Below are 72,089 nucleotides of genomic sequence, written 5' to 3' on the forward strand. Positions count from 1 at the left end.
TTAAAATACGTTTTAATACATAAAAGCTCAGAAAATACTGTTTCCCGAGCCATTTAAAAAAATAACACAGGAAAAACTTCAATAAAACATAAATTGGCTAAGGAAGCCAGAGCAGAGGTAATAGCAGTGAGCATTGATAATATTTATCTGTAAAACTAAGATTAAAGAAATATGAAAATTAATGTGACAGAATATAATGGAAATGTATGTGCCTTGAAAATGTGGAAATGATACATATACTAGTATATGTATATGAAAGAGAAGGTAGCAAAAAAAAGTGTGAAGTGGCATAGTTTTGCTAATCGCCTAATTTGTAATGTCTGGGAATCAAAAGTATCACATGAAGTTGCAAAATCAAGTATTTAAATAATAAACATGTTTCACAGTTCAAAGGTGAACACTAAGAAATATATTGACTAAAACTTGGCAGTGGAAGGAGAAAAGAAATATGCTAATTTTTATCTTACTTATAGAGAGAATTGTATTAACTTCCTATTGCTGCTCTAACAAACTACCACCAACTACCACAAACTTAGTGATTTAAAACCACATAAATTAGGCCAGGCACGGTGACTCATGGCTGTAATCCCAGCCCTTTGGGAGGCCAAGGCAGGCAGATCACGAGGTCAGGAGTTCAAGACTAGCCTGACCAACATGGTGAAACCACATCTCTACTAAAAATACAAAAGTTAGCTGGGCATGGTGGCATGTGCCTGTAATCCCAGCTACTCAGGAGGCTGAGGCAGAAAAATCACTTGAACCCACGAGGCGGAGGTTGCAGTGAGCTGAGATCGTGCCATTGCACTCCAGCCTGAGTGACAGAGTAAGACTCTGTCAAAAAAAAAAAAAAAAAAAGAAAAGAAAAAAGAAAAAGAAAAGAAAAGAAAAAGAAACCACACAAATTTATTATCTTATAATTCTGCAGGTCAGATGTCCAAAATCAGTTTCACAAGGCTAAGGTCAAGATGTTGGCTGGGCTGCTTCCTTCTGGAGATTCTGAGGGAAGAATTCATTTCCTTGTCTTTTTTAGTTTCTAGTAGCCACTTGAGTTCGTTGGCTGGTGGAATACAAGTGGTCACTAGAAACTGAAAAAGGCAAGATGGACCCTTCCTTCATCTCCAGAGTGCATCACTCCAATCTCTGCTGTGTCATCAGATCACCTTCTCCTCGAATCTGACTCTTGCCTGCCTCTTACAAGGGCCTGTGGAATTACATTGGGTCCCCTGGGTAACTCAGGTTAATCTCACCATCTCATGATCCTTACATTACTGATAGCTACAAAGTCCCCTTTTCCATATACAGTAACATTCACAGGTTCTGGATATTAGGACATGCACATATTTGGGGGGCACTTATTCAGTTTACCACAGAAATTATTGTGTATTTTCTTCAGAAGCAGATGATTAAGGTGATTTTATGTAATCCTGATTATGAGGATAACCACTTCACCTTTATAAGCATTGTTATGGACTAAAATGTGTCTCCACAAATCTATATGTTGAAGCCCTAACCCTCAATGTGACTGAATTAAATGAAGTCATAAGGATGGGGCTTCAATTTTATAGGACTGGTGTTTTTACCAGAAGAAGAAGAACCACCAGAGCCCTCTCTCTCTTTTTTTACATCCATGGAGATAAGGCCATGTGAGGACACATCGTGAAGGTGGTGATCAAAGAACAAAGGAGAGAGATCTCACCAGAACCCTCCTATGCTGGCACTTTGATCTTGGACTTCCAGTCTCCAGAACAGTGAGAAAATAAATTTTTGCTGGTGAAGCCGCCCAGTCTGTGGTACTCTGTTATGCCAATCCTAGCAGACCAATATAAACAGAACCCATTCTAAATATCAGAGGAACTAAATACAAAAACAAGAAAAAATAGTACCCTATATTATTAGAAGTTGCAAAACAAAACTTCCCAAAAACTTTACAAAACCCAGAAAACTTAATGCGAAATAATAGGAGAGAATTGAGTCAAAATATGTCTGAAATTAATAAATACAAATGGGCTTAATTTACCTACAAATACAAAAATATTTTCAAATTGAATTAAAAAGCAGATCTCAACTCCGTGCTATATATAAGGAACACTCCCTAAATAAAGAGATTCAGAAAAGTTGCAGATAAAAATGATAAAACGGCTGGGCGCGGTGGCTCACGCTTGTAATCCCAGCACTTTGGGAGGCCGAGGCAGGCGGATCACGAGGTCAGGAGATCGAGACCACGGTGAAACCCCGTCTCTACTAAAAATACAAAAAATTAGCCGGGCGAGGTGGCGGGCGCCTGTAGTCCCTCAGCCTGTAGGCTGAGGCAGGAGAATGGCGTGAACCCGGGAGGCGGAGCTTGCAGTGAGCCGAGATCGCGCCACTGCACTCCAGCCTGGGTGACAGAGCGAGACTCCGTCTCAAAAAAAAAAAAAAAAAAAAAAAAAAAAATGATAAAACATTACACTAGAAAAAGGCAAAGAAAAAGAAAGCAGAAGTAGTGATGTTGTCCTAACACAAAGGATTGAGGATTGAGTTGTTAAATCAGAGTTCCACGAACCAGACAATCTACTATATATCAAACTTTATTAGTAATTTCCAAGTGACACAGCTATAGCAGCCAGGTGTCCAGGACATTCACATGTTCACCAGGTCCCTTTTTCTTGCACTGGACATATTCTCTGGCCAACTCATAAGATGATATTTCTAAATGGGTCTGTGGTCACCTTGCTCATGCATGGCAGAGAGCATTTAGGTTATGAAATGCCTTTATTTTATCTCAGATTTATATAATTTACATAACTTATGTGATATTTTCCAGGAGACATGGCTCATATGTCCAAAGATTCTCAAGTTATTTACCACAAACAATCCTAGAACAGGAACATCCTGCTAAAAGCATTCAATAGATAAGGACTCTTTTCTTAGCTATTTCAATTATTCAACGTATTTTCTAGAGCATCTTTTAAGGTATGTTTACAAGGTGATTAGACTGAGCTAACTGCCTCCTTTGTTTCCAAGGAGTTTCTCCCAAATCCTATAACCGAAGAGAAATGGATTGCAAGATAGTTGCTTAACTCCATCCTTCCCAGATGTTAATACCAGACAAGATGAAATGTGGGACAGAATGAACTAAATTAGCATTAATAAGTGAAATGTGCAGTGAAAACTTAACAATTGTAAATAGCAATGCATCAAAAAATATGGCAATAACATTCATAAAGCAGAAATTACAGAAGACACAAGCAACACAACTGTGGTAAGGGAATTTAGATCACCTCTTTCTTATATGATACACCAAGTTGAGAGTAAATAAATAAGGATATAAAAGACTAAAATAACATGGTTAATAAGTGCATGTAATTGGCATTTACTAAACTCTGTATCCTTAAATTGGAGAAAATATCTTCTTTTTCAAAAGCTCATGGAACATTCACATTTATTATCTATTGAGCCACATAAGTAAATTTCAATATACTCCAAAACAAGAGAAAAGAAAAAAGTTCAGACAATTTGATCATAGTCACATAAGAGTAGAAATAAATTTTAACAATTAGAAAACAGAAAAGTTTCTCCTTTTGAACATTTACATTTACAAAACTCTTAAACAACTCTTGGATCAAAGAGGAAATAGAAACCAAAATTAGAGCATTTCCTCAAAGCGAGATAACAAAAATATTGTGTTTAAAGAACTTTGAAATAAAATAAAGTGAGGATTCAGAGGAAAATTCAAGCCTTACATACTTTTAACTGTTGAAAAAAGGAAGAAATAAATTATCCTCCAAATGGAAAAGATGGAAGAACAGGAATAGATTAAACTGAACAAAAACAGAAGAAAGGAATTAGTAAAGGTAAAAGCAGAAATTATGAAGCTTTTAAAAAGAAATACAATAGACTAAATTCAAATCTGGTTCTAAAAAAATAATGAGAAGTAATAGAATAGATAAAACGCTATGTTTGAAAAGGGGAAAATTTTCAAATATAGAAATTAAGTAATCATAAGGAAGGAAGAAACTATAGGATGATATAATTTGCCAAAATTAACACCAGAAAAGATTTTTCATTTTTTTTTCTGATTTTTTTTTCCAATTGCATTCTGGTAGAAAGAAGAGCAGATTCTTATTGAACCTATGCAAAAAATCTATATGGTCATTAAAAAGCAGAGAGATTCAATAATAGAAGTGAATGGTGTGGAGAGTGAGAATCAGATGTCAATTAAAAAGGTTTAATTTCCTTTTATAAAGTTGGAGTCCACTAAATTGCTACAGGTTAAGAATAGCGCAAAGATATCTAATGAGCGGTATGCAGGTGAATGTTTAACCACTGGCTCTTTAGACAAAAAGAAAACAAGACCCTGACTGATAGCATTTGCTAACTTCTGTGGTTTCAATACTTGCCTATCATGGCTGAGTCAGCAACCGATGTGATGTTACCGAACGCAGCACACCGTTATACAGTACCCACCATGTCCATATAGTAGACATCTCCAGAGCACAGACTAAAGCATAGTAAAATAGTGAGGAAGTGATTCACTGATTTGTTTAATACCTTTATTTATAATATAATTTATTAATACAACATAATAATATGATTTTATAGTATAATTTTATAATATATATAATTAACATTTGTATAATTTAATTTTTAGTAGAGTCTGTTTTTAACGACCAGAACAAAAGATTCCCAAAATGTTAACAGCTGATTTTAGCACACTACTTACTTTAACTATGCTTTGATTAAATCACCCCCCTCTGAAAATACAGGTATACCTGCACTCCTGCCCAGTGGTGTATACACACAATTGCAGCATTGCTTGTGATAGCAGGAGATGGAAACAATCCAAGCTTCTATTTGTGAAGGATTGGTTATAGAAACTCTTGTACAGCCTCAAAGTGGAATACTCTGAAAAAGTTAAAAAACTTTTTTTAAAATTGAGAAAACTGTGTCTCAGTATAGAAGTATCTCCAGAATGTACAACTACATTAAAAAAAAAACCATGGTGGGAAACAATATTTTTATGTAAAAAAGTAGAGTATGTAATTTGATTTCATTTGCATAAGGAAACACGAAAACACATGTAAAAGAAACTGAGAAAGTAGTTTGCTTATATGAGATAGAAGTAGGATGGGAGGAAAAGGATAGAATAGGAGAGAACAAAGCTTCCAAATATCTTTGTAAATATTTTTGACTTTTGGTTCATGTGAACATATTAGCAAAACAATTAACAATGTTTTTTTCTTTTTTTTTTTTTTTTTTTTTTTTTTGAGACAGAGTGTCACTCTATTACCCAGGCTGGAGTGCAGTGGCGTGATCTCGGCTCACTGCAATCTCTGCCTCCTGGATTCAAGCGATTCTCCTGCCTCACCCTCCCAGGTTGCTGGAATTACAGGGGCATGCGCTCATAAACGAATAATTTTTTGTATTTTTAGTAGAGACAAGGTTTTGCCATGTTGGACAGGCTGGTCTCGAACTCCTGACCTCAAGTGATCCGCCCGCCTCTGCCTCCCAAAGTGCTGGGATTACAGGCGTGAGCCATCACACCTGGCCAACAATCTTTTTAAACTAATAAAAGTAAATCTTGCTTGTTTTGACCTATATATAATTTTTTTATTGTTAACCATCTAAGCTTGATAAATTATCCTATATAACAAAATGTTACTTTCACATGTTTCATGTAATCCTGTTCATATCAATTATTTTTCCCCAAATAAACATATTTTCAGTATTCACTTATTCGATATTTTTTGTTTCATTGACTGTGGAATCGATGAGTCTTTTTTTCTACTTGCTTTAGTTGTCCAAATACAGTCTTTTTATAGAGAAGTTTAACTTACTAATATTGATGCAGTTTTTCAAAATGGTTTCCGTTGTGACCATTTGTTTCTGGTTTAAAATTACATTAGGTAGCTCTTGCACAATGAAGCCACAGTTCATGCTTCAGTGTTAAAGAGAACACTTGACAGTCTTCTCACATTTTAATTTTACTCTTATGACTCATCTCTGCTTTCATTCAAACTAAAATTTTTGTGCACCCTGGGAAGGTGAAAAAAATCACTGGATTGGAATTCAAGAGGAAGATTCTATTCCTAGTCCTCCATTTATTAAGTGATCATGGTTATAGGGCTTAACCTCTTGGAACGTGTTTTCTTAATTACAAAATAGGGATAGTCAGTTTTTTTCTTCATAAAGTACAAGGAAGTTCTGACCAAATAAGGCATTTTTTATATGAAATGCCTTGATGAAAGCAAAGACTCAAACAAATTTATGATATTATTATTACCATGACCACAGAGGTGTCTTAATATGCTGCCTAGATTTTGAAATATAAAAAATTTCAATATCTTCAAAATAAAGCTGGATTCAAATTTTGCTGTGTCATTGAAAGTATTTATGCCAGTTCTATCTCTGTTTATTTTTAATCTCTTTACCAAGAGTAATATTTTATAGCACCTACTCCCTCTGCTGTTTGAACGTCCTTGTTTTCACATTGTGTTAAACTGTGAGTGGGGGGCGGGAATAAATCACATAGAATTCACCTCTGTGTCACCTGAAACATGCTTGCAATTATCTCGTTCTTTCTGAGGGTAGATTATTCAAACATTCTCTATTCTGTTTTTCTTTTCTTGTAGTTTGTATAACCATGCTTTGATCTTCTTTCTAAATATGATTTTTTGAGTGCAGTCTAAAGCTTTTAATTTGAATGGCACATGCTGTGAAATGCTAGAAACTGAAATCTTTTTCTTATAAGACAAAGGAGTCAGTAGAGATGGTATTATTAGATGTCATGAGCTACTGAGGCTTCTCCACTGAGAGGATTTTTGTTCCTAGACTCTGAGTGCTAACTCAATAATTGTTAACTTTATTGTAAAATAAGTACAATTTTGAGCAATCGCTGCCTTCAGATACAAAGCTTATTCCAAGTATAATTGCCTTTGGAGTCATGAACTCCTAAGTTTTGTTAAACTCAGTGAATGTATTGATCTTAATAAATGTGCACAATGCCATGTGGGATCCAAAGAAATCCACCAACCAGTTTTCTCTAGACTTGGGTTCTACCATTTTGGCCATAATTATACTTCAAGATGTATGTAAGTAAAAAGAAAATAAAATGCTGTAGAAGTTGGTAAATTAAATATAACCACTGTCTCAAGGTAATGCTAGTTTTCCAACACATGCTCATATTCTATCAGCACTTTTTCTGGTCCCGAGCCCATCCATTCTCCTTTGCTTCTTTAATGTGAAATGTAACATATAATTTGTCCTTTTTTTTTTTGAGACTGGGTCTCACTCTGTCACCAAGTCTGGAGAGTAGTGACACTGTAACCTGGAACTCCTGGGCTCAAGCTGGAACTACAGGTAGGCACCATTCCTGGCTAATTTTTATTTTTATTTAATAATTTTTGATTTTTTTAAAAATATTTTTGTTGTACAGGGATGGCCTCAAAAGATCCTCCCTCGTTGGTCTCTCAAAGCACTGGGATCGTGGTGCGAGCCACTGTGCCCAGCCTGCCATCATTTTTAATTCATCCAGTTAGTTTATGCTTTGTAGATGCCAGAAATTGTATTGGAGATATGAGTAAAAGTATCAGTATGAATATTTATTAACTGAAAATGCTTTTCTCTCTTTGCATACTGGACAGTGGGTTTGGTGAGGTTGAGAGTGATCAGAATACTTGCATGACCAGACCAAATTCTGGGGGGCTGAGCACTGTGAGTTTGGTAATAAAGACCTGCCATCCCAGGGTGAAATTTGTCTTCCCTCTGCAGAAGCTGACAGCATGGCTGCCTTGTCAGAGCGCTTTCATGCCAAGGAGCCAGGTGAGTGGGGAGGAAGAGTTTAATGTCTGCTAGTTGCCCAGGCTACACTCTGGAGATTCTGATTCTGCACAGCCTCTCCCGGCCCATTCAAGAGCAAGGCAAAATCCAGCCATTCAGGGACTGAGGAGTCCCTCACTCCCAGGGAAGCCAGTTATTCTCCAAACTAGCAGTAAACCAGTCCCTCTCTGGGCAGTGCTTTTGTGCATCTGCCCTAAATGTCCTTGCTTGCTGGATTGTGCATCAGTAATTATAGTAATTCCTGAAGATGAAAAGCTCCTGGCCTTCTTGCTCTCCCTGCAGACTCATGTCTTTATCCATAAACTGAAACTGTAAGACAGTCATCTGAACTATGAGCAACACTTTCATGTAAAGAATGTGTTCAAGCCCTTTAAAATGGCTTTTTTGATTCAGTTCTCAGAAGCTGAAGAACGGAAAGTGCCTACAGCTACAGTCCAAACCAGAATTTTCAAGTACAGTGAAGGCGGGAATGATGGAAGTAGAGAGGCATCCACTTGTCCTCCAGACCAACTTGAGGGGGATCATATCGGAGCAGGAGAGTCAGTTCAGGCAATGTTTGTGAAAATAATCCTTGGAGGGGTCTGATCTTCCTACCATGCCTCTTCTAAGGTAGATGAGGAGCATCCCCACACTGGGGAAGAGAATATAATTCCCAGAAACAGTCTTAGTAACCACTAATGTGAGGTATTGATAGGGGCTTGGGTAGGGGTAAAGGGTCCTCCTGGACTTGACAGAAAACAAACCAAACAGAGAGAGAAAAAGCAAAGATCCCTTGGAACTTGAATATGTCTTTGTGAAAGGATTATTTATTTATTTTTTAAAAAATTGCCTTAAGGATTATAAATCATGCTGCTATAAAGACACATGCACATGTGTGTTTATTTCGGCACTATTCACAATAGCAAAGACTTGGAACCAACCCAAATGTTCAACAATGATAGACTGGATTAAGAAAATGTGGCACATATACACCATGGAATACTATGCAGCCATAAAAAATGATGAGTTCATGTCCTTTGTAGGGACATGGATGAAACTGGAAACCATCATTCTCAGCAAACTATCGCAAGGACAAAAAACCAAACACTGCATGTTCTCACTCATATGTGGGAATTGAACAATGAGAACACATGGACACAGGAAGGGGAACATCACACACCAGGGACTGTTGTGGGGTGTGGGGAGGGGGGAGGGATAGCATTAGGAGATATACCAAATGCTAAATGATGTGTTAATGGGTGCAGCAAACCAACATGGCACATGTATACATATGTAACAAACCTGCACGTTGTGCACATGTACCCTAAAACTTAAAGTATAATAATAATAAAATTAAAAAAAGTAATATGTTGCTTTGTAAAAATTCAATAATACAGGCATTACAGAGAATAAAGAGTGAATTTTCCTTTAAAAAAATTGCCTTAATTTAATTTGTCTGCAAAAGGATTTAGAAAAAGTGATTTTGGAAATTCTATTACAGAGAACCTTATGAAAAACTCAACTTCCTACAAACTAGGCAGATAGAGGCTGATCAGCTGAGACACGAAGTGGCTTTGCCATGTGTGACCCATGGCCTGGCAGCACTGGAGCAGCTGTCCACTGCAGCAGGAGCCTTCTCTCCCCACAGTCACCAATAAAGATGACCTTTGGTCAAAATCCAGACTAATGATGACCTATAGTGTGTGGAGTTGGCTGTGTTTTAACCTCAGTGGAAACATACTGAATTTCGATGAGTAAAGGGGAGAGTAACATCACACAAGCCAAGATCCTGAGACCTTGTCTATCAGAGGGAGGGCATCTCCATTCCAGAGTGCAAAATTCTCCCATGGCCAGTGGTAAGGGGTGTTTTTGTGTTCCCACAGTTGTGATAACAAGTGGGGAGTGGCCCTGGGCAGTGAGAAAGAGGCAGGTGTGTTTCGCACTAGCCATGTGGCATACCCCTACCCTCTGCCCCAGGTTAGGAGTACCTTCAGCAGAGACTCTAAGGCCCAGCGGGTCTTTGCCCTTTCACTGTTTTATTGTCTGTTCATTTCTGTTCTATTGCACAGATATAAAACCTAATTTTAATTATAGTTAGTACTGGTATCTCCAGTGACATTCTCTTTGCCAAATAACTTGTTTAAGTTCTTGGCCGTGTGGACACTGTTGATCACCTCTCCATCCTGAAATTCTTTCTTCTCTTGGTTTCTCTGCTTCTTTTCCTCCTCTTTCATTGATGCCTGTTCTTCATCAGTGTTCTTTGATAGATCCCTATTAAAGCACATGCTTTCTCCAGCATTTTCTCATCAGCTTGATTTTCTTGCCATGTTCACTTTCCATGTCCTTATTCACCTGCATGGCTCTGCCTTGTGTCTCTCCAACACAATCTGCCCAGCATTAGACAGCCCTGGATCACGCACACAAATGAATGCCTCATTGGTGCCTCAAACACAGCCTTCCAAACCCAAGCTCATTATGTTCTTTCTACAGCTTGCTGTGATTCCTCCTGTATTTCTTATTTCAGTTAATGGCACCGTCATTCAGTTGGTCACCCAAGCGTAATCCTAAAGTAATTCTAAACCCTTTCTCCTCCCTAACTTCCATATTCATTCAGACCATTTCTTGTCAATTTAATTTCCTACACAGTTCTCAAAACTATCCTATCCTCCTCAATCTGCTTAGCAATTGTGCTGTTTTAGGGTTAATTCATCTCTCACCTAGATGGTTAGGAGATCTTTATTACTGTTCTCTGTCCAAAGGTGTCCTCCTTGTGTCAGTCAGGGCCACTTCCACCACACGGTCAGCTCACGATCCCAGCACAGCCGGGCCGACCTGCTCTTCCCTGAGTCTGTGCCCTGGCTGTCCTAATTCACCACTTGCCTCCCCCCACACCTTCTGTAACACTGCAAGCCCCACACCACCACGTGTCAGGCTCTCACACCTTTGCACGTGTGCCTCCATGCCTTTTCTTCTTGATAAAATTCTTGCTTAAATTCCAATCCCTACCTTAGTGTCATCTTTCTTCTACTACCAGAGATAATCTCAACTTCTTTTGAAATAATTCTGCCCATTCGTCTGATATGCCATTCATTGCTTTGTGTTGCCAAAATTTCTCTCACTCCCCAGCTTAGAGTCTGACATGTGACTGGCATTGACTTTTCAAACCTGTGGATTTAATGCAGTCAAGAGTTTCAGTATAAGCTGTTTCAAGTTTAAGTCTAGGGCTATGAAAAAGTCCTGGTTTCATGTTGTCTATGTCACATGCAGATGCGCGGCACCTTTAGCCGGAACAACACATGATCCCGATTCAATATGGAGCTCCTCACACCTACTCGTTCCCTCCAGTATGTTCACCAAACTAAAGACAAGTGATATGTCAAAGAACCCAATATGGGCATGCCACTCTCCTGCCTGAGAGCCTTCACTGGCTCTTTATTACTCTTACGCTGAAATCCAAAATCTTTGACATTCTTGACAAGGCTCAGCATGGTCTGCACCTTAACTGCTCTTGATCGCCAGGCTCAAGCACCTCAGCCTCATCAGGGTGCCACAGAAATGCCCCACTCTTGACCATCTACATTCTTCACATATGCTGTGGAATGCTCTTTCTTCCCCCTCTCCTGGATAACTGCCATAACTGCAATCCTTAAATATCAGCTTCAGTGCCATTTCAAGAAGGGCTTCCCTGATGTTCTCTGACTGAGCAGGGTTCCCAGACACCAGGTCTTCTTCAGGGGATCTGCACACAGGTGTAGACCACACTGCACCTAAGTGTGCAGTATCTCACAGTATGCTTCACACCAAAGACAAGACTGATTTGGATATTTATTATGACAACTTGCTGACAGATATAAGTAAAGTGCCTTATGAAAAGGATGCTATTTTTAAATTTCATGCAAATTTGCTGCACTGGCTATCACTGTTTATTAAACACCTTTTCTACATAACATTTGCGAGTTGGATAGATTTAGTTATTGTTAATTGTTTATTAATTATTCCTAACATTAAAAAAAAAAGTTAGATCCCATCTCTCACACTAGCTTCACATTGTCTTTGAGAAGAGATTGTCTCTGTGTTGTTATTGTTGTATCCCCAGAGGGTGCTTTTTCTTCAGCCACTTGGGGATACTCTGCAATATCTGCTGAGTGAAGTGAGCTGAAGCCAGCAGCATCCCGGCTCAGCAAGACTCCATTGGCTGCACTGGGGTCTTAAGCTAATGAAGTTGCTCCCTCCAGCTCTGCACTCATTGCTGCACAACAATATCTGTTGTTGGAAGCACAAGAAAGGGAGTTAATTGCAATTTACTGGTGGGTTATCTAGTCTATCTAACAAAAATGTCAAAGCCCCCCACTACCCAAGATGCTCCTTAGCATTGTAGCATTATCCAACGAAAATCTCCACATTTTCATCTATAAAAGTGCTTTCCATGTACTTAGTTATAAGCATAGTGTTTGCATTGAGTGGAATGGCCAAGTATAACCACATGTGCTTTATGTCAGTGTGTAACAGTGTATAGCATTTTAGCAGTTTACTTTTCCTTTCTATTTTATGAGCTTTTATCCGATATTATGATAAAATTGCATACTCCCAAGAGCATGACTCCACAGAAGCAGCCATACTTCCTGGATTTAGAGACTCGGGTGGGTTCCCCTGGCAACCTGAGCCACCTGAGGGCTTCTCCATGCTCTGTTCATTTTGCCTTCCCTTTATTTTGACCATTAATTTGGTAAACAAGAAAGGTAAGAGTGCTCAAATGAAATAAAACTACTTTTATCATAATTAGTCTTGTTTTACCTTCAAAAGACTGTCTCAACTAGAAGAGGACTTTTTTTTTTTAAATCAATCATGAGAATGAGAACCTCCTATTATAGTTTAGAAACCCCAGGCTGGTCTTGTACCCCTGCTTTTGTTATGGAAGGAAAATCCCTCTGCACTCATGATATATGTGAGAAATGGAGTTCAAGAGTCTGAATTGTTGAAATTGTATCAACTTGGTAACTTCTTTAAAGGTTTTCACCTGTTTACGATTTTACCTAAATCTTTTCAAATAATAACTTTTCCTTCCTTTTTTCATCTTTGCTGAATATCCCCTTCCTAAATGTTTTTGTCTTTGGAGGGGAAAAGTGGCTCTGTATTTGTCTTCTTACATGAAATAGTTCTATTCAATAAGCATACGGCAAGAGCCAGAAACACCTGTGTTTGAACCCAGATCTAACATTACCAGCTGTGAGAGCCACCTGTGCACTAACCAAAGAAAACAACCAATGTGGTAAACAAGTACAAAAGCCTAGATAGAAAATACGGGCACCTTCAAAAGCGTATAGCACAAACACAATTGTACCTTTGATGCATGGAATCATAGATAAATAGACAAATAGGTAATAGATAAAAAGATAGATGGATAATTTTGAACTTCCCACTTATTTCCTTTTGACATACTATTTTTATTTTCTTTTTAACACTGATACCACTCAGCTTTTGTTAGTTTCAAGTAAACTATTTGCTGGGTTTGTTTGGGGGCAGCATGGGATCACTGTGGCAGGAAAGGAGCTCCCAGACATGCGGGGAAGACTGTCTGCCATCTTCCTTATGAAGAGGGCACCCTCAGACACGCGGAGGTCCCAGCAGGTCTGATGTGTTACTGAAGCAGATGTGATCCTCCAATGACAGTTTGCAATCAGACTTAAAAGAACTGTAAGACTTGATAATAATTTTCAAAATTATTTGAAAGGGTTGAAGGGATATGGTTGAACAAAGGGAAGATTTCCTTAGGCTCTTCATATTACACTGCTCAAAAGAGTTGTGCGTCTCCAGGCGGGAAGACGCTGGTGGTCAAATTCCACTTTGGGGTCATGGCGTCTTGAAAGAGACAGGAGCCCCCTTTTGCCCTCAGCTGATGGAGGAAGGGCTGTATCAGCCATTAGTGTGTCCAGGTATGGCACGGACATTAGCTGTGGGATGCAGTGGGGACCTGTGTTTGTCAGCCTGAGGCAGTGAATCCACTGGGGAAATTGAGGTGCCTAAACCCCCAGTCTCCCCTAGGCCTGTCTCCAGTACCCTGTGGAGAAGGGGAATTTCCCCACTCCCTTTCAGAACCTTCACCTCAGGGGCTGAGCCCTTGCTCCCTTTGTGTCTTGCCGGTCCCTTTGCCTGAGAAGAGAATGTCTCTCACCTAGCAGAATCTGACAGCGACCCTTGGACTAGCAGAGTTATGCAAAGAAATGATGGTGACAGTTTATTTATGGACGCTCAGATTCGCGGCCGTATAATGGAGGCAGCGCTACTGTGAGGGAGAAGTGAGGAGAACGTGATGGCTGCAGGGATTAATGTAAAACAGAGACACTGTCACCTCCCTGGAGCACCACTGAGGCCCGGGTAAGGATAGTGTTTTGCCCTTCTCAGATACTATCAGCAATTCAGGTAATACCCGTAAGGTGCAGTTTGTCTGCAGCCTGTCATCCCGGTTAGAGCAGACGGAATGGAAGAGAACGCAAGGAAATATTCTATTTATGTGTCTTTTAAGTCATTATTTTATGAACTGGTCTTATTCTAACTGGATCATTTTGTTACTTTCTTTGGATGGGCCATTCAAATAAGCTTAGTTCCTGACTGCGAACTATGCAGATAAGAAGTTCTGGACACAATATGAAAATCCAGGTGCATACTTGCACTAAATAGGCATGGCCCTCCTTTTTACTAAATCTAAATGGCTCAGTCTCAGGTCTTGGGGAAGGCTGCATGGCTGGGGACCAGGCGGTGTGCCGCTCGGGCAGTTAGTGGGCCGGGCGAGCCTGCAGGGCTGCAGGGGACGCGGGGCTGGGAGGCTGAGGAGCTGGGGGCTGACTCCGGGCGGGCGGGGCGGGGCGGGGCAGGGACGGGCCGGCCTGGGGCGGGCGCATCAGCCAAGCTCTCCGCCCGCAGGCCCCCAGCGCCCAGCCGCGTCCCGGCTGCGTGCCGCCCCGCTCCGCCCCGCAGAGCCGCTGCCAGTAGTAGGAGCCGCGCGCTGAGAGGCGGGGGCTGCGCTCTGCGGAACAGCAGCCCTCGGGCCGAGAGCGGGGCTGGGGTCCGAGAGCAGGTGACTGCAAGAGCTGAGCGGGACTCGTGAGCGCGCGGTTCAGCACCTACCAGGGCGTCCCCTAAAAAACCTCGCCTTCGCCTGTCTCTGGGAACCATAGGTAAGCTTTGGGCTTTCGAGGCGCAGTTCTAGGTAGAGCTCCGTGCTAGGAGCTGGGAAGGGGGCTTGACCCTGGGGACTCAGGCAGTCTAGGGACAGTTCCACCAGGGGCCGGTGCCTAGAATTGGTGAGGGAGGCACCTCGGGAGCTGGGGGAGAAGGAGCGAGCGCTCTTCGCCCCTCTCCGGCACCCAGCCGCGCGCCTGCTGGCCGGAAAGGCAGCGAGAAGTCCGTTCTCCCTGTCCTGCCCCCGGCGACTTGCGGCCCGGGTGGGGATTCGCAGGCTTCGGGTCCCCAGCGCCGCTGGCCAGGCGCGGGCAAAGTTTGCCTCTCCGCGTCCAGCCGGTTCTCTCGCTCCCGGCAGCCCCGCAGGTGCCACCTGTCCTCGCCTTCTTGCTGCAGTCGCCCCACCATGGACTCCCCGATCCAGATCTTCCGCGGGGAGCCGGGCCCTACCTGCTCCCCCAGCCCCTGCCTGCCACCCAACAGCAGCGCCTGGTTTCCCGGCTGGGCTGAGCCCGACAGCAACGGCAGCGCCGGCTCGGAGGACGCGCAGCTGGAGCCCGCGCACATCTCCCCGGCCATCCCAGTCATCATCACGGCGGTCTACTCCGTAGTGTTCGTCGTAGGCTTGGTGGGCAACTCGCTGGTCATGTTCGTGATCATCCGGTGAGCGCGGGTTCAGCGCAGCGCTGGGGGCTGGGCGGGGCAGGGAGTGAGGGTCGGGCCCCGCCACTGGAGAAGCAGTGAGGGCAGCCGGCCAGGTGGTGGGGACTCTGTTCCGTGAAGGATCCTGGAAATGCTACAGGGTGGCTTCCTAGAAGAGGTGAAGGATTTTCTGGGAGTTTTTGGTGGAGTGCTGAGAGGTTCACACAGGCGAATCCGGGAGGCCAGGGGCGTCTGGAAGTTTTCGGAGTGATCCCCCGACCCCACCCTAGGGCCCAGTGTTTCTGCTAAAAACTCTATGCGCAGGGCAAGGTGCCAGGGTGCTGACAACAGGGTCAGGGACTCCTGGTAAAGGAACTAATCCATTTGCCTGGTTGCCTGCGCCAGTTTGGAGCACTTTGTTATGCCGTTTGCAAATATTTCTTAAGATAAATTTCAAGCCCACCCAATGCACTGAAGATAATTCCGAATTTCCTGGGACTCCTCAGATTGGTGTTTTGACTTATGAAACAAAACCTGATATATGCTCTAGCGTTGTTGATATGCATATATGAGCCTTTTTAGTATCAAATGGCATCCCATTTGTTAGGAATATCAGTAAATAATATTTATCCTCTAAAACATGGCCTGTGGAGATTTTCAAAAACTACTTCGCTGTTTTTTTTTTTTTCCACCATGAGAAATTGAACGTTTTATTTTATTTTTTTTTTTGTGTGTGTGGAAATTTCTTTAGGTCAACTTCTAATAATAAGTATCCCAATATCCACATATATGCTAATTTTCTGGTAAGCAAAGTGATTCTGACTTTAAGAAAGAAAAACAAGAAAAGAAAAACCTAACTTTGTTCTGCACTTTTCTTAAGATAGATGTGTTTCATTTTCTGGGAGCACTACAGCTTTGTCAACACACCTGTGAGAGGGAGTAGGCAGCTTGTGTTCCTTTGAGAAGTCTCTATGAAATAAGGGCGGGGTGCAAGTCACCCTGGCTAGGGACTCTGAAAGGATGAATAGCTGATTTTTTAAGCTTGATTTTAGTTTTGAAACAGGCCATTTATTTATTATGAACTTTAACAACCATATCATGAATGGTAGCATAAATCTTTCTCTTGGAAAATTATCATAATAAAAATACTGCTTTATTTTTATTTTTATTTTTATTTTTATTTTTTTTGCTTGAGAATGTCAGGTCTTTTATTCCTATGTATGCTCTGACATTAAAAACTATCATTTAAATCTCCAAACACATATTATAAAGCTCATTTCATCAACAACTAGTGTTTATAGCTTGGGGCCCTTGGTTTTCATAATTGCCTATTGCATTTCACAGGAATTCTATCCATGATGAGTAAAGGTTATAGAAGGAAGGAATATTTTAAAATTAAATTGTTTGTCCAAGTCATTAGTAATCTCAGGGCTGGCCTCCACTAAAGAGACAATTAGACAAAAGAAAAGACAACTGTATTCTGAATTTTAATTAAAATTTTTAGGAGATCTTTGGTACAGAAGCTATTTATTTGGTGGTGGGGTAATAGAAACATTGATAAGCAAAAGAAAGCTCTAAGAAAAAAATAGCTCTGTTTCTACCCATATCATATTTAGGTGCTCAAGTAAAACAGATACATATTGTTGTTATTTGAATGAGCCCCTGAAGTCTCCAGTTTGAAAAGAGCTTTGTAGTTGCTCTGCAACCTTTTGCAGACTAGGATTAAAAAGAATGAGGAATCCTAAAATAACATTTAGATGTTATGTGCAAATATAACTCCATGGGGAACATTTGACTTGTAAGAAGGAAAAAAAAAATCCTGTAGATTAGCTAGGACTTTTAATGGATAGATTTCCCAAATATATCCAACACTAAAGTGTGTTATAAGGGGGTAAGTTCAGCTAAAAATATAAAAGAAGTTGGATGGTTCACATACATCATTCTCCATTCTCCCATCTCCCAATACTTAAAGGTTACGTTTGATGATGAATGAAAAGTGAAGAGTTCTACTGCCGTCCTGGAGTGCCAACCTACTGAAATCTATCTAGTTCACTTATGGCTAGAGCACATACATTTTAAGGTCTTCACAAATGAAAGGTTAATGTCTAGTGAACCTAGTTCACTTAAGTCTATAGCTAAAAAGGAAAAGGAGTATTTAGTATTATTTCATGATGATAGATGGTTCAAGGATTGAAAAATAAAACCTTTGAAGTAGAATTGATGTACTTGGGTTTATTTATCTTAGGAAAGGAAGAGACTAAAGATCGGAGAGAGGGTGGCATGAAGTGGGTTGCGTTGTGATCATCAGGCCTGCGTGCAGAACCAGGGTGTGGAGGCCCCACGGCCCTTGTTACTGAAGAGACTGAGTAACTGTGCGTGAAAGATGGAGGATACTATTTTAAAATATTTTACATGGGAAAGGCTCCTAGCATAGTTCAATCTTATAGAAAATCATTGTAGAAATGGAACTTAGATGCTCAGAGTGTGGGCAGGTGCAGATCTAGACTGTTCAGCTCAGACCTGGGGATAAAGAGCTGTGGAGAAAGATATGGCTACTTTTAGGCCTGCCTTACAAATAGTTTTTCCCACCTCGGGCCCCTGGAATGCTGCCTCATATCTTCTGATTTAAAGTTTCAATAGTTCTCATCATTTAGTGTGTACCAACTGACATAATCCCTTGATAATTAGGGCACATTAACTTTCACTGTGGAGACCTTAAAATGGCAGTGCTGCAGCCTCCTCACTCATCAGGCTTTGGGGTTTGTGGTTGTTGGGTGTGAATATGGGTGTGACCCTCAGGATTCTTTTTTTTTTTTTTTTTTTTTTTTTTGAGACAGAGTCTGGCTCTATTGCCCAGGCTGGAGTGCAGCGGCGTGATCTCAGCTCACTGCAACCTCTGCCTCCCAGGCTCAAGCGATTCTCTCACCTCAGCCTCCTAAGTAGCAAGGATTACAGGCATGTACCACCATGCTAATTTTTGTATTTTTGGTAGAGACGGAGTTTCACCATGTTGTGCAGGCCGGTCTCAAACTCCTGACCTCAAGTGATCTGCCGGCCTTGGCCTCCCAAAGTGCTGGGATTACAGGTGTGAGCCACTACACTCCGCTGAACATCAGGATTCTAATCCTGTGGTCTCCTGACTTCCTCCTGTGCAGGATTCCCCTGTGCAGTCATCATTTTTCATTAATTAATGAACACCATGACACTCACACCCCTTTGCCCCACCAGAGGCAGCCCTACCTCTGACATCATAAACATCCATTCTGCCACTCTTACCACAACTTCATACATGTTCGACTTTCTCCTCCCTTAAAGAAGGTAACTAACATTTAATGAACACTTAATAATTGTCAAGCAGGTAAAGCTACCTTCTTCATGTGAATTATGTAATCTTCACAACTATAGGTATATCATTACCATACCCACTTAACAGATAAGGAAACGAAAGCGCAGAAAGATGAAATAAACTAAGGTTACACCTGGGTAACTCACGGGTCCAGAATGATGCCAGTGGCCTGACCGTAGATCCTGTGCTCTTATCCATTCTGTTCCTTATTTCCCACCATACCACTCCTGCAGACATTTGGATTCTTTCTTTCTAGGAGGTTCTACATTTTCTCCCAGACTGTCTCTTTTTCTCTCCCCCATCCTAGACTGCATGAGCTATCAATTAAAGCACTGTCTTGACAACACACCCAAGTGTCCTGCCTTCTTGTACTTCTGCCAGTGTCTTCCACCAAAGCCTTAACCCTTGATCAAGCTAGTAACCTACCTTCCTTATTCCTATACCCAGCTAGTTGGATGCTGTTGGATAAAATAAATTTTATCTTTGTCAAGACAGTCACCACCTTCAAGTATACCTGACCCTAATTCTCCCTAGAAGTTTTTCTGTGTCCCTCTTCTATTTTCCAGAAAGAGCCAATTCCTTGCTTCATTTCCCATTTTAAAAATGAATTCAAATCTGCCCTTATTCCCAAACCCTCCACCTGATCGTATTCTCTTCATGGTCATATTCTTCGCTCTCTTTATCATATTCTCTTCATCAGTGGTCTTACCCAGTAGTTCACCAAGACACTGGAGTGCAGCCCTCAGGAATACTGCTTCTCTACATACTCACTTTGGCAGCCACCTTCCCTGCATTCTGTTTTGTCTCACAGGAGGATTCTCCTTCCTTCTATCCAAGGCTAATTCCTGCTCCTGGGTTTTGAAGCTCACTGCCTCCTGGGATCTTTACCATATAAGCTATCTCCTTTCTACTGTGTCTGCAATCTCTCCCTCTTCACCTGCTCTTCAGCACATGAACATACCCAAGCATCTGTCATCTTACAAACAATCAACAACCCACTATCCACCAACCTTCCATTTTCCTCATTTCCTTAGCTAGTGTCCTTTCATCCTCCTGCCTGTCACGGGCAGGCAAGCTTCTTGGAGGAGTAATCCCGCCTCTTTGTTTCCTTTTCTTCCACCCCGTCCTCTGCCCTGAGCATTTGAGCTCCCCGCGATGTTCCTTCACCAAAGCCCTGGTGTGTGTTTCAGATGCTCATTTTAGGCCACTTTCTCTTGCCTTGTGTGGAGCGTCTGGCATGCTTGGGCGACCTTAGGTCCTCACTTTCTCGAATAGCACCCTCTCCTTGGCTTCCCCCACATCCTCTGGCATTCTCCTTGCTCCCCTGCACAGATTGCCCTTCCTCTGAGGTTTCCTAAATGCTCATATTCTCCAGAGCCTTCTCAGCTCTCTTCTGTCCTCACTTTGCATATTCTCTGTATTAATCAAGGATCAGCCAAAGAAGCAGGACCAGTAGGGGATGTCCATGTTAAGAAATTTCTCACAAAAAAATGGCATAGGTGACTTTGGGACTGGCTAAGATAGGAAGTCAAGAGAGACAAGCTGCTGCTTTCCAGGCAGAATTTCTTCTTCCTCAGGGATCTTCGGCTCTGCTTTTAAGGTTCCCACTGATTGGATCAGGCCCCATTTTCAGATTACCTAGGATGATCTCCCTTGCTTAAAGTCAACTGATTATGGACTCAAATCACACCTACAAAACACCTTTGCAGCAGCACCGAGATGAGTGTTTGAAGACCTGGGGACTGTAGCCTGGCCAAGGTGACTCATCACACTCCCTTTCAATGGTTTCATCCATTCTTGTGGCCATAACTGTCAGGTACATTCTGACAAATCCTAAATCTAATTCTCTCTCTCTCTCTCCCAGTTATCCATGCCTTTCTGCAGACCCAGCTGGCCTCCTTCCTTCTAAATGGCTCAATGTGATGATCTCCCTGGCACCTCAGGTTTCTAGAGCCTCCCTTAGTTTGCTGAGGCTGCCATAACAAAGCACCACAGACTGGGTGGGTTAAGCAACCCCTGTTGTTGATTGTCTCACAGTTCTGGAGGCCAGAAGCCCGAGATCAAGGTGTCTGCAGGGCTTCCCCTGAGGCCCGAGGCCTCTCTCCTTGGCCTATAGATGTTGCCTTCTCCCTGTAACTTCACATAGCCTTTCCCCTACACATCTGTGTCCTAATCTCTTCTTCTTATGAGGACACCAGTCATAGCAGATTGGGGCCCACCCATATGGCCTAATTTACCTTAATTATCTCTTTAAAGCTCCTGTCTCCAAATGCAGTCAGCCCTCATTCCATATCTGTGAATTCTGCATCCATGGATTCAACCAACCATGGCTGAAAAATGTTGTTTTTTTAAATTGCACCTGTACTGAAGATGTACAGACTTTCTTTCTTGTCATTATTCCATAAACAGTAGAGTATAACAACTATTCACATAACCTTTACATTGTAGTAGGTATTATAAGTAATCTTGAGATGACTTAGAGTATAAGGGAGGATCTGTGTAAGTTATATGCAAACACTATCTCATTTTATATCAGGGACTGGAGCATCCATGGATTTTGGATCCGACGGGGGGGTCCTGGAACCAATCCCCCAGGGATACCAAGGCAGGACTGTACAGTCACATTCGGAAGTACTGGGGCTTAGGACTTCAACATAGGAATTTTGAGAGGACACGGTTCAGCTCAGAACACTGCCCATCCTCTTTCTGTTCTCCTTAAGAGGACATTCTGTCAAGCTTCAGTTTTCACAACAATTATGTATATGTTCTCTTTTCATTTATTTCTGTAAATTAATTATAAGGATAAACAAGGAAATTTTGTTAAGAAAAATAGGAGGAATCAGAAAATTCTTTGATCCTTGGTCTTAGTTTAGCCTATTCCTTTTCTCATTAGTTGTAATTAATTTGTTGCTATCACAATACAGACTTATAGGATTCAATCTCTCATGAACCTTCCTCTGGGAGACCTTTGCTTCCCTACAGTTCAGCCTCAGCAGTATTGAAATCTCCCCAAAGGGGGAAATTTGTAAGGGTCCTCGAAGAAAACAAAACTGCAAAAGTACTATGGAAACAGTTACATTTCCTGAACTCAAATTTCTGCACCAAAAGGGCCAACTCACTCAAGCTTGCTAGGCATAGAGCTTGGTCCTTCTAAAAATACTCATCATCTTGTTTATAAATAGCAGGATACGGTGTTTCTTCCTCAGTCCACTGAACAGAAGTTCCAGGCTTCCTCTGCTGGGATCATCTTAGGTTATGGGCCATTTACTGACTCATTCAAGTCACTCCTGGGCCAGTCTGGGCCTCATGGTTGTACTTGTCTCAGCCTCACCAAAACTATGTGGCTGTCCTGGAACTAGAGAAGTGTGGGACGGAATGGGGTGACAGAGGGTCTGGCACAATGCCTGCCTCTTCTCTCCCGAGTTTCTTCTTATCCCTCCTTGAAGTATGTGTTATAACCACTGTAGTTGTGTGTACATACATGTTCCACATTCTCATAAGTGTCAACATAGCCTACCTTAGATAATATCACCAAATCACACATACAGAGGCATTAAAAAAAAGCAAAGGTTCAATATAGTACCTGTATAATTCACCAATGGCTGCCCCCTACAGGACACCAGTCTTATTTTAGGCTTTGGTTAATATAGTATGTTCTAATTTTTCTTGAAACTGTCTTTAATTTCTTGATCCTGTCTTTAAACATTTTCTTTAATACAAATGTAGCAAAAATAACTTCAGAAATTATTTTCAAGAGACTATCTTTCATTTTTCAAAGTAATTTGTATACATTTGACAACCTTTTGAAAGAAAATTGCAACTGCTTACATGGATTAGCCAAATTATTTTCTCCCCTGAGGGATGTGTGATCACAGATGGAGGCCAAAGTCTCGTGGAACTGCTTCTCAGGGATCAGAGACTATACAACTGCAGAGAGAGAGAGAGAAAGAGAGCAAGTGAGAATGCGAGAAACCAATTAGGTGATCAGGTATGGAGGTCCTAAACTTTAATAGACTCCAGGAAAAACTGTAGCCTTCAAAATCATTTCTTGATTGTGTTGACTTTACTTGTTTTCTGATGCCTGTCTCAGAGTTAGTTTCAGAAGGAATTTGCTTCTCACTGGTACGAATAGATCCACTCCATGACTCATTCAGCTGCATCTCATCCGCAGCAATATTTTCACGTGGCCGTGCAGTTGACACCTCCCTTCATTCCCGATTAACTTGGATGCACTTCATTGTCATGGCCCCAGGAGTCTCTGTGCTCAGCTAAAAACCTCAAATTGTATGGCTGCAGGACAGTTGCCTTTTGAAGGTTTAGCTTATGTGGTTTCAGTGGTGCAAGTAATACATACTTAGAATCATATTAACAAGAGGTGGTTTCAGAATAACATTTATTTATTCCTCAACAGAAAGATCAGCAGCAGTCCCTTTTTTTCCCTTTGGAGGGGGTGCTGGTTTACGTCTTTGATAAGGAAGGCTTATATATGAAGAATAGATTTTAGGAGTGGGGATAATACTGTAAATGGCTTGTTTAACACTTGCCTTCTCCATTGGCCAAGCAGGTTGGAATTTCAATGGAGGACGACAAAACCATGTGATGAATTGAGAGATCCCAAAGGAACTGGTGTGAAGCTGGGCAGGGAAGCCTTGGGTTAAGAATGGCTGGAGTGGCCGGGCGCGGTGGCTCACACCTGTAATCCCAGCACTTTGGAAGGCCGAGGCAGGTGGATCACGAGGTCAGGAGATCGAGACCATCCTGGCTGAGAGTGAAACCCCGTCTCTACTAAAAATACAAAAAATTAGCCGGGCGTAGTGGCGGGCGCCTGTAGTCCCAGCTACTCGGGAGGCTAAGGCAGGAGAATGGCCTGAACCCGGGAGGCGGAGCTTGCAGTGAGCCGAGATCGCGCCACTGCACTCCGGCCTGGGCGACAGAGCCAGACTCCGTCTCAAAAAAAAAAAAGAGTGGCTGGAGTTACATGCAATCAGAGATCAGCTATGATAGGCGACAGGACTGATTTTCAGAGCTCCTGTTGAGCTCACTCAAATTCACAACACACCTGTGAAATGAAGATTGTTAGAGCTCGTTTTCAGATAAGGAAATCAACTACAGAGGTATAATGAACTGCCCAAGGGCAGGCAATTGTTAAATGATCAGTCCAGTATCACAGCCCAATTTGCTTAGCCCTGAATCTTCTCAGCGCCCTCTGCCTGGCTGGGTTGCTTCCTGTCCAGTGGAGGACTGGCTTCATGGGGAGAGGGCAGCGTAAGAGGGCCATCGTCCCCCTCTCCATGTGCCCACGCTCTGTGGCTTGCTCTGATTTAGGTCAGCTTTCTGTATAAAAATAGGAAAACTAATTTTAAGTATCCATATACTGCTAGGCATCCGGGTAGTTGTGCCCTAGGAAACTGCACGCCAGTCATTAGCGAGATGCCATTTTCTTATAGGTGCTGTTGGGCGTGAGAAGCGCTCACCCTGCACGTACCCCTGAATGCACTAGAACGTTCCTCCTAGGGGTCCAGAGGCGCATGATCCCACAGCCGGGACAACTGAGAGGAGGAGCTTAGCAGCTCCCAGGGGCACTGGCTGTTCCCGTGGAATCATCGCTCCCCGTTACCCTTCCATCCTTGCTTGCTGCCACCCTGCATGGATAGCCTGCACCTGCGCGGGGCTGTGCGTCTGGAGTCCTGATCGCACATGGGTGCCTGCTGTTCTCTTGATGGCTTTGCGCTTTGCACGCAGGAGAGTGATTCTGGAGAGCTGCAAGGGCCTGGCTCCTATGTGAGTATGACTCCTTCAGAATACTACAGACTGAGGGATATCAAAGTCAGATCCTTTGAGAAGCAGTGAATTTAATTTCCTTATCTTTCCTTTCCATTTTCCTTTCCTTCCCTTCTTCCTTTCTTTCTCTTTCCCTTTCCTTTTCTTTTTTCTTTCCTTTCCTTTTACCTTTCTTTTTAAGCGACAAACAACATGGAGTCTCTCTCTGTCGCCCAGGCTGGGGTGCAGTGGGGCAGTCAAGCCATCCTCCTGCCTCTGCCTCCCTCCTTTCTTTTCTAAAATTAATAAACTACGGCCCCTTTAGAAAAAAAAAAAGCTACAATTTCAATAGTAAATAACCCAGAAGAGCATATAGCAGTTAATTTCATTGAGATGAACTGAAACTAACTGAAAAATTTAGTGAAACATTCATTATGTTTTTAAGTAAGTTCCACTGAAAAGTCACGTCAGCACGGTCATCATTCTTCATTTTATTTTTATTTTTTAAACAGACTTTTAAAAAAGCAGTTTTAGCTTCACAGAAAAATGGAAGGGAAGTTACAGTTCCCATATAACCCATGCCCCCACACATGTACAGTCTCCATTCTCACATTTCCCCAGAGTGGGGCATTTGTGGGGCTGATGAGCCTGCATTTACACATCATCACCCAGAGGCCATACTTTACATCCGAGTTCATTATTTCCCCCCCTCCCCCCCACAAGCTTTGGTGAGGAATAATTGACAAATAAAAATTACATATATTAAACATGCACAACATGGTAATTTGATATACATTAATTTGTGATTACCACAGATTACACAGCCATTACCACACACAGTTACCATTTTGTGCATGTATGGTGTGTGCTGGGGGGGTGAGTACACTTAATATCTACTCAATCAGCAAATTTCAAGATAAGCAATACAGTATTGTTGATGCTAGCCCCCTGCTGTAAATTGGGTCCCCTGAATTTATCCATCTTACACTGAAGCTTTGTATCCTTTGACCAGCCCTCTCCATTTCCCCCACCATTTCTGATCATTTTGCACATCAAATCTAGAATGCCATGCATCTGGAAGACACGCCCAGGAAAATGCTTGTTGGCAATACAGAGAAAAGAGCTCCCAAACTCATCTCTGACCATGCTCATCTTCCATCGTTTGTGAAAAAGGACTGCATTTTCCCTGCTGCTGCAGAGCTTTCCTCCTACTGAGTTTGGTGTCTTGGGCATCTTTGGACTCCAAGGACAGCTCTATTGTTGTAAGAGAGCCACCAGCTTCCTGTGGGTCCGTGGCATTTGATCACGCTTGTGTTTTCACCAAACGGCATTTGTTCAGGTGCATTCTATGGACCTTTAGGTTTTTGCTGTATTAAAGGAATCTATTTAGAAAATCACAAGGGCTTTTGTTTTGTTTTATTTCCCTTTTCTTTTTTATTATATTGGAGCTGAAGTTTGAGTTCCCATTGTCTCACTAGTTTGTGGTTTCAGGCAAGTCACCTACTCCCTTTTAACTCAGTTTCCCCACCCCCAAAAATGGGCCTATGGAAAAATTCCACAACGTACATGACATTGTTTTGTCCATTGAGGGGTAGTATTTAATGTATTACTATAGTATTTCTGCCTGGACCTTGCCCTGTTTCTCATGCTAAATGTTTTCTACTCTCATGATGCATACTTGACCATCCTCATCAGAATGCTTTTCAACATCGAACTGCAGGAAGTGGCAGTATTTATTTCTCTGATAAAATACCTGATTTTTAAAGAAACCTTGAAATAAGACAAGCCTAAGTTCCTTTACTTATTACATATAGATTCCAAGAACTGAAAAACACTGAGAGTATTTCTAAGATGTTTTCTCAAACTTTTTCTCTTCAGAAGAAAGTAGGGGCAGTGGTATCTTATGGGATTGTGATATGGCTTATTAGGGCTGTGGTAGGTAATTAATAACAGTAACAACAGCAGGAGCAGTCATGTGACAATGAAGGCTGGCATTCACTAAGCAATTATCAAGTACCAGTCTGGTGCTGAGTGATTTTATGCGTGTCTCATTTAATCATCATGACAACTTTATCAGATAATATGAAATTCCCCAAACAGTGTCTGTCACATAATGTCATCAATAAATGTTAAAGTGATTTTTTTCCTTCTGGTGTTCAGGGCCCTCTGTGGCCTGACACTACTGTTCCCATCCCAGGCAGCCACCTGTGACTCCTCAGCAGGAACCTTGAACCAGGAAATCCATTTCCTCATTGACTCTGAATAAGACACTAGCCAGAAAGCTTCTCTGTCTGTCCAGATCTTTCTCAAAGCTCAAGATCCTGCTAAATTTTCTCTTCAAAATATGTCCTGATTTCCTCACGACACAGCAATCTTTCCCTTCCATGGATTCCTATAGTTCACATTATAATCTGGTCTCAGTTTAAAAGATCCTCAGAGCCAGGATCTGTATATTGGGTTTTTCAGTCATTCTCAAAGTCTAGTATACTGCTACTTATGGGGTAGAGAAATGAAAGAGTAAAGACAGGGGAGGGGCCATGCACATAACTGGAGAGGGAGGAGAGGGTGCATGCGTCACCATGGGGGACAAGTGCAAGGGAAGACCCAGAATAACTGAAATCAGTGCAACTGAAAGTGTGTTGGTTTGAAAGGTATATGGTAATGAGTCATCAAGATTAAAGGTTTATTATACTATTGTCATGAAGGTGAAAAGGAGTTCCTGATTAAAGAAGCATCATTGAAATTTAAAAAACAGAAAACAAACCTAGGCAATGCACCTCAATGGGAAAGCATGCTAATAATCCAATAATTACCTCCTCTACCTCCTGCATATTGTCTGAGTACAGCCGTGCATGGAAAGGACAGGAAGTCCTGAGAGTGCTGTGTTGCAGGATCAGCTCCCCCTTCTCAAGTGCCACCTTTCTAGCATGGTGAGTGTCATGTCCTTCCAGAAACCCTGCCTGGTGACACTGGTTCCTGACATCTCAGCAGATAACTTTGTTCCCCTCACCATCACACAAGCACCAGTGGCTGCCAATTTTGAAGCCACCCCTCGCTTCTCTGTAAAGAGAAGTACACTAGGATGGTCTTGAGTTAAAGTGTCATTGGGGAGCATTTCTAAGTCTCTGGAACACCCTTCACCCTGTTGCCTGGCCACCATAGCCTTCCCGGTGCTCACAACTCAAGTTCCCCAGGTAAACCCTCTTTCCCGGCCTGCCCCTCACTTCCCATTCCACTCACCGTACTGTTTTTGCAGGTCTGTTACGTTGTCAATTTAGCGAGGACAGCCCACGGACTTTGCTCTTTTCATACCATATGCTCCTGCGGTGTGTATGCTCAAAAGTGCAGCCACGAGCTGCCAGCCCACTTCCAGCTCCTCCACACAAGCCAGAACTTCCCACCCAGATGGTGCCATTTTGCTTGAAATGCTTGTGAATTTTTGTAAAGCAGTGTGGGTGAAATGGAAAATAATTTCATATCATAGCATAATGAGAAAGCTTGCTTGTTTTTTCAGTGGTGGACATACAATGAATGAAAAGACTGGCTAATTCTGTTGCGGTTAGATACAAACAGTACCCTGGGGCTCAACCAGACTGCCTCTGAGCATCACAGCGTTGCTTTATATTCACGTTCACAGAGTAGTCCAGTGTAGTACACAGAAGACTATCTGAAAATATTCATTGAATTCAGAGTTTATTCATTACTTTTAATTATACTCATGAGTTCTCCCCTTCTAGTGTTATAGGTTTATAAGCATGTGTCTTCCAGAAACCTGGAAGGGGGCCCTGGCTTGCCACCCCTTCCAGATCCTCCTACTAAGGTCCCGCCTCTGCTGACACCAAACAAATCACTTAACTTACCTGAGCCTAACTTTCTTCAGCTATATGAGGGAAAAGACATAAGTCTTTCAGGTAATCTAGAAGGGCAGTAGTTTTGAGAATCAAGTAAGATACGTGGAAGTCAAAATACTGGACTTTGCAAATTACAAAGTGCTGGGGAGATATAAGAATGGACGAATTGGGATCAAAGCCCCGGGTTTAAATTTCTGCTATGCCTATAGTTATATCACTTTGAGAATTTTAAAGAAAATCCTGTGATTCTTAGTCACTTCATCTATAGAATAGGGATACCAGTACCTACCATATGAAGTGACTGTGAGGATGAAATGAGACGAAGCTTGGGGAATGCATGGCAGAGGGCCTGACGCAGGCACTCGGAAATGTGGTCAGTGTGATTATTGCCTATGCTCATCTCTCTGAGATCTGAAGATGGCGTTTGAATTCTTTACATGTTCAAGTCTTATGCAGTTTCATACATCTAGTGGCTATAAATATTTTGAAAAACTAAAATTAAGCTATCACTCTACATTGTATGACTACTTAAAGATGCACATTACATTTTATGGTAATTTATCGATCATTCCATTCATGTTCTTTGTGTCAGGTCCTGGGGCTCCTTTTTATTCTCACCTTTTATATTTAAGCTGAATTGGGTAAATATGACCATGGATGTTACCTAGAAACTACATTCTTTTATGCTTTCTGTGGTAACTGGTGGCTTCCACCCACGTAAGAAGGGAGGTGGGAGTTGGGGAACATGACATAGATCAGACATGCTATCTGGGTCAGATGCATTCATTAATTACCCCCGGAACTCTATGAGATAAATATTATAGTTTCCATTTTATAACTGGGGAAACTGAAGCTCAGGGTGGTTAAGGACCCTCTAAAGTATACTTGTTAGTTTGAAAAATAAGGACTAGAACCCAGGTCTGCCTAAGTTTATAGCAAAAAGAATGCCACTCTGACTTCATAAAGAAAGAGGGGAATACCAGAGTCATAAAATACAAGAGCAGGAGTCAGATTCCTGCCGGAATCCTTGCTAGTATCTGGGGTTTTGGGGTGGGAGGAGTTGAAAAAGTAGAAGATAGGTTTGTAAGATGCATTTTTTTTTCAAACATAAAACCCTATTTTTTAAGAAAATATCTGAATAGATAGCATTTCAGTCTTTCTCATTAGAAACATGTGGCTCCTTCTCAGTAACTGTCCTTGCTTGGCTATCTCTGCTTTTGTAAAGCTTGTGCTATGAGAACTTGGCCATCCATGTTTAGTCACTACCTAAAACTTATAGGTCATTTAATAATGTCTGAATAAAAAGTATAAAGTCAAAAAACAGTTGTAAATAAACTCCTCGCTTTCCAGATTAAATCACTCTTTAGTAAGCAGAACATCCAAATGGAAACTAACAGATACCAACTCTAGTACCTGTCTTCACAATGCCTTCCCAGCTGACCCCAAACACAGCCACTTCCTAATGAGTAGAGATGGGAGGTGGGGAGGGAAGGCAGTGGACACTGAGGCTGGAGTGTGATCCTGTGTGTCAGGCCATCTACTGCCCTTGTCTCATGTACTGTGAGTTAGGTTTTATGATTCTTATTTAGCAGGAACTGAAAATCAGATAAGTCATTCTCTGAGTTCAGACTCAGGACTGTCTGAGTTCACATGAGACCACACTGCCTCCAAGAGGAGCCAGGGCTGTTCTGTTCTATCATGAAATGTTCAGAGTTGTTTCTCATGTGGAAATTCATGTATCAAATGGGGCACACTTGAATCGTGACAAGGTCTTCAAATCTGAGGCTGTAGAACGTAATCAACATATGGATTTTCCCAACATATTTCAGCTCTTGGCCTTTGAAAACCTGATAGTATGGTTTGGAACATTTCTTTAATACTCTATGGATATTTGAGGAAGCATTCTCTAAGCAAAACAACCCTCTTAACTCAGTCTTAGTTGAAAATGAAGTTGTCCTAAACATCATGTTATAATGTAAAGAATAACTCAGGCATAGAAGCAATCTTTCTTACCTACCTTGAAAATTACTCTTCTCTCAATTGGAGGATGAGACATATTACATGCTTAGAAAATATCTCAAGGAGTAAAGAAAGACAGAATTATTTATCTCCTACTGTACCATACTATGCTTAGTGCTATGACGTGTAATAGCAGAATTCAATCTGCCTTATTTATACAATATATTTAAAATGACAAATTAATGGTGCACTGGAGAACAAAAATCAGCAAACCTAATTGTGTTTCAATCATTGCAACGGAGCACATATCAAAATTGAAAACCGTTTTGTATTTTCAAAATACATCATAATTATAATGATTGATTTCTCAAAATAACTCTGAGGAAAAAAATGTTTTAAACAAGTCAAAGAAAATGAATATAGTGTTTTAAAAATGCTTAAAGCCAAGCGACTCTGGGCAGGATTAAGATGAATTGTCAGCCACAAAATAAAGATCTGTATTATATGCAGTGCTAGATCTATATGTCTATTCATCTATCTCTGCTGTCTTCTGTATCTTCTATATTTAAATTTTTTAAACAAAGCACTAGAATAAACAATAAAGTCAGAGATCTTTGTCTATTTTTCCTATCAATGTCTAGAACAGTCCTTTTACATGTTAGACCATCAATGAATATAAGAATAATTGAATGAAGAAGCAAAATCAGTAATCCAAAAGCTATCACAAACACATTCACCTTATGGGTTTGACTTGAAAATGGAGGGAAATGCTATTGTTTCTTTTCTTTTAGATACACAAAGATGAAGACAGCAACCAACATTTACATATTTAACCTGGCTTTGGCAGATGCTTTAGTTACTACAACCATGCCCTTCCAGAGTACCGTCTACTTGATGAATTCCTGGCCTTTTGGGGATGTGCTGTGCAAGATAGTAATTTCCATTGATTACTACAACATGTTCACCAGCATCTTCACCTTGACCATGATGAGCGTGGACCGCTACATTGCCGTGTGCCACCCTGTGAAGGCTTTGGACTTCCGCACGCCCTTGAAGGCAAAGATCATCAATATCTGCATCTGGCTGCTGTCGTCATCTGTTGGCATCTCTGCAATAGTTCTCGGAGGCACCAAAGTCAGGGAAGGTAAGAGCAGTCATTTTCATTCTGTTCATAAAAATGTAGCTTCAAATTATATAGACTTAATTTGAGCGTGAGTAGGCCACATATTTAGTGGAAATCGATGCCAAAAGACGACGGAAATGTAGTGCCTAAATCCATGGAAGATGAGAAGTAGAACAATTTTGTGTCCCTTTCCACTTCTAAACACAGAATGCAATAATGACATTGCCAGAAGAGAGATGCCCGACCTGTCTCCCATTCTGGCAATGTTTAGTAGAAAGTGGAGGGGTGAGGATGAGGTAAGAAACCACAGGCATGTGGAATTTTAAAGTACAACCTGGCAAGTCCAGGACACACCTTCTCACTTCTTTTTTTCTCTTTAACAAGGGATATAAATTATTGGCGACATATGCTGGTTCTTTCCTCTTTTATTCCTAAAGGATAACCTCCAAATCACTATTTTAACAGCTTTGGCTGTAGGCCATTCAAAATCAAGTTAACAGATGGATGGTAGTTACAGATGAGCAGAACCACTTGACTTTGGACATACCAGGTTTTACCCCATGCAAACCAGCCAGTTGATTTTTTTTTTTTTTTTTTTGAGACAGAGTCTTGCTCTGTCACCAGGCTAGAGTGCAGTGGCGCGATATCGGCTCACTGCAACCTCTGCCTCCCGGGTTCAACCTCAGCCTCTTGAGTAGCTGGGACTACAGGCACACGCCACCATGCCCAGCTAATTTTTCGTATTTTTAGTAGAGACAGGGTTTCACCGTGTTGGCCAGGACGGTCTCAATCTCTTGACCTCGTGATCTGCCTGCCTCGGCCTCCCAAAGTGCTGGGATTACAGGCGTGAGCCACTGTGCCTGGCCCCCCGTTGATGTTTTTCCCGAATTTCTAGGACAGTAGTTCTCATTCTGGGCTGCACATTGGAATCACCGGGGTACTTTAGAAACCACTGCTGCCTGCATCCCACCCCTGAAGGGTCTGGTGTAATTGACCTGGGGTACAGGCTGGGTGTCAAGATTTTTGAGCTCTCTCCAGGTGACTCTGACCTGCAGCCAAGGTGAGAGGTACTGTTCTAGGAGTTTTGCTTTACTAGCAAAATATAAAGCTATGGAAAGCATCTTTGTTCCTCATAGAAATTAATGATGGGGAGGCAAACAGAATAGTCACTCTGGGCCTACTCATGCTGTTTAATGCTCCAGCAGGTATCTAAATGCTCCAGTTTACTAGGGGGTTCATAATACCTGTGAGAGCAGATAACTGAGTGTATTTAGTGAGGACTTTCCAGGTCATAGTGAAAGGGCAAGGTGCTAAAATCATAGCTTGTCTTGCATGATACATGGTTTGTTTGCTTTTAGACTTAATCTAGTTAGGTTTCAGTTTACAGTTTTAGGTTCACAGCAAAACTGAGCAGAAAGCACAGAGAAGCACTTCCATTTACTTCCATTTACCCCACACAGGCACATCCTCCGCTACAGAGTGGTTCATTTATTACAGCTGCTGAACCCACACTGACACCTCGTTATCACTCAGAGCCTGGAGTTTACAGGAGGGCTCACTCTCCGGGTTATGTGTCCTGTGGATTTGAACAAATGTATAATGACTTTATTCATTGTTTTTTAATGAAGCTGATCTTTTCCCTCTGAAACTACAAAATGAATTTCTAGCATAGCCATAGCAGGTGTCAAGCTATACTACTAGGTAAATTTTAAGAAATGCCCAACTTTCTTTATCATATTTGCATTTCAAAATATGATTAATCACACATAGGATTTTGTTTCTTCATGCCTACAGCAAATAGAAATAAAGTGCAAGAAACTTTTCTGAGGCAAAGCTTTCACTCTGTGAACGTAAAATGTTGACTCTAATATTTTCCATACTGTAGTATATGTGTGTGTTTTATGTGAGGATTCATAGTCTGCTCTTACTTTTATTATAGTAGCTAAGAATTATTATAATCGCTATAAGCAGAAACAATTATTCTTAACAAAATGAATACACACAAGAAAAGCTGTAGTTTAGCTATTAGAACTAACTCTATAATTATGACAACCATGAGATGCTGGAGCAGGAGCCAGCAGAAGCCACAGCCCTCTAATATTAATATATAAGGAAACCAAAATCTGCTTGTTAAACTGAGGCAGTTGTATGGATACTTCAATCTGAAAATGTCCCCTTCTTCCTGAAACAGAACATTTAATAAAAATGGCATGCTTGGACAGGAATTTCTTTTTTAAAAATGCTTAGTTTGTATGAATTCATAATAGATGTACATATTTAGGGGGTACCAGTGCTATTTTGATACAAGCATACAATGTGCGATGATCACATTAGGGAAATTGGGATATTCATCACCTCAAGTATTTATCATTTGTTTGTGTTAGGAAAATTCCAATTTCACTCCTTTAGTTATTTTGAAATATATAATAAATTATTGTTAACTGTAGTCACCCTCTTATGCTACCGAACATGATCCTTTTTCTTCTAAGTGTGTTTCGTATGCATTAACCAACCCCTGTATATCCCCCTCCCCACAACCCTTCCCAGCCTCTGGTCACCACTAGAGGTTCTACTCTCTATCTCTGTAAGTTCAGGTTTTTTTTTTAACCCCCCAAATATGATGCTTGAGGACATGTGATGTTTGTCTTTCTGTGCCTGGCTTGATCCCCTTAGCATAATGTGAAGTGCACTGGGATTCTTGATGATTGCCTCAGCACTCTCTTTACGCTACAAATTCAGCTTCATTGACATTTCTGGAGGATATTTCCAACTCTGTAGTGGGACATTTGTTTCCCAAAGTCTTGTAAAGTAGCTGTTGTTAATTATTTCACCCAGTCATCTAATACTTATCATCTCCCACTACATGCAAGACAGTTTGTTTGGGAGGAAGCTGAGCCTCGGAGTTAAAGGTCTATCCGAATTAAACAGCAGCCCTGTGCGGCTTCTGCTTAGCTTAGCTTAGCTGGTGACTTTTCCATAATAACTACTGTAATTAGGACCCACTTTCGAGAGTTTGTTATTCATGTGATATGTATTTGTTTGTTCATTTATTTAACAATTTATTCTGTTTATGCACCACATGTTCCAGGTACCAGCCTAGGTGCCAGGGATTCAGTGTTGATTAAGGCTGGCTGGGTTTCTCCACTAAGGCAGTTCACATTCTGGATGGAGAGAAAAATGTTAGGAAGGTAACACACAATTACAGATCAGACAAGCTTCTGTCTGAGAAATTGGGTGAATATAACATGTAGACAAAGTAAAAGTTACCGAGAAGAGGACCATTTAAGAGACAGACCTCCATCTAAATGTCTCTGAAGTGACATATAAGCTGAGGTCAGCCACAGGAAACAGCTGATGCTGAAAACAAAAGCTAAGCAGAAAAAAACAAACCAAACCATGGTCCCTACCTCCAAGGAAATTCTTCTACCAGATTCAACAAACAAGTCAAAACCCAGAATAGAATATTTATATTGAACTCAGATTTGTTTTTCATGTATCACCCATCAAAAGTTGCTTAATGGATATCTTATATTCTGTGATAATAGTAATGATTTAAAAATCGTTTACCATAAACACTAAAGCAAAAGTTAATAGTCTTCATAGTAATATTACTTTGGACAATGACTTTTTTAAAAAATCAAAAATGACAAATTTCTCTGGAAGTGTTCATTTACTACTCCAAGGTTTGATCTGATATTTCATTGATACATGAAGGTCTCTAAGATAGTCATCTTTATTAATTGTCAAAAATGATTATATCCTTCTTATTTTAAAGTATATGTAATTAAAATTCTAGTAAGATGGGATATTCTATTAAGATTGCATTAAAATGTTTTAGAAAACATTAATAGAGCTATTTTGCTATTTAGAAAATATTCATGTGCTATTTTTGAAGCAGATTTTTCCAATGTCAGAAGAAAATATTTTCATTACTGTAATCATGCTCATGGTGTTGCTCATGACTACCTTGTCTGTGAGGAAGGACCAGGGCAAAGAGAGCTCTGCTGTGTGCTCGCTGACTGCCCAGGGGCAGGGGTTGGAAATGTGGGCTAGCTGGTGTTTGGGGAAAGGCGAGCCCATGGGACACCCACAAAAATAGTTCAGAAGGTGTCCATCCTGAGTTCCTGGTCTTCCTAATATTAAGGCTACTCCAAAGAGAATACTACCCAGCAAAGAGAAGCAGAGCAAATGTAGCAATTTTCTAAGTAATCACATACAAATATTTGTTTTATCTGAGTTACATAATAATGTTGGTAAAAATGAAAATAAATGTGCCTGATTTACTCAGAATTCCCTTGATGATGATGATGATTCTCCCCCACCTCCTCCAAAGGTTTTACTTGTGTTTCAGTAATGCCCTTAATCACAATGACTGTCACTGGTTCCATTAAATCACAATACTTCAGTCATATTTAAATAAATTGCATATCAATTTTTATTGACCCACATAATGATTTCCTGTAAACCAGTTAATGTTTTTCAAACAAGTTGGCTTTTGTTAAATTCAGTGGCTAGATTTGAAATATTTAGTCATTTATTACAAATAGGCATTAGCTTTTTCATTGCTAGAGCCTTAGGTCTGGGGGAAGTGTTAATGAATGGAAATAGAAATAAGTACTCATACTATACATTAACTCTTTACCTCTTCTGCAAGCCATCAGTGTCAAACCAACTTCTGCAACTAGATGAGCAAGATTGCCAGCTAATCTTAATTCTACAGTATTGTGTATGTTACCAGTAAACAGTGACTATCATCATTGTTCCATGCACAAAGATTAGGATGATTAACAAAATACAGTATTCATTAGTAATTTGGTGATCTACTTCAGGTAATGTCATCTTACCATAATTGGACCATTGCAATAAAAGGTATTAAAATTCATATTTAAAACACTTTGCAGCCACGGTAATAACAATAACAGGTTTCTGTGTGTTTGTGGTTTTTGTTGCCCTCCTCCAGACGTGGATGTCATCGAGTGCTCCTTGCAGTTCCCAGATGATGACTATTCCTGGTGGGACCTTTTCATGAAGATCTGCGTCTTCGTCTTTGCCTTCGTGATCCCTGTCCTCATCATCATCGTCTGCTACACCCTGATGATCCTGCGTCTCAAGAGCGTCCGGCTCCTTTCTGGCTCCCGAGAGAAAGATCGCAACCTGCGTAGGATCACCAGACTGGTCCTGGTGGTGGTGGCGGTCTTCATCGTCTGCTGGACCCCCATTCACATATTCATCCTGGTGGAGGCTCTGGGGAGCACCTCCCACAGCACAGCTGCTCTCTCCAGCTATTACTTCTGCATCGCCTTAGGCTATACCAACAGTAGCCTGAATCCCATTCTCTATGCCTTTCTTGATGAAAACTTCAAGCGATGTTTCCGGGACTTCTGCTTTCCACTGAAGGTGAGGATGGAGCGGCAGAGCACTAGCAGAGTCCGAAATACAGTTCAGGATCCTGCTTACCTGAGGGACGTCGATGGGATGAATAAACCAGTATGACTAGTCGTGGAGATGTCTTCGTACAGTTCTTCAGGAAGAGAGGAGTTCAATGATCTAGGTTTAACTCAGATCACTACTGCAGTCTGACATGAAAAGATAGAATTTAAAATGAACTTTTAGAGATCTCATGGTCTGAAGTCAACAGATGCAGACCATGTTCATGATCAGTGGAAACATCAAGGACAAAAGGTCCACGCAACACATGCACCTCTTCTCTAGGGCACAGAAGCGAGGCAGAACCTCAGTTCCTCTGATGAACAAGGAACAGGTCTTTTCCTTCTGGTTTCCTAGGTAAGGTTCAGCACCCATCTGCGGTGGCCTTCCTATGAAATGTAGTTTCAAAAGCTCAGTTTAAGAAAAAAGGAAAAGAAAAAACATTGCTTTCAGAGCTCAGTGGGCATCCAATCCAGATGTTTAACAATGACAGCAACAACCTCCAACGGAATGAGAACTATTTCCAGGGTTCATGCCCAGCTCACTGTATGCTGTGTGGACACGCATTTCATGTGGCTGTGTGGTAAGAATTACAGCTTACGTATGGCTTGGACCCACATCTGAGGAATCTGATGTTCACTTATACCAGAACATTATCTTGCTATTTATGAAATTATTTAAACATTCAAAAGGTTGTTTTTAACATGGTTTAATTTCTCGAAAACTACAGTTTTTTTTCTTAGCATGCTATTCAGGTAGACAGTCTTATAATAAAGCATGTCCCATTGTCAAGAAACAGAAAGTGGTGTGAATACCACTGAAAAATATATATATAGTATCTTCTGTAAATAATAGTACCTGTGCAAATAAGAAATAGGCTTGCCTCCCAGCCAGGCAATTTCCTGAGGGCACACTAATGATATCCCCTGAGTTGCTAAGTTGATGCTGAGACATTTTGCTGGGAATTAGTCATGGCGTGATCTCTTTCGGACTCCCTGAATACCATTTAGTCCTGTAACAGTGCTCACAACTCATGTGTTAATGAATCACAAAGGCTTTAACTAGCTCCCAGGTTGTAGCCTTAGCAGGATCTAGTTTATTTGCCACACCTCTTTATGAACATATAGCGATTCGCAGATCCTCTCTATTCACAGAGAGGAAGGTGTTTTGCTTCTGTAGATCTCAAGGTACTATTTCGTGGCTCTCAGCAGGAAGTAGAATTGTTCCTAAATGTGTGCTGAATGAGGACATGATGTCCCTCCTGGTGCCAGGACACATCCTGCATGGCATTCTGTGAAGGGCATACCTGCTGAGGATAATGCCAGGAGCAGCACATTTAGGGCAATTTTGCTAAAACTTCCAGATGACATATAAATTCCCTCTTTTTCCCCCTGAAACTTACCATTTCAGAGGTAATGGCTTTTTCTGTAATTTGCCTGAGAAGAAAAAAGGGATAATTTAGAAATAACACTCCAAGCCTATGTATTATTAGGGCAGCATCCTCTGGAATTTAATAGAAAAATTGAATATACAGCCCTATGTAACTACAGACATCATTACAACTGTCAAGTTCTGTTCACCATGCAGAACTTGGTGGTGTATGTACTCTCACCTTTTGGAAACAAAACCTTTCATTGAAGGTTTTACACGTGGCTTCAGAATGTTAACTCTGACCATGTTTGCCTCTACTCCAGATTATCATGGCACCTAACACAGATTACATATGGCAGAATGGAAGTGATTTCTCCTAAGGGAAATGAAGTGCTCTTTTGAGTATTTCTTGTTTTATTGAGATGCCTATCTGCCCTTGTATTTTTATAACTGAATGTAAATAGGAATGGCTTAAATACTGATTTACACTAATCCTATAGTTAAAAATATTGGCTATGGTACAGGAAGGATATCTACATAGAGGCTAGTTCCAGAAACAAGCCCTGGTGAAACAGGAAATATAAAAACTTCTTTATGGAACAGGAAAACCCAGGAGACTTTCTTGTCAGATTCCTTTCCAGTGCAAAGTATAACAGAGATAGGATTGTGAGATGAAATCAGAGTAGTGTGTTTCCTTTAATTTTTTCTGTCTTCTTCTTTTTTTTTCTTTTGAGACAGAGTCTCGCTCTGTTGCCCAGGCTGGAGTGCAGTAGCACAGTCTTGGCTCGCTGCAACCTCCACCTCCTGGGTTCAAGCAATTCTCCTGCCTCTGCCTCCTAAGTAGCTGGGATTACTGGTGTGCACCACCAAGCCCTGCTAATTTTTGTATTTTTAGTAGAGACGGGGTTTCACCATGTTGTGCAGGCTGGTCTCGAACTCCTGACCTCAGAATATTCACCCGCCTCAGCCTCCCAAAGCACTGGGATTACAGGTATGAGTGGCCACGCCTGGACTGTTTCCTTTAAGTTAGCACTTCACGTGCTCTTATAGAGTTAATTGCCGTTATTGGTTTGCCTGATTTTCCTGCATCTCCTCATATGTAAGTCTGCAGCCCAAGGAGAGAATAGTAGCTGTATGTGCCCATGAGGGGTGTCCAAGCTTCTTGATTCTTGTTAATATCGACTCCCCAACATTGAAAAAGGAGTGAAGAAGGGAATATCATTTTAGGGTACTGCTTTAAAGGAATGATAAAGTAAACAACGTGGCAGGGAAAATACCACTAGCACAAATGTATTTCTTTGTCAAAGTGTGTACACGCTTTCTGTATGTCCTGATGTCCTGCTGTGAAGCAGGGACCACATTGCCATTTATTCGTTGTTCCAGGCAATGCATTTGTCCAAACCCCTCTGGCTCTCTGATATCTCTCATTTCTTGATGTTCCTATTCTCTGACCTCAACAAGGAGGAGACTGTTTGTTGTGTCTCTTTGAGACCAGAACTGCATGTGTTTAACCTTCAGATCCATTCTCTACATGAACCCTATCTTTCCACCCTGGTAAGAAGGTCTGGAAGACAGGTCCTAACAAGGGGTCAGAGAAGGCACAGAGAAATGAACCAGCCATGCAGGGGCAGCACTGAGGAGGAAACCCCCCCCGCCACTCTAACTGGGAGGAGAGTGGAAACACTCTTAGTGTCTCAGAGTTGATGTCTCAATCTAAGAGCATCCCTCGAGTTTAAGTCAAAACTCCAGGCTTAATACCAAAAATAATACATCATTTGGAAAAATAGCTTGAAGAAAAAAAATCAATAAAGAGTCACATAAAATCTTAAGCAAATGGTTCTATTCTGTGATATATTACTGAGAAATAAAGTTCTTAAACGTGTATAACTATTGTCAGACAATTTATAGATGTTTCATCTAGTCCTGGGACGAAATAAGATGACTCACGCAAATGCAGGGAGCACATTGGCTGACTTTAAATTGGAACATTGTAAAGAGAAAGCTGTGAAAGGTTGTGTGTCCTATCAATGTGATTTATTTTCTAACCAAGAGCTATTTGGATGATTCAGTACAAATACAAAAATCACATCCAAAAGGGGTATAACCCAGCTTCCTTAAGGCAATTTTCTTCTCTGAAACAAGAATATACTCATATGTTCTTTACTATAATGTATATTATTTTTATCTTGTACTTTAAGAGATGATAATTATGCATTGTATATACGACTGTGTGCCTTGCAATAAAATCAAAACTGTACCTGCTAAAAATCACAACAGTCAATTATTGTGGTAAATTATTTATTCTATAATTACTTCAGTGATGCTGCACTTGAGCAAGAACAATGGAAACTGTTTCTCAAAACTATAAGGGTTACTCTAACTTTCCATCCATGACAATGCTGTGGGTGATTAGTGGATAAAAACAAAATATGTGAGGATCTAAACTGTGATCTTTAGTTCCCAGACCTGTGAATTGTGGGGAATCTAAACTGTGGTCTCTAATTCCCAGACCTGTGAATTGCTTAGGATAATTCACCTGTTTTCACAATAATGCTGCCAGGACCCCAGAATCAGTGTTACCTATTGCTCTCACAATGAAAATCCACTTTTTTCACTACAAAAGCATGCAAAATTCAAAATCAAACTGTTCCATCAATAAAAGCATAAAGAAATAGCAACTCCACCTGGAAACACAAGCAGCCTTCTGCCCTGCTCCCAGTACAATACAACACATCTCTGCCGAGAATGATCTGTTTCTAAACCACATAGTATTTTACATACAAAGAACAACTTAAAACCCAGTATCTTGACAAAAGAAAAAAAGCTTCTTGCTTGTGGAAGCAGAAGCAAAACTTAGGCATGGGAAGTAAAAAGGGACTCATTTTGCTAATTGGGAAGAACACACTGCTAAGTCCTAGTCTCTTTTCAAAACAAAGCAAATTTCTTATTCGTGTTTATCTTTGATTGGTAAGTCAATTTCATAAGGGATTGGAGTGCAAGTGTGGTAGGGGCCTCTGCTTCCATTTTCAGTGGAATCTGGTTGGTTAATGAAATGAGGACAAAAATAAGTTAGAAAAAGTCTAAGGAAATAAGAGAGCAAATAGTTTTTCATATGAATTAAGATCCTTTCTTTGGGCTGGTTGTTGCGTATTTGGGTATATGAATTCTGAATATGGAATATAATTAGAAACCTATTTTCTAAAGAATATTTTAATATATCGGGAGGAAACTCAATATATAGCAAGTTTTAGGCATTATAATATCTTCTTTATGATTAATTGGGAGCACTATACATTCCTCACATTCCTGCTGATGGTCCCCATGTTTGTGAAAACTAATGATAACATAAAACAAATGAACAAACAGACAGGACAGTTACTTTTTTTTCAATAACTTGTGTTTAAGAGAATATTCAGTCATATATTTCTGTCAGGAACTATGCTACATTCTGAATAAACAGTGGTAAACAAAACAGACACCCCCCACTTTTCTTAGTGCTTTACTAGTGGATTTATTAGTGTCTTAAGTGGCCAAATACATTTTTGATCTTACAGTCTACAAAAAAAACAAGCAATTAAGCAAGTAACTGCAATATATTGCAATGGCAGCACAAATTTTAGTACAACATAGCCTACTCCAAAAGGTCTATTGTAACCAAAAAGCAGGTTAGTTGCTTGCTGAATGCAGAGTCCAGTTAGGGAGTGTGAGGTCTGATAAAAAAAAAAAAAAAAAAGTGAATTTATTCAGAAGCTAGCTTGGGGAAAAAAAGCATCCTGCATTTAAATGTGCTGCTTTACTTTGGGAGCAGAAAGCGGGCACTTTTATAAGGTAGGGGAGCAAATGAGCTAGGGAAGGTGTCCCCCTGCTACCAGGCAGTTAGGTACTGGGCAGTTGAGTTGGTACCTTCCTGGTCAGAAATAAGTTGTAAAAGTGGCCAAGTGGGCATGCTTTTGACATGCTCTCCTGAGGTGACTCCCTAGAGGTGAGGGTTCCCTGGGGCATGCTTTGGTCTGCAAATCCACTGTCAAGGACAGATCTTGGAGCACATAGATGAACTTGCCCTGTAGGGAATGTCTGGTGACGGGAGGTGAAAGGTTGCATTTGCATTTCTAAAGGACTAAGTAGGAAGAAGGGAGTAGGGGTAATGGGGAAAGAAGAAAAGAAGAGAAAATAATAAAAAAAAATTAAACCAACTTAGAAAAATGGAGGTACTTGGTTACCATTTATCCATCTACCTAGATATATTTTTAAAATCGTTTTATCTGTGTATTTATGTTATACCTGAAATTACTAGAAAAGTTAAAATAAAAGTTATTCAAATATTTGGAGACAGTTAAAGTGGCAACTACTTTCAGTAATATATGACTTATTTGAGTTTGAGTTGGTCAAGGAAGCCAATATATTGGAAGCCAAATGATTTGGCAGCAATATAGCCTTGGAATGACACTAGCAGAGGAGACATTGTTATGAGCTATGCTATAAAAGTGCATATAAGACACAGACTGAACTACAGGATCTAGTGTAGCTGTTTTTAATGTTTTTTAATGGAACTAGGGAGGAAAGAGTTAAAATAGCTGGTCTGCAACAAGTTCATTTGTTTTGTGAGGAAGCCCCCCCCAACCCCTGGCAACCAGGTGGAGAAAGCAAAGAAAACAGGTGACTGTCTATTCTCCTTGCCAACTAGACCGCTGATAAATAGTGATTTTTGCTACGTGGAAAAAACCTACAGAATATCTTTAGCAGGATGTCCCTAGCTAGAGGATTACTTATAATAAACCTATAATCTAAGGGTTTATGATTTGGGGTTATACAATGGATGTGTTTCATAACTTAGATGTTTTCCTTGTTGTTTGAGTTAAACTGCAACTCCATTAGAAACTCCAGCTATTATTTAGGGGAAGAGAGACCATGTCTGATGCAGGAAGGAAGGACTAGGAACCACCCTTTTAGTCCCAGATTTCTCTCACTTCACCCAAACTGGAGATATTCTGTATTTTTGAAATTATCAATAAAACTTGATATTTGTATGTCATAACACATCTCACCCAGAAATTCAGGTTAAAAATATGTTGTTCAAGCTTGAGAGTTATTTACTAGGGAAATGTATCAGTAAGTTTTTGTTTAAAAAGAACAATGCTGCTACTGATAACACCAATAATTATAAATCCTTATATTTATTGTTATACCAAGTGTTTTATGTGTCCTGAATTACTACTCTCAACAGACTCATGAGTTAGTTGTATAAAACTTGGATCTATCAAGTAAATTTTCCAAAGCCACATTGTTAGTAAGTGGAAGAGGTGGGAAAAATGTGATTTTTACATGCAAAATGATGGGAATTCTCAGGGTCAGTGTTCATGGAGATTAGTGAATTGCAACTAATGAGATTGGGAGGATAAAAACTAGGATAGACTTGAGAATTAGACAGCTTAGTTTCAAATCTCAGCTCCATTTGGGATTAGTGTGGTTTTGTGCAAAATGCTATCTTTTCTATACTATAGTCTCCTCAGTAAAATAGTGACCAAATATTCACATAAAGTTATTGTGCTCATATAACTATTGTAAGTACTCACTAAGTGTTAGTTGATAAAATTATTATTATTTTTAATTGGCCTCACTACAAAAACATTGGATTCAATGATTTCTATGGTTTCTTCCAATTCTAAAATAACATGGCTCTGGATTTCCATGGGCTGCTTCTCATAGTCACCTGACACATAACGACCTCACGAGATCTAGTGGGTAGTGGGGACATGACTCATTCCTACTGCTATCTCCTTCCCATCAGTAGTTGCAAAATAAAACTTGGATATCACTATGTGCTAGGAAGAAGGCCTGAGTGTCTAGCAAGAGGAAACACAGGTCTTTGGTCTTTCTCCATAATGAGAGCTTTGTTTCCTTCTCCAAACATAAAAGTGATTCATTCTTGACAAATGGATTGCCTTATCACCACTGGTTCATCCCTTCTGGAGTGAAGGTTTGTCTTAGGAAGGGGAAAGGACTGGGTTGGTTACTTTCTCACATAAGAGGGAGCACAGGGTTGCTGATTCACAAGTCATGGGGCTTCCCCTGCAGTGAAGCTCAGGGAGCTGATGTCTCAGATGAGGGATATGGGCAGATTCAGTGTTCAAATGATGACTCTAGGGCTCTGCTTCTCTCTGTATTTCTCTGGCACCTTCATTTTCAGGCCATGTATCTTTAAGTGTGGCACTGGCAGGTCCAGGCTCAAATAGTCCATGCAGTTCATAAAAACTGAGGAACAGAGAGACCCTCTTTTTTCCAGAACCCATATATTCAAGGATGAGATTCTAACTGTCCTATCCCTGAACCAATCCCATTGCTGGGGGATGTGTGCTTCAGTGGGTCTGGGCTCAGTGATGTGCTCCCAGAGTCCCCTGGGTGCATGTGCTTGTGTGTATTAGCAAGGAGGCATCAAGAAGAGTTAGTTTTCCTTGATCCTCATAGAATGGGTTTCCACTGGAAAGATGGATCCTACTACCAGAGAAGAGGAAGCAATGCTGGAAAGAGGAATACAATGGCTATCTACCACAGTTTCATCCAGTTACACTTTCACCCTTTCCTCAGTGGCTCTACAAGAAGGAAGGGGATGAATCTGGGAGAATGGAAAACTGGGGAGGACAGCTTTTAAAGGAATGTATGTGGAGAGCGTATTTGCTGGTGGAGATGGAGAGTGACCTAAGGTGTGGGGTGAGTGGACAATAAGAACAGAAGTGTCACTGGCACAGACTGCCCCGGGCTGGAGGGACACGGAGTTCTGACACTTCGCACTACTTCTTCCCTTCCACTCTGGGAAATAGGCTCCAAATTCACATATCACCAAGAAGAAAACCCACACTGAGAACATTTACATTCCCAAGTGTCAATTCTAAGTAGCAACTAATATCTAAGTTTATGCATTTTGTATTAATAGAAAAGAATAGAAGATACTTAAAATTAGTAAAATTTAACACAGAAGCCTCAGAGTAAGGGATACCTTTGAAGCGTTCTAATACTGACATTATTTTTTAAATAGTACAAGGTGACATCTATTAGAGATCAATGAGTATTTTCAGTTGTTAGAAATAAAAACTCTAAAAATGCGACTGCTAACACAAAACACAAGATACAACTATTGCTTCCCTCTGCTGACTAAATCAATGCTTTTCCTGGACCTTTAGTAAAGATGGGCTCTTTAACTCATGGACTTTGTCATATGGTGGCTTTCTGCACCTAGTTTATCCTATGACTGTCCCCTCTAAATGACACACCATTTTGAGATATATAGACCTAGGTATATTGTTGGCATGGAGAAGTGATTATGAAGCAGGGACAATGAGAGGAAAAGACACAAAATAATGTGTCTTTAGCTTACTTACAAAGAAGAGGATTCTGCCATCTGCCTTGCAACCCCACACAGCACTGTGACCTATGCCAGCTGCAGCATCCTTCAATTGAAGTGAAAATTAAGAGTGTTTATCATTCTCTGGGACAAACTGAGGAGCGCACCACCGAATATTGATTAGGTTTGTCTTTTATGATGACTTTTATTGGTAAAGTACGAAATATTTTCCCCTAGCCTGTTGACATTTTGGAACTTTGCTTTGATGACCACACTGGGATACGATGACCCTCTACGGTGTCTTCTTTCATTCTATGAGCTTCCGCACAACTTCATTTTCAAATTTAAAAACAGATCTCGGCTTTTCTGTAAGTCACATTTTGAAATTGTTCTTCCATATCAGCATTTGTTTCTAAGGGCTACTTTTAAAGAACGAGGGTCTTTGTAGTTGGATCAACATTCAGGCAAAAATTATTTGCTTTAAGGGAGGTTTCTTTGGATTATGTCATTTAAATATTTGTTCAAACATAAGTAAGGATGTTAACACTATCCCATATCCCACCCCTCTCCAAAAAAATCCCACAAATATTTTGACAGGGAGTAAAAACTTTGTGAGACAACATTGTCTTTGCTACTGACTTGTTTTAGTGAAGTGTTCAGGTATGGTTAGGCTTCTGTGTTTTGTGATTCAGCTGCTGGTTGCACTGAGTTTTTCTGACCATATCTACTCAAGCAGGCTTTGCTAGTGTCTTTCTCACCATTTTCATAAAACAGATCCTAATGAGTGGCAATCGATGGGTAAAGTATCAGCTATTTTACGTCACACTCTCCATATCATAGGAATACTGAAGGAGTAAAGATTCAGTCATGAAGAAGGAATATACAATCAACTTTCATTGTCCTCTAGGGACAGTCTCATGATAAGAGAAATTTAACTGTCAAATGGTCCCAGATCATTGATTCTTTTCCTACTTGCTTGTGCTATTGGGAAATCACATGGCTCACAAAGTAATAAAAGTATATTTTTAAGATCTGACTCATTGCAGCAGACTGGATGTCCCCAAATGGTACAGTATCTTTATTCTAAATGATCTTCATACAATAAGACCTTTGCATGCCTCTCATCTGGTGCTTGGTCTATTCCTCCCTTGAACGTGGACAGATCAGTGTTACTGTCACAATCCATAGAGTATGTGACTTCTGAGACGAAATCAAAATATACCCTACATTTCTGCCTTTCCCTTTTGGGATTCTTGCTCTTGGAACCAGCTGTCAGCTTGTGACAAATCCCAGGCAAGCCCTTGCAGAGATGACACATGTAACAGCCCCACTGAGGCCCCAGCGAACAGAGGGCATCAACTGCCAGATAGATGAGTGAAGGCATTAACCTAGATTTCAACCCTTGGCCGTACAGTCACTCTCAGCTTTTGTCTTTGCAGCTGGGAATCCAGACAATGTGGTTCGGAGCAATCCATTCCTGCTGTCTCCAAATTCCTTACCTACAGAATTTGTGAGTGCAGCTGAGTTTGTTTTGTGCCACCATGTTCTGCAGTTTGTTATGTAGCAATAGAAACTGGAATGCACAGCGCTAGAAGACTATTGAATTTCACCCCATTCTTCCACTGAAAACCTCCCCACTCACCTCTCCACAGTGCATATGGGAAATCTACTCCTCTGCATGATAAAAAGAATCATCCCAAGTAGATTTAGCCTTTCTTCAAAACCTCGTTAGCTCACCAATTCACATCCTCTTTAAGGAATAGTAATACATAAATGCTAAGGCTTTTAAGAAACTCATGTAAACCCCATTCCTCTGACTACTGTTGGGCCACAGAAAGCCAGACAATGAATACAACTAAAAAGATGGCCTAGTGGTGGCAGAGAATAATGCAATGAAATTATTAACAGTGGAAATGAGCAATAAACTGAAACATTTTGTAAGGACACAGAAAACAATTTCTCTTAGATATGAATAATTTCCCTATCATAATAAAGTGTTTGTGGTAAAAAGTAAATTTGTCACTGCATATTATCTCAGATTCCTAAATATTACTGTGTCAAATTTATGCAAATATTATCACTGACAACATTATAGGAAAGTTAAAGAATCATGGTTTTGGGAGCCAGAGAAATTTGTATTCGAAATCATCTCCATCGACTTGGCTTTATGACTATGAATGTATTATTTCACAGTTCTCAGACCTAGTTTCTTTGTGCACTAAAAACAAAGATAAAAATGCTTATCTTCTTGATCTGTTAACATATTAGACTGTTTGAGGTTTTGAGTTAGGAATCAGAAGTACAAATAGATATGTACTTTATTGATACTGTGTTAAAATATATTTCCCAAGGCAAATTATATAAAGTTTAATAAGCTGAAGAAAACATCAAAGAGTCCATAATTATTTCTTCTCAGAGTAGTAGCAATTTATTTGATCTGAATTAATGGCAGTTGGGGTTTTGGATTCTATGACTAGATAGAGAAACAAGTTCATTAAAGCTTTACAGAACGGGAAGGCCAGCGGGGTTTAAAGTTGGCTTTATAAAACTCAAAATATTTGGAGCATAGTTTAGTCCATCTTTCCTTTAAGTCTGATAATAGATTTTCAGACAACAATATAAGGTAAAGTGAAGGGTGGGGAGGAGGGAATCTTATTGCCTTCACTCTCCATAAAAGAGAGGCTATAACTGACTTAAATGCTTAGAATCATTTATTATCTAACAAACGTATAAATCTCATGCACAGACACACACACGCACGCACACTCAAACCGTAGCTTCTGTGTGAAGCATAAAGGCTGCAAAGCCTTCCACACCATTTGGCAAAGAGCATACGAGGATGGCGTCCCCAGCAGAGGCCGTGAGTCAGCCCAAATGCAGGTGGCCCCATGACTGTGGGGCACACAGAGCTGGAGGTGGAAACAGAGGCTTAGGGGTTACTGCCCCCTCACCCCAAGCTTCAGCAGGCAGGGGCAGTGGAAGAGGCTGCAGGCCACAGTGTTGGTGCACACGTCCTGGCTCACGGCCTCTGGGAGTGCTGGGGAGCCAGGAGCAGACAAACCCTTACAGCAGCCATTCCTTCACTGCAACTAAGTGTGCGGTGGAAACCCAGTGGGGAGCGACATAGTGTGATGGGATATATGGAAAAGAAATGCTAAAACTCAGCAGGTGATTTGAGAATGATTAAAGTGACTTGAACTTACATCACTTGGAAAGCAGTTTTATTATACATATAAACACAGAGTTCTATCTAGAAAATAAAAATATAGTTTTAATTTTTTGCTTTGGACATTGATACTTTACATTAACTTCATTAAATGTTTCTCAATAACACCCCTGTTTGTTATATATGTATACATACACATTCATATACAAAGACACATGTGCACACACACACACACACAACATTCATAAAACAAGAACCCTAATACTGTCACATGATTGGTGGCATTGTCCAATTGGTAGATAATTGTAAAGCTTAATTTTAATAGTGGGACATTTAATAAGATATCTTACAGTTATTTATCTATACCAAATAAATGTTTGGTTTATGGAATCCTTTTATGGGATTGAGATCGCTGTTGCTGCTTAATGGCTTTTATTGAAAAACCCAAGGTCTCCTGGTGGACATTGATCAATTGTAGGAATCTTAGCTTTATTGATTACTCCATCAGGAAGTACTTTCTTTACCCTTAGTGTACCTGTGGTACCTTTCTGTTCCATTCATACAACATTTGTATTAAATTATCTTTTTCTAGAAACATTTGGGAACATGTTCCAATCTCCTTCCCACTAGCTACCTCCGTACAATCACAAGCCCTCTAAGTGCAGCTTCAGAGTCTTACACATAATTTTTATTCCTCAGGGCCCAGCACGGTGCCTTGTATATTTCAGAGTCAGTTAAATATTCAGAATAGAGGTGTAAATGTTTTAGATTTCTATATAAGATCTAAAGAATCCTTAACAATATGGAGTGATCTTTCCTTCAAAGAATAACGAGCAGTGGATCAGGAACCTGGAACTTAGGCTCTGCTTTTAGCTAGCTGCATATCTTAGTCTTTAACTTCCACAGCTCTTAATTTTCCTCTGTAAAACAAGCAGGTGTAAACAACAGTCATAAATATTGTATTCTATGAGCAAGCCTAATTTTTAGCTGTGCCTTCTTCCTCTCAGATTTACTGTGGCCATATTGGGGATAGATGCATATCATGAGGATTTCTTTCTTGGAGGCATTAGTCCGTGATAACAGGTATTTTTGTCACTCCAAAGCTTAGTTGAAAATGGTGTTTCAGGAAATGGTGTTACAGCTCTGATTGGAAGAGCTGGATGCTGTCCTGCTGGGCACCCCTGAGTGCTTTCCTGAAATGAAAAAAAAAAAAAGTTTCCTGACTCACTTTTTATAAAGCTTGTATATGACACTCCTGGTAAATCAAGTCTGTACTGAATTTGTGATGACTGTTAGTTTGAAAATTGATAGTGAGAAACTAAAGTACATATATTAGGCTGAATTCTATTCCCCTCTCTGCCCACTAAAAACTCATATGCTGAAGCACTAACCCTCAGCACCTCAGAATGTGGCCTTATTTGGAAATAGAGTCTTTACAGAAATAATTAAGTTAAAATGAATCCATTAGTGTGAGTTCTAATTCAATATGACCAGTGTCCTTATAAAAAGAGGGCATTAGGACACACACACACACACACACACACACATAGAGGAAAGAGCATATGAAGACGATTATCTATAAGCCAAAGAGGGGGGCCTCAGAAGAAACCAATTCTACTGACACCTTGACCTGAGATTTCTAGCCTGCAGAATTGTGAGAATATAGATGTTTGTTGTTTAAGCCACCCAGACTGTGGTACTTTGCTATGGCAGCCTGAGCAAATGAATATAGTCTATAACGAATCTCAAAATCTGTAACATTATTTAATTCAAATTTAAACAACATTGTGCAAACTAAGATTTTTAAAAATTTCAAAATTTTATCGAGTTTCTTTCCAAAAATGTTTCAATTTTAAGAATCAGATTGTGATATACATCATCAAGATGGCCGACTGAATGGGGCCAAGAAGAACATCTGCCAGTGAGTGACCAGGTCATCAGAAAGACTGGTCCTCTCCTAGCAGATCCTCAGAGGGAAGCATTAAGAGTTGACAGAGGGAAGACACAGAAGCTGGGCTGAAGGCAGAGGAAGCTGGGAACCCCACACAGGGCTATCGTGCACTGGAATTCATTCCTGGCCTCCAATGGCTCCTGGGGAAGGGATGAGTTGAACAGGCAAGGAACAACCTGCTGTCACCAAAGACCTCTGGAACCCTGGCAGGAGGAGACCCCTTGACCAACACAGACACTTGAGTTGGCAGGGAGAGCTGCTTAGAGAAATAGTATGGGCAGAACTCCAGCCTGAGTGGCCCAGAGGGTTTGGTGTGAGAATGTCTGCAGTGGAGCACTGCCAGGAATGCCCATCCGCTTAGGCTTGACTTGCTCCCATAGGAGACTTTAACACCAGGGGAACTGTTGGACCTGAACTCAGCATAGCGTCTTGTCCATGAGATGTGGCCAGTCTGACCTTAGCATCCCTCAGTCTCCTGGGCTCTTCCATGGACCCAGCCTAACCACACCTGTTTGCAGTGCAGCTTTGGGTGCTGGTGACGGGGGTGTGTACCTCCTAGGGGCCATATCATAGCTCCTGCCTGGTGGATAGCAGCTGACCAGCAGAGAGCTCCAGCAGAGCAGCCCCCATGGACATATACCAACCCACTCATGTTCTCACCCCACTGCAGCCTTCCCTGTGCTGCTTTGCCTGCATGCATTTGCCCATGGACATCCCCTACATTGCTTTGCTGGTGTGTGTGTAAGCGAGTGGACCTTGCCTATCCTTCCTTGTCAGCATACATGTGCGCATGCACCCTGCCACGCTACTGCTGCAAGCATGAGTGCACCCTACCAACCTTCCCTCACTGCACCTGTCAGAGCATTGTCAGGCATTGAGCCTACCAGTCCCACCCCCACCAGCATCCTGTCCTTGTGCCAACACTGCTGTTGGCATGAAACTAGGCACAGAGAACACTGGACACGCTCCTACCCTGAGCAGCAACTGCCATATACAAGAATGCACACAGAGGACATGCACAGTCCTGTGCTCACCAGCACCCCACCGCCATGCTAATACCACTTCCAGTGTGAATGCACACACACATGCTGGTAGGGTCCCCCTCACCCCATCCCACCATGTCATGCTGCCATCACTGCTTCTCCAGACTCAGAGCCTGGCACCCTGGCACCTGCTAGCACCCCACTATAGCTGATGAGTGTGTACCCCACCATGCTACCACTGCTGCTGAAGCTGGCATGTGCAAACAAGGATGGATCCCACTGCCACTACCTTATGAAGCACTTTGGATGGCATCACCCATCATAGTGTTGTGACCAGTAGTCTGGGACAACCATGGAGCCTCTAGCACAGCAGGTTCCTAACCTCCAAGGGCCATAGAGCAAAGCCAGGACCAGATACCAGTCCCCTAGAATTAGAGAATGTAGTCCAGGAGGCCTGAGCTGAGCCTTGGCCCCCTAAAATCTTCCAGAAATGAAGCCAGTTGACCAAAACCACCTTATACCACAATCAATCCCTCAAGGTCATAAAATAGGACAAAAGAAAAAAAATCATTCAAAGAACAGCAACTTTAATGAATGAAGGAACACAAGTCCACAAAGACAAAAATGGACCGGCACAAGAACTCTGACAACTCAAAAAGCCAGAGTGCCTTCTTTCCTCCAAGTGACCACACTAATTCTCCAGCAATGGTTCATAACTGGGCTGAAATGGTGGCAATAGAATTCAAAATACGGATAGGAATGAAGATAATCAAGATTCTGGAGAATGTTGAAACCCAATCCACGGAAGCTAAGAATCACCAGATAATGATACAGGAGCTGACAGACAAAATGACCAGTACAGAAAAGAACAACATAAGTGATCTGATAGAGCTGAAAAACACCCTACAAGAATTTCATAATACAACTGCCTGTATTAACAGCAGAATAGACCAAGCTGAGGAATGAATCTCAGAGCTTGAAGAGTGGCTTTCTGAAATAAGACAGTCAGACAAGAATAAAGAAAAGAATGAAAAGGAACGAACAAAACCTCCAAGAAATACGGGATTATGTAAAGAGACTAAATCTGCAATATATTGGCATCCCTGAAAGAGGAGAATGGAAGCAACTTGGAAAAAATATTTCAGGATATTATCTATGAGAACTTCCCTAACCTAGCTAGAGAGGCCAACATTCAGATTCAGGAAATGAAGAGAACTCCTGCAAGATGCTTCACAAAAAGATGCTCCCCAAGATGTATAATCATTAGATTCTCTAAGGTTGAAATGAAAGAAAAAATGTTAGGTAGAGAGAAAGGACAGATCACCTACAAAGGGAAACCCATCAGATTAACAGTGGATCCCTCAGCAGAAACACTACAAGCCAAAAGAGATGGAGGGGGGGAGCGCTATATTCAACATTCTTAAAGAAAAGACATTCCAATTAAGAATTTCATATCCAGCCAAACTAAGCTTCATAAGTGAAGGAGAAATAAGATCCTTTTCAGACAAGTACATACTGAGGAAATTCATTACCAACAGACCTGCCTTGTGAGAGCTGCTGAAAGAAGTACTAAATATGGAAAAGAAAGACAGTTACTAGCCACTACAAAAAGACACTTAAGTACACAGATTAGTGACACTATAAAGCAGCCATATAAACAAGTCTGCACAATAAACAGCTAAGAGAACAATGGGAAGATAAAATTCACACATATCAATACTAACCTTGAATGTAAATGGACCAAATGCCCCAATTAAAAGGCACAGAGTGGCAAGCTGGATAAAGAAGCAAGATCGAATGTTGTGCTGTCTTCAAGAGACCCACCTCACATGCAGTGACACCAATAGGCTCAAAATAAAGGGCTGTAGAAAAATCTACCAAGCAAATGGAAAACAGAAATAAAGCAGGGGTTGCAATTCCAATTTTAGACAAAACAGACTTTAAACCAGCAAAGATCAAAAAAGACAAAGAAGAGCATTACATATGGTAAAGGGTTCAATTCAACAAGAAGATCTAACTATCCTAAATATATATGCACCCAACACAGGAGTACCCAGATTCATAAAGCAATTTCTTAGAGACCTTCAAAGATACTTAGACTCCCACACAATAATAGTGGAAAACTTCAACACCCCACTGATAGTATTAGACAGATGATCAAGGTAGAAAATTAACAAAGATATTCAGAACCTGTACTCAACACTGGACCAAATGGACCTAATAGACCTCTACAGAACTCTCCATCCCAAAACAACAGAATACACATTCATCTCATTGCCACATGGCACATACTCTAAAATCAACCACATAATTGGACATACAACAATCCTTAGCAAATACAAAAAACTGAAATCATACCAACCACTCTCTTGGACCACAGTGCAATTAAAATAGAAGTCAAAACTAAGAAAATTGCTCAAAACTATACAATTACATGGAAATGAAACAACCTGCTTCTGAATGACATTTGGGTAAATAATGAAATTAAACAAATTTACAAGGAAAAAAACATTAAAAATTGGGAAAAGGACATGAGCAGATACTTTTCAAAAGAAAACATACATGCAGCCAACAAGCATATGAAAAAAAGCCTAACACAACTGATCATTAGAGAAATGCAAATTGAAACAATGATGAGATACCATTTCACACCAGTCAGAATGGCTATTATTAAAAAGTCAAAAAATAACAGATGCTGGTGAGGTTGTGGGGGAAAGGAAATACTTATACATTGTTGGTGGGAGTGTAACTTAGTTCAACCATTGTGGAAGGTATTGTGGCTATTCCTCAAAGAGCTAAAACCAGAGCACCTTTCAACCCAGCAATCCTATTACTGGCTATATACCCAAAGGAATATAAATCATTCTATCACAGAGGTACACACACACATATGTTCTTTGCTTCACCATTCACAACAGCAAAGACAAAGAATCAACCTAAATTCCCTTTAATGGTAGACTGGATAAAGAAAATGTGGTACATACACACCATGGAATACTATGCAGCCATAATAAAGGGCAAGATCATGTCCTTTGCAGCAACATGAATGGAACTGGAAGCCATTATCCTTAGCAAACTGACGCAGGAACAGAAAACTAAATACCACATGTTCTCACTTACAAGTGAGAGCTAAATAATGAGAACACGTGGACACAAAGACGGGAACAACAGACACTGGGGCCTACTTGCAGGTGGAGAGTGGGAAGAAGGACAGTATCAGAAAAAAGTAACTATTGAGTACTAGTTTAATACCTGAATGGTGAAATAATCTGTACAACAAACCCTCATGACACGAGTTTACCTATATAACAAACCTGCACATGTACCTCTGAAGTTAAAATAAAAGTTTGTGTTTTTTTCTTTTTTAAAGAGTCAGATTGCATTTTGCTCAACAGTTCATAAACAACTGGGCTAATGTCACCTGACTATATAACATTGCAATTTCTAGAATGAACACATCTCACTGATTGCCAGAGATAGGCCAGCGAATATTCCCTGAAACCCTTAAAAAGAGAACTACTTCTTAATGACAGCCTGAAAGACAATGATAGGTTTCAAGATCTCAAGGTGGCAGTCACAGAGATCAGCACCTATTTCCCTATGTAAATTTATTGTTTATCCCAAATGAGCTGGTTGAGATAAGGTATTAATTCACTGAAAAGAATACTCTGGGGAAAAATAGTGCTGGTATATCATTATTTTCATGTTCCCTCCCATTCATGTTTTGCATTTTATCATTATTAACCATTGATATAGAATGGATATAAATCCTATCTTTTGGTAGGATCATAAAACATTGGTACTGGGGGTAATTTTAAAAATTAACCCTCTTTTCTCTTACAAAACTAAACAGCTGGATTACCATGCAATGTGGCAATTGAACTCCCAGGTATTTACCCAACTGGATTTAAAACTTAGGTTCATCTAAAAACTCACACATGAATGTTGATAGCATATTTATTCATAATAGCAGATTTATTCATACTTGATAAAAACTAGAACAACCAAGATATCTTTTAACAGGTGAATGGATAAACTGTGGCATATCCATATAAAGGAATACTAGTCAGTGATTTTTAAAAAGAGTTATCAAACCACGAAATGACATGGATGATCCCTAAATGCATATTTCCAAGTCTCACTTTCAGAAGCCACTCTTAAAAGACTGCATCCTGTATGATTCAAATTTTATGACATTCTGGAAAAGGCAAAAACTAGAGTGAAACTAAAAAGATCAACGGTAATGAGAGGTTCAAGGAGAGAGAAAGGAAATTATAGGTGAAGCACAAGGGATTTTTTAGGGCAGTGAAATAATTTATTTGTTACTGTAATGATGGATACATGCTATTATGACACATGTATATTGGAATTGAGCAATTAGAGTATTGGATGGCAGATGTATGGCCCAGGTCTCCTAGTTGCACAGGAATTTGCAGACAAGCAAGGGGAACTAGAATCATCCATGCAGTAATAGATTAGAATTGGAGACATCAGTATGACTTCATGTTTGTCTTAATATAGATCCAGATAATTACATATAGAAAAATTTATAGATGTGTATGTGTATGAGCTATAATATACACATGTATTTCCTTGCTCTGTCAACTGAGAGAATCTAAGTAAAATGACACTTAGTAAAATGAGCACACTTAGTGCTCAGATCATAGTTTCTAATGCCACTCTCCAACGTAAGACATGAGCAACAATTCTAAAACTGAGGCAGGTAATATGCAAGATTAGCCTGGAACGCCTTGCAGTGCCAGAAATTGAGGATATACTCAAAATAAATAAATAATCTTCTAATTCTGGGTATATGTCAGAGGATAGAGGAACCAATTGAAAGATATCCCATGGCTAAAGCTGGAACAATTTGAACAACAGAATAAAGTAGTATTGAATTATAACCCAAAGTGTAATAGAAATATTGATGAGTCCACACTGGCCTACAAATAACTAAACAAATAAATAAATGGGAGAAGAGACAAATTCCAAATATTTTATGCAGATATTCCTCCCTCAAGGAGGTATTGCATGATTCCCTACCTCTTAAGTATTGGCAGTGCAGAATGACTGCCTTCTAAAGAATATAGTATGGAAACGGAGGAAAAGAGTAACTTTGTGGTGGAGAAACCTGGCAAACAATTCTTCAACCAGGTGGTCAAGGTCACCATCAAGGGTGACAGTATGTACCCTTGATATGATGTGATAAAATGGCATTTTGCCTTGGGCTTCATCCCAAAACAACCATAACTCAAGTTTACAACATAATAAAAATGTCAGACAAATCCCCAAAGAATGATATTCTACAAAATACCCAAATAATAGTCCTCAAAACAATCAGGATCATCAAAAATAAGGAAAGTCTGAAAACCTGTCACAGGTAAGAGGGGCCTAAGGAGACAGACATGATGACTAAATATAACATGGCACTCTGGATGGGACACGAAACAGAAAAAAGTTAGGTAAAAACTAAGAAAATGGAAAAATATATGGACTTTAGTGAATACTTATGTATCAGTATTGGTTCACTAATTGTAACATGTATGCCTATTAATGTAAGATGCTCATAATAATGAAACTGGGCAGAAGGTATACCGGAAATCTGTGTACCATCTTCTTAATTTTACTGCAAGCCTAAATTTGTTCTAAAAAATAAAGTCTATTAAAAAAATCCCTCTAGTGCTATTACATATTCAGTTCTGTTTTCTTCCCATTATTTTTTCTCATTGCCATTTCATTTGGGAAGTTTCTATTAACATATCTTCAAGCTCACTGATTTCCTTAATTGTGTTGTCTACTAATGAGACCATCAAAGATGTTCTTTCATTTCTCTTATAGTGTTTTTGATTTCTAAAGTTTAAGTTTTATGTTTTCTTAGAGTTTCCATCTCTCTGTTTACATTTCCCATTTGCTTTTGCATGTTGCCTACCTTTGCTATGAGAGCCATTAGCATATTAATCCATTATTTTAAATGCCTAGTCTGATAATCCTAAAACTGCTGCCACATCCGAGACTGATTCTGATGCTTGATTTGCCTCTTTAGTCTGTGTTTTTTCCTTTTAGTATGCCCTGAGTTTTTGCTTTTGTTTTTTTGAACCAGACATGGTGTACTGTGTAAAGGAAACTGAGGTAAATATTCCTTTAGTGTGCAATTTTATATTTATCTAGGAAGGAGTTAGGCTGTGTTTACTGTTTGCTGTTGCTATAGGTATCCGAGGCTAAAATTTCTTCTAGTGCCCTTGTTTTCAACTCTCCTGTTGTCTTTGGTTTCCCTACAGATGTCTTCTAAAATAATCTGAGCCTTGCAGTTCTTTTTAGCTGTAATCCTCTCTTATTACAAAAGTGTTCTATTGATACAGTGGTAAGATAGGGAGGAAAGCTAAATGTTTTGTAGTTCTATGACTGAGTCTCTGTCTTTTAATGGGCCTATGTTCCTGGGATATAATCTTCACAAATGCTTCCTCATGCTTTTTTCACCCTCTTAGGTGGGATAGGAGGGGAACGGGGGCTGAGATTTTGTGTTTCCCTTCCCCCTCATTGGTTAGGCTCTGGTAAAACCCATCTTAGTTGATCTAAGTTTTCCTTAAGGAAATAACATAGTTTTCCTTTAGGACTTACCTCTATTAATGAGACTGAAATGCTCCAAGTGTATTTCAAAATGATTACTTTCCTTCCCCTTGCTCAAATCAGGCAGAGTTTTCTCTCTGATCTTCACCTTGAGAATCTGGTAGTCTCTTGGAGTTGCAACTCATGCATATGTCCCCATCACCACCACATCTGGGCCCTGAGGGGTTTTCTCTACTGAAGTAGTCCATTCTCAGCCTCTAGGAATTAGTCCATCACCCTTTAAGTGTTTCTACTAGCTGGGGCTTTTGCTCAGTATACTCTGGTTCTCCGTATCTTTCTCTCTCCAGCTTTTGAGTCAGTAATTTGTCTTGTCACCTCAATTTTCTGATGGATTTAAGAAGAGTCATTGATTTTCAGTTTTTTTAGCTTTCTTCTTCAGAGAACAGAAGTGACAGAAGGTTGAACAAAACGAGGAAAGACTCATCTTGCATTTCCCATTGATCTGATTTCAAATACTTAGGAATAAATCCTTAAAACACTACCTCTTTAACAGACAGTGTTTCCTGTATTACTTTCCCAGGGCTGCTATAATGAAGCACTGCAAACTGGGTGGCTTAGAATGACAGAAAAGTTTGTCTCCCAGTTTTGGAGACTGGAAGTCTGAAATCAAGGTGTTAGTGGGGCCAGGCTCCCTCTGAAGGTTCTTGGGAAGAAGTCCTCCTTGAATCTGCCCAGGTTCTGGAGGCTGCTCATAATCCTTTGTGTTTCCCGAATGATGGACATGTGGCTCCAATTGCTGCCTGTTTATCACATAGCCTTCTCCCATGTGTGTTTCTGTTTTCTCTTCTTATAAGGACTGGAGTTAGGGCCCACCCTATTCCAGTGTGACTTCATCTTAACTAGATTACATCCGCAAAGATACTATTTCTAAATAAGTTTACATTCTGAGGTTCTGAGTGGACATGAATTTTAGCGAGGCACATTACATGGAAGCTGGGTCGTTAACTGAATTTCAAACTCCTCAGCAATTATGTGATAGAACAGAGCCAAAAGTCTGGGGTCCACTCTTTTTCTTGTTAAAGAGCAGCCCTGAGGGCCACATATGAGCATATGCTTTGGTCGCTGGGGACTTAGCTGACAAACATTTGCAAACCAAACCCTGACATCTGTTACACATGGAAGAAGCTGAGGGTAGTATGACAAAATGCCATTGGTTCACTTGGGCTAGGGTCGCAAGAGTTTTTCTAAAGGTTCAAAGAGTGAGTTTGGTGAATTTCTATTCTGACATTAATCACCTCGAGAAAGTTGAAGATTTTATTTTGAAATCTAAGATATTTCAGATCATTTCAATGCTCAGAGATTGTTAACAATTAATATTCAGAAACACTATTCTGTTGCCAAAAGCTGACTGACTTGTAACCTGTAGCTCTACATTAAAAAATACAGAATCCGCATGGGTTTATTTTCACATTCAGTTACCTGGTAAAGCATAACAAACATGAAAACAGAAGGTCTGTGGCTGAATTTCATTTGATTTTGCATTTGATTTGCAAGCCTACTTGGTATTGTTGTGCCCCTTGTTATTCTCTTTAAATGTGAATTTGGCAGCATTGATAATTTCCTAAATGTAACTCAAAGCTGCATGGCATCTGGCAATTAGGAGCGTGATGGTTCACACAAGTTCCAAAGACACCATGGTAATAGTTCTATATATAAAATTTCCACTTCCTGCATCTGCATGTTGGAGGACCGGATGCATGTATTTTGCAGGATGTGGTGAACCCATCAGAGCTCAGTTCGGTGAAACAGCAGAGGTCCTCTTCTGACCTCTCTCTTTTACATTGTGGGTCCCGTAAGCACCAGCTTCATTACCAGGAGTTCGGTAAATCAATACACATGGTTTATTTCAAAGATTGATCAAGGGCAAATAAGCTCCCCTTTCTGCTATTAATACTACTAATGAGACAGAGCGAGGTGAAGGTTAAGGAAGAGAGCTCAGTCTCCCCATTTGGATGTGAATTCTTGGGGCCAGCAGAAACACCAGCTGGAAACATACCAGGGAGCTTTATGCAATGGCTGGGGCACCCCCTCTTTTTCATCATTTAGGCTAGCAATGAGGGATAGAATGTCTGCAAGGGTTGGTGATGCTGATATTCATGTCCTCTCCTTCTTTTCCTCCTGCCTCCCTCTGCTTTTGCCAGACATTATGTACCCAGAAGCTTGCCAGCTGGCAGAAATGGTGGCTAACCAGCATGCTCTACCATTAGCAAGAAAAGTCTGCTCCCAAGAATATAAATGTGTATTTTGAAGGATTACCCACTGTCACAGGGTTATATTAACTTCTTAAAAGAGAAACAAACAATTATCTTTTATCTCTGCCTGCATGGAAGAAAGAGGCAAGATAGTGTAAGGCTCAGGAGCCTGGACTTTGCAGCCAGACTGCCTGGGTTTGGATGGCAAGGCTGCTGCTGAGCTGCCGCCTGACTCCTGGATTGTGTCCTCACATGTTAAATAAGGATACTAATAGGACCTGGCATGTAGAGTTGTGCACGGGCTACTATAATAAATAAAACACAGACTTCTGTGATTTAACTAGAAGTCTATTTCTACTTCACAAGAAGTCCAAAACTGATACTTCTGATTGGCAAGAATCATCCCTTCAGTGAGTAAGAGACTCACTGTGTATGGCTCCACTGTCTTCAACAAAAGGTATCCAAGGTCATGTTTCCATCTAATTTCAGATGAGAAAGGTTTTTATGGGCCAGGCCTGATAATGGTGCACATCCCTTCCACTCCCATTCCATTGGTCAGACTCAGTCACCTGACCACATTTAAGCATATGACTATTTAGGAAATAGCTGTGTAATCAGGAAGAAGAGGAGTCAGTTTGGTGGACAGCTAGTCTCTCACCATCACAAGATTTATGCAAAATCAATGAGTTATCATGGATAAAGTATTCACTTTGAACACTACATGCACACTTCTAATGTTTTTCCTAACATTCTGTCATGTAAACTTTCAAATATACAAAACAGTTGAAAAAATTTTATAGTAAACTCTGCACTATCTAACACCTAGATCCTACATTTACACTTTATTCTGTTTGCTTTATCACATTCCTATCTACCTATCCATCTGTCTTGCTCTCTATTCATCAGTACACCTCATTTACTCAAAATAAGTTGCTTGTTGCTTTGTTACATTTTCCCACTAAATACTTCAATGTATGTGTCATCAGGTGTTCAAGATTTGTTTAAACTTGTTTCTTTTGAGGTAATATTACAAAAAATCCAATACACAAATCTTAAGTGTAGTATTTAATGAGTTTTGATGAATGTATGCACTAGTATGACTGATATGGTTTGGCTGTGTCCCCACTCAAATCTCATCTTGAATTGTAGCTCCCATAATTCCCACGTGTGGTGGGAGGGACCTAGTGGGAGATAATTGAATCATGGAGGCAGTTTTCCCCATACTCTTCTCATGGTAGTGAATAAGTCTCATGAGATCTGATGGTTTTATAAGGGGAAACCCCTTGTGCTTGGTTCTCATTCTCTCTTGCTGCTGCCATGTAAGACATGCCTTTCACCTTCCATCATGATTGTGAGACCTCCCTAGCCACGTGGAACTGTGAGTCCATTAAACATCTTTTTCTTTATAAATTACCTACCCAGTGTCAGGTATGTCTTTATCAGCAGCATGAAAACAGACCAATAGAATGACCAAACACCTATTAATAAATAGATTATGACTATTACATTAGAAAGTTCTCTCTTGCTTTCCCAACAACCAACACTCACTGGCCTTCTCCCCAACTTTGTCCTCACTGAACACAATGATTGTTCTGATTATCTCCACCATATATTAGTTGTGTCTGCTCTAGAATGTAATATAAATACTATAATACAGTATTAAATACTAAAATACCTTTATTTTTTGTGAGGTTTCTTTTATTTAGCATAATGTTTTGGGGATTTAATCTTGTTGCATGCATCAATAATTCAGTCCTTTTAATTAATGAGTGATATTCCATTATATGAGTGTATCAGAGGGTCCCCGCCACCACTTTCCTATTGTTGGACACGAGAGCTATTATGAATAAAGTGTCATAAACACTCTTGCACAAGTCCTTTTGTGGGCATATGTCTTTACTTGTTTCGAGTGACTACCTAGGAGTATAACTGCTGGGTTACAGGGAAGGTGCATAGTTAGTTTTATGAGAAATTGCATATAAATGACCTTTAGAAAAATAAAGGAAGAGGTGATAAGCAAAGAATGTTCATAAGGCTAGTGATTCTTTTCACTGGCTGGGTATCAGAATCCTCTGCAGGGCATAAAAGTAATAGATACTGAGCCCTGTCCAAAACCAACACTAAGGGTTAAAGTGGGAAGCCCTTGTATTTCAAAAGTGCCATAGAAAACTCTGCAGTATAGTTGGTGTTAATAACCATGGCTCTGGGTCTTAATGAACTTATTAAAAAGAGGAAATTTTACCTGTCTGCATATCCTCAGAGATGAGCATTGTGCTGAATTAACAGAATTGGGAGAAAAGTACTTCAATTGAAATAGTTAACACTGTAGTTTGAACATTAAATATGCTTATTTTACCCTAAGGAATACGTCCAAGATTAGGTATAGAAATCTAAACCTCAAGTAATTTCAGTTAAGAGTCTTGTGTTACACATGTACTTCACGTTATATTTTCAGGGTTAACAAGCAACACTTCACAACGAAGGTCATATTCATCATTATTTTCTCTCTGGCTGCCCTTAACATTTCTTCCGTTTTAACCTTGGTGAACCTGACAATTATGTGTCTTAGGGTTGCTCTTCTCGAGGAGTATCTTTGTGGTGTTCTCTGTATTTCCTGAATTTGAATGTTATCCTGTCTTGGTAGGTTGTGGAAGTTCTTTTGGATAATATCCTGAAGAGTGATTTCCAACTTGGTTCCATTCTCCCTGTCACTTTCAGGTACACCAATCAAATGTAGGTTTCGTCTTTTCACGTAGTCCCATATTTCTTGGAGGCTTTGTTTGTTCCTTTTTATTCTTTTTTCTCTAATCTTGTCTTCACACTTTATTTCATTAAGTTGATATTCAATCTCTGATATCCTTTCTTCTATTTGATCAGTTTAGCTCTTGATACTCATGTATGTGTCACGAAGTTCTTGTGCTGTATTTTTCAGTTCCATCAGGTTATTTATGTTCTTCTCTAAACTGGCTTTTCTAGTTAGCAATTCCTCTAACCTCTTTTCAAGGTTCTTAGCTCCTTGTATTGGGTTAGAGCATGCTCCTTTAGCTCGGAGGAGTTTGTTATTACCCACTTTCTGAAGCCTACCTCTGCTAACAGACAGACTGTCTCCTCAAGTGGATCCCTGACCCCTGTGCCTCCTGACTGGGAGTCACCTCCCAGCAGGGGTTGCAGACACCTCATACAGGAGAGGTCTGGCTGGCATCTGGCAGGTGCCCCTCTGGGATGAAGCTTCCAGAAGAAGGAACAGGCAGCAATCTTTGATGTTCTGCAGCCTCTGCTTGTGATACCCAGGCAAACAGGGTCTGGAGTGGCCCTCCAACAAACTCCAGCAGACCTGCAGCAGAGGGGCCTAACTGTTAGAAGGAAAACTAACAAACAGAAAGGAATTGCATCAACATCAACAAAAAGGATGTCCACACAAGAACCCCATCAAAAGGTCACCAGCATCAAAGACCAAAGGTAGATAAATTCACGAAGATGAGGAAAAACCAGCGCAAAAAGGTGGAAAATTCCAAAAACCAGAACACTTCTTCTCCAAAGGTTCACAACTCCTTGCAAGCAAGGGAACAAAACTGGATGGAGAATGAGTTTGACCCAATTAAGATTTTTTGTTGTCTTTGTTTTATAGTGAATTAAGAAGGCTGTCTAGAGCCCATTATTGCCTTTTGGAAGGAAACTACGCTTCAAGTCGATGTGACCTAAAGGCAGAAGTGAGTTCAGCAACTGTAATCACACAATATTGAGCTATGTCTGGCAATGTCTGGTTAGATCTGTATGTCAGATATTTTTGGCAAATGTTGAATCAAAATCCAGACAGATTTTCTGAGCTAGATTTCAAAGGGTTGTTGTTAACTCCAAGGTTTTCATTCTTGAAAACTAAACATTTTCTTAATAACATCATCATCCGTGCAAAAGCAATCTTATTTTTCTGAGAAAATCTTTCTTGGGAGAAACCTTCTGTTCCTTGTTAAAAGCCCAAGCCCACTAAATGATCTGAATGATTATCTGATGAGAAATTTTTCCAAACTATTTTCTTTTAATGAACTTCAGTTTTGCCCAGAGCAATTTTATAGCAAAGTAGATCACTGTAATAAAGAAATTGTTGGTTTTCTCAATGCAAACCCACCACAATAGTTCTGGGCTTCTGCTCTTCAGTTAAACCATATTTCCTCTTTTTATTGTATATGTTTAAGGTGTACAACATAATGTTTTGATATACTTATCTTGATAGACACACATGGCAAAGTGATTTCCACAGTTAAGCAAATTAACACACTCATCATCTCGTATACTGTAGATACCTTTCTCTTTCTTTGCAGTAAGAGTACCTAATATCTACTCTCTTGGCAGGTTACCAGTGTACAAAAATATTAACCAGGGAATGAACATTAGATCTCCAGATTTATTCATCCTATATAACTGCAACTTTGTGCCTTGTGATATATCTCTTCTCCTTTCATCTTAAGCTCAGGGATGTGAAGTCTTAAGCACATTTTATGTATAGAAACAACCGCTTGCTAGACTCTTTAGTGCTGAAGAGCATAATATTTTGCAAGGCACAAGGTTGATAGAATATGCGGATACGAGGATATCATCTTGTGACTATTCCCTAGGAAATCACAAGTAATTAGCCCAAATGCCAAGACATTTAAATGTATATTCCTATTCTCCCAAAAGGACTTCCTTGGTTTCCCTGGCACTCCATGGTACTCGCTCTCATAGTTTGGAGGATTTGGTGGATTCATTTCGTAAGAACCAGAAGGTTTCACAGAGAATCACTGAGGAAAAAAGACATCCCTTATAGGATTCTTTGGCCGATTTTATTCCATTGTGCCCATGAATTTAGCATGATCTATTCTCCCACTGGAACATAGTCCAGCACACTATACCTATGGTTACTGAATCACCTTTCTTTGGCCTGCTAGTCCTTGAAGGTATTACATAAGTTCCTTTTACCTTAAAAATTCTGAAGAACAGTGTTCACTGGCCACCTCCTTTTTAAAGCACTCTCCCTGTAATTCCACACAGCCTGCCCCAATGCGCTGGTTGTGCACAGCATTTTCCAGTAGGGAAGGACCTAAGAGATTCCCTATGAACCCACTTTTCACAATCTCAGCGCTTGTTTGTGAAAAGTGAGTTCACATGGAATCTCTCAGGTGTGCACACGTTGTTGATACCTGTGACCAGAACCTGGGGGTCGCACACCTCCTTGGGGCTTCTTCCCGGGACAGCAGACCTCCCTCAGTTTCCAGTGCAGACCAGGGTGCCCCATCTCCCACCTCCGGAGTCCCCTTTCTTTTACTCTTCCCTGATGTCTTCTCTCCCATGTCTGCACACTCCTCCAGCTTCCTCCTCTTTTTCTCACATGCACACACACACACACACACACACACATACACAAACACACACTAGGTCCTGGGCTCCTCTCTGCTCTGTTGGTGAGGTTGGAGGTGGGACTGAGACACTGGACCAAACTGAGGACTAGCTAAACAGTTCTGGGGAGGAAGCACCTCCCCAAGATTGTACACCAGTGTGCTATATCAGTTTACCATCACCATGGCAACACCCAGAAATTACCGTCCCTTTCCATGGCAACAACCCAACAACCCGGAAGTTACTGCCTTTATCCTAGAAATCTCTGCTTAAACTTCTCCTAGAAATTTCTGCATAAACTACTCCTTAATTTTCATAGAATTAAAGTTGGTATAAATATGACTGCAAAAGCTCCTCTGAGCTGCTACTCTGGGCACACTACCTATGAGGTAGCCCTGCTGGGCAAGGAGCAGTATGTCTGCTGCTGTTGTACACTGCCACATCAATAAGTGTTGCTATTTAACACCACTGGCTGGCCCTCGAATTCTTTCCTGGGTGATCCAAGAATCCTCCCTGGGAAAGCCCCAATTTGGGGGCTTGCCTGCCCTGAATCACTTCCATGCCAGAGTGGCCCAGAACCTGGGGTCCTGGGGTGGGCTTCTCTGTGTGAACCCCATTGACCTTCTGGACTTCAGCTTTGCCCTGGGACCTCATTGTTCCTTTCCATTTAGTTGGCGAGGGCCTCTGACTTGCCACCCCATGCATACTCTAGTTCCTGGGAGTTGTGTGAGAGCCACGGAATTTGGAACCCTAAGACCCTTCTCTGAGACCCCCTTACCTGGAACCCTGTTGACCTGCTTGGTTCTGGTTATTTCCATTTCCTGCCCCCTGAACACATGCATACCTAAGTATTTCCATGTAGTGCCCAGCTGCTGTTAGAACTCAATACTGTTCCCTGCCTGACATACCTGCTCTTATTCTTTATAGAGTCTTAAATATTGTATTAGTCTATTCTCATACTGCTAATAAAGACACACTCAAGACTGAGTAATTTATAAAAGAAAGAGGTTTAATGGACTCACAGTTCCACATGGCTGGGGAGGCCTCACAATCATGGCAGAAGGCAAAGGAGCAGTAAAGGCACATCTTACATGGTGGCAGGCACGAGAGCTTGTGCAGGGGAACTCCCATTTACAAAACCATCAGATCTCATGAGACTTATTCACTACCACCACGAGAACAGTATGGGGAAAACTGCCCCCCATGATTCAATTATCTCCACTTGGCCCCACCCTTGACACATGGGGATTATTACAATTTAAGGTGAGATCTGGGTGGGGACACAGCCAACCCATATCAGATATAAACCTGGATGGAGCTTTTCATATATTTCAATTTGTGCTTACAACAGTTTTCTTGCGAATGCTTTCACTCTCCAGCTGCGCTTTGCCAATTCAGATACCATCCTGACCAGTGGCTGAGACTGGTCAATTATGACATCACCTTCCTTTCTAGTCTTACTCTAATTAAAATCCATGTTATCTATACCCTCTTTTTCAGCCAAACCAACTAACGTTGACTCCCTGAGAAGCCAGGCGTGCCCCAACATCAAAACTGCTTTCCTTCCCCTCTCCTATTTGTCTAAGCCCCACCCACCCAGCTTTCTGGCTCAGTTGCGTGGGAGTCTTCCCTCATCTCCATAGCCCTCTGCTGTCTTCTGCAGTTATAGCAGTGCATTGCTTTCACCAGTTGAGTTCAAACATCCTGCCTCAAAGGATGCACACTAGGTCAGTGATTTTCAAGCATGACCATGCATGAGAAACATTGAAAATACAGATAACAGGCCCATGCTCAACTCCTACTGACTTCACAAACGCCAATCAAGACTTTTATGCATCCTCAAAGCTTATGCATCATAAACAATAATTATTCATGGTGGCCCTAGTTTCTTGTTTTTAATTTGCCAGTGAACTCATAAATTGCTTTGATTAGGTAAATCACCTAACCCAATGCCTGACATGTAATAGTATTCCATAAATGCTAATTATTTCCCCTACTTTTTACTTTTGTTGCCACAAGTTTTATAGCTTTCACTTGTTTACATAAATATTTTAATAGATTTATATCTCCTGTATTACTTTCTATCCTGTATATTTTTGGCTTCTTCAGTCAAAGGTTTTCTGGCTCACTATTGACCTTCAATTATCCCTTTTAGACTCTTTGACATTTTGATATTAAATTCATTATTTAGTCTGCCTATTTCTCAAACTTCTATGCAATTATATTTCCTGCCACCTACACTTTTTCTACTTTTAGCCTTGATCCTTCCTTCTTTACTTTTTGCTTTAATTTTCTTCTAGCAAGTAGTGAAGTAGACCTTGAAATCTCATGGCCAATGACTTCTGTTTTTATAAAATTTTTCTTATTTAAATTACCTTTGTTGAACATTATTGGAAGACCTTAGAAAGCCCTACAATTTAAGTTTTCTGTCTGCCTGTAGAGGAGGGAAAGAAAGAAGAGGATTTCAAACTAAAAGAGGTATTAGATATTATCAGTCTACCTGCTTCATTTTACACACAAAGCACCTGAGATACACAAATAAAGTGAATTATCAAAGGTTATATTGCTACTTAATGACAGATTCACTTTTTCAGGGGGAAAGAGCCAGTTCATTTTTAATTGTGACATTTTAAAATTGCACAATGGTTTTCACAGCTGCCTTCCTTCCATATTTAGTCTCTTAAAATGACAGAAGTATGTCTACCAATCATGGATTTAATGGGTTTAACACATTTACCTCTTCAATTCCTATTCACAGAAACTAATATTCCTTTAAAATACCAGAAAGACCCAGGAGTGGCCAACAGTAAATCTCTTCCCTCCAGAGTTGAAAAGGTCAGGCTGTCTGAACACTCTGTGTTGGGGTGCCACCTGTCCTGAGCTGGTACCTCTCCATAGTTGGAGGACTTCAAAAGTACTAGTGGAAAAAGAATTTTCCCCTTAAAGGGGGAGAAAGAAAATCACTCCACAATACAAACTAATGGAAGAACATTCCATGCTCATGGGTTGGAAGAATCAATATCGTGAAAATGGCCATACTGCCCAAGGTAATTTATAGATTCAATGCCATCCCCATCAAGCTACCAATGACTTTCTTAACAGAATTGGAAAAAACTACTTTAAAGTTCATATGGAACCAAAAAAGAGCCCACATTGCCAAGTCAATCCTAAGCCAATAGAACAAAGCCGGAGGCATCACACTACCTGACTTCAAACTATACTACAAGGCTATAGTAGCCAAAACAGCATGGTACTGGTACCAAAACAGAGATACAGATCAATGGAACAGAACAGAGCCCTCAGAAATAATGCTGCATATCTACAACTATCTGATCTTTGACAAAACTGACAAAAACAAGCAATGGGGAAAGGATTCCCTATTTAATAAATGGTGCTGGGAAAACTGGCTAGCCATATGTAGAAAGCTGAAACTGGATCCCTTCCTTACACCTTATACAAAAATTAATTTAAGGTGGATTAAAGACTTATATGTTAGACCTAAAACCATAAAAATCCTAGAAGAAAACCTAGGCAATACCATTCAGGACATAAGCATGGGCAAAGACTTCATGTCTAAAACACCAAAACCAATGGCAACAAAAGCCAAAATTGACAAATGGGATCCAATTAAACTAAAGAGCTTCTGCACAGCAAAAGAAACTACCATCAGAGTGAACAGGCAACCTACAAAATGGGAGAAAATTTTCTGAACCTACTCATCTGACAAAGGGCTAATATCCAGAATTTACAATGAACTCAAACAAATTTACAAGAAAAAAACAAACAACCCCATCAGAAAGTGGGTGAAGGATATGAACAGACACTTCTCAAAAGAAGACATTTATGCAGCCAAAAAACACATGAAAAAATGCTCATCATCACTGGCCATCAGAGAAATGCAAATCAAAACCACAATGAGATACCATCTCACACCAGTTAGAATGGCAATGATTAAAAAGTCAGGAAACAACAGGTGCTGGAGAGGATGTGGAGAAATAGGAACACTTTTACACTGTTGGTGGGACTGTAAACTAGTTCAACCATTGTGGAAGTCAGTGTGGCGATTCCTCAGGGATCTAGAACTAGAAATACCATTTGACCCAGCCATCCCGTTACTGAGTATATACCCAAAGGATTATAAATCATGCTACTATAAAGACACATGCACATGTATGTTTATTGCAGCACTATTCACAATAGCAAAGACTTGGAACCAACTCAAATGTCCAACAATGATAGACTGGCTTAAGCAAATGTGGCACATATACACCATGGAATACTATGCAGCCATAAAAAATGATGCGTTCATGTCCTTTGTAGGGGCTTGGATGAAACTGGAAACCATCATTCTCAGTAAACTATCGCAAGGACAAAAAACCAAACACGGCATGTTCTCACTCATAGGTGGGAATAGAACAATGAGAACACATGGATACAGGAAGGGGAGCATCACGCTCGGGGGACTGTTGTGGGGTGGGGGGAGGGGGGAGGGACAGCATTAGGAGATATACCTAATGTTAAATGATGAGTTAATGGGTGCAGCACACCAACATGGCACATGCATACATATGTAACAAACCTGCACATTGTGCACATGTACCCTAAAACTTAAAGTATAATCATAATAAAATTAAAAAAAAAAAAGAAAATCACTCCACAAAACCCAGCAGATCTGGCTATGAGGTCTTCCCTCCTTTCCTTTCTCTTCATGTTCACTTTTGCTTTTGTTCTGTCTTTTTTTTGCCGTGGAGCAAGAGAGACTGAAACTTAACTTGAGTCAGAAGGAACAAGACAGTAACGGCTGTCATTACTGTCCCACATCCAATGTATGTACTTCACAGAAAGATAACACAAACTACAAGGGTGATGCAATTCACACCTCCAAGGAGGTAGAAGGCCCAACAGCACAGGGAGAAAGACAAAGTGGAAAGACCAAGTATCCAGATCAGCCCAGGCTCAGGGACTGGCAAGGGCTAGAAAGGAGCTGCAGAAAAACCTGTGGTCCTTTCAGATCATGGGAGTGTTTACAATCCATGTAGTGTCAGGGAGATTCTGTCTTCCATGCACCAGAGAATAAACTTCCAGTTCTTCAGAGAGAAGGGATGTGACAGCCTTGGCAGAGTGGGTCCTGCATTCCTTGTGTATTTGCAGGTGGTGGGGAGTAGGTGGAGTGTCCAACCGGGACAATCCCACCCAGCCCCTTCGGATGGCAGGTGACCCAGTGGTCTGCAGCAGCCCTCGGTGAGGCAGGAGGTGGAGGTGGTGAAGGGAACTTCTCTGCAGAGGTTGAGCTGCGCAGGGCAGACAACATGGAGACTGTTGTGTAAAAGGGTCTGTGGCTTAAGACCACCAAGAAGAGGTGCAAACTGTGCACTTTGCCAGCGTCTTTGCTTATTGGTGCTGATAATGAACTAAGGAGAGAGGAGAGAGAAGAGGCAGCAGCTACTGATGATGCTTGAGGACGGTGTAGCTGTGAGGAAAGCTAAGGGTGAACCAAATCCAAAGCAGTGAGGCTGATTCCTTTCCAACGCGTGACAACTGCTGGCGCATTCCAGTTTCTTTATTGCACCAGGGTTACTAGAAGCAGTTTAATGAGTAGAGAAGAGACACACACAGGAGACTGACCAGCTGACCAATGATGTGGACGCGTGGGCTCGAGACTGGCCCACACCTCTGGAGGGGGTCAAGAGCCGCAGCTAAAGGTGGGAGAGCCTGGGCACGGTCATTTTACCAACGCTCAGGAGTGAGTGAGGCTTCCCTGCCGATGCCCCAAATGGCAGGTCAGCTATGTCTTGAAATCAGATGGCCTGGACAGTTTTGCTAAGTGTAATCAGAGGGTGCAGTCAGAGAACATGGGAAATGGGCGTGGGGGGAACTCCAGCTGCCACCAAACATGTCTCTGTAAAGGGGGATCTCCAGTAATTTGTGCTCTTACTGACTGAGGCACAGGAGAAAATACTCAATGAAACAAGGGACTTAACTGGAATACTGGAAAATTCCACC

At 40.7% G+C, this 72,089-nt stretch overlaps 1 protein-coding gene and 1 long non-coding RNA gene across 2 annotated transcripts; both read left to right on the forward strand.

Annotated features, from left to right (window-relative positions):
• Window positions 1–7,305: 7,305 nt before the first annotated feature.
• On the forward strand, window positions 7,306–8,356 carry LOC131384292 (uncharacterized). The gene is made up of 3 exons (XR_009214990.1): window positions 7,306–7,338; window positions 7,750–7,800; window positions 8,212–8,356. It is a non-coding gene; the product is annotated as an uncharacterized LOC131384292 (long non-coding RNA).
• Window positions 8,357–14,782: 6,426 nt separating this feature from the next.
• OPRK1 (opioid receptor kappa 1) lies at window positions 14,783–40,726 on the forward strand. The gene is made up of 4 exons (XM_032759781.2): window positions 14,783–14,972; window positions 15,335–15,639; window positions 31,326–31,678; window positions 36,618–40,726. The coding sequence occupies exons 2-4, from the start codon at window positions 15,383–15,385 to the stop codon at window positions 37,148–37,150; spliced, it is 1,143 nt and encodes a 380-aa protein (XP_032615672.1). The 5' UTR covers window positions 14,783–14,972; window positions 15,335–15,382; the 3' UTR covers window positions 37,151–40,726.
• Window positions 40,727–72,089: the final 31,363 nt, after the last annotated feature.

The sequence above is a fragment of the Hylobates moloch genome, unplaced genomic scaffold, assembly GCF_009828535.3.
Source record: "Hylobates moloch isolate HMO894 unplaced genomic scaffold, HMol_V3 SCAFFOLD_9, whole genome shotgun sequence".
Taxonomy (NCBI): Eukaryota; Metazoa; Chordata; class Mammalia; order Primates; family Hylobatidae; genus Hylobates; species Hylobates moloch.

Excerpts from the sequence above, each read along its gene's own strand:
- OPRK1 (XM_032759781.2), top strand. The coding sequence starts at position 15,383 with ATGGACTCCCCGATCCAGATCTTCCGCGGGGAGCCGGGCCCTACCTGC. Across the intron at positions 15,640-31,325 it reads GTCATGTTCGTGATCATCCG|ATACACAAAGATGAAGACAG; the intron begins GTGAGCGCGGGT and ends CTTTTCTTTTAG. Across the intron at positions 31,679-36,617 it reads AGGCACCAAAGTCAGGGAAG|ACGTGGATGTCATCGAGTGC; the intron begins GTAAGAGCAGTC and ends GCCCTCCTCCAG.